Here is a 72,089-nt window from a genome sequence, read left to right on the forward strand (position 1 = left end):
CACATACAAGGGAAGCTCAATTAGTTAAGTGCTGATTTCTCTTCTGAAACCATGGAGGCAAGAAGACAGTGGTATGATATAGTCAAGGTACTAAAGGAAAAAAACTTCCAACCAAGAATACTCTATCCAGCTAAACTAGCATTCAAACATGATGGAGAGTTCAAAATATTCACAGACAAACAGAAACTGAAAGAGTATACCAACAAGAAACCTCCCCTTCAAGAAATTCTAAAGGGAGTTCTGCAGGAAGAAAGGAAAAAACAGGAAAGGCAAAGTTGGAGGAGAGTATAAGACCAACAACAACAAAAAAAAAAGACAAAAAAAATAAACAAACAAAATATGACAAACACAAATCCAATCAAAATATGGCCAACACAAATAATTCCTTGATAGTAATAACACTGAATGTCAATGGATTAAACTCACCTATCAAAAGATTCAGACTGGGACATTGGATAAGGAAATATGACCCATCCATATGCTGTCTACAAGAGACACATCTTAGACCCAGAGACGCATGGAGATTGAAAGTGAATGGCTGGAAAACAATCATACAAGCTAACAATAACCAAAAAAAGGCAGGAGTAGCTATATTAATATCAGACAAAATAGACTTTAAATGTGAAACAATTGTGAGAGACAAAGAAGGATACTACATTTTAGTGACAGGGAAAATCTGTCAAGAAGATCAAACAATCATAAATATCTATGCCCCTAACAAGGGTGCCTCTAAATACGTCAGGCAAACGCTGGAAAAACTAAGTGAAAGAATAGATACATCTACAATTATAGTGGGGGATTTTAATACACCACTATCAACTCTGGACAGAACATCTCAAAAGAGAATCACCAAAGAAACAAAACATCTGAATAGTATATTAGAGGAGCTCGATCTAATAAACATATATAGATCGCTACACCCAAACACAGCAGGATATACATTTTTCTCAAGCGCACATGGATCATTCTCCAAGATAGATCATATGCTAGGCCACAAAGAAAGGCTGAACGAATTCAGAAAGACTGAAATCATACAAAACACTATCTCTGACCACAGTGGAGTCAAGCTGGAGATTTGCAAGGGACAGAAGCCCAGATTTCACACCACGATTTGGAAATTAAACAGCACACTCTTAGAAAAACAGTGGGTCAAAGAGGAAATCTCAAAAGAAATCAAAGACTACCTTGAAACAAATGATAATGATAACACAACATACCAAAATTTATGGGATGCAGCAAAAGCAGTACTGAGAGGGAAGTTTATAGCCATAAATTCATATATCAAAAAAGAAGAAAGAGCAAAAATTGAAGAACTAACTGCACATTTGAAGGACTTAGAAAAACAACAACAAAGTAACCCAACAGGAAGAAGAAGGAAGGAAATAACAAAGATAAGAGCAGAACTAAATGAAATAGAAAATAAGAAAGCACTTGAACAGATAAACAAGACCAAGAGCTAGTTTTTTGAGAAGATCAACAAAATTGACAAACCTTTAGCAACACTAACAAAGAAAAAAAGAGAGAAGATGCAAATACACAAAATAAGAAATGAGAAAGGCGATATCACCACTGACCCCACAGAAATAAAGGCTATCATAAGAGGATATTTTGAAAAACTATATTCCAACAAAAATGACAATCTAGAGGAAATGGACAAATTCCTAGAAACACATAAACAGCCCATATTGACAAAAGAAGAAATTGATGATCTTAACAAACCAATCACAAGCAGAGAGATAGAATCAGTTATTAAAAATCTCCCAACAAAGAAGAGCCCAGGGCCAGATGGCTTCACAGGTGAATTCTACAAAACATTCCGGAAAGAACTGACACCAATCCTGCTGAAACTATTCCAAACCATCGAAACAGAAAGAACATTACCCAACTCCTTCTATGATGCCAACATTACCCTAGTACCAAAGCCAAACAAAGACATCACAAGAAAGGAAAATTACAGACCAATTTCTCTAATGAACCTAGACGCAAAAATACTTAACAAAATACTTGCTAATCGTATTCAACAACACATTAAACGAATTATACACCACGACCAAGTGGGATTCATCCCAGGTATGCAAGGATGGTTCAACATAAGAAAATCAATCAACGTAATACACCATATAAACAGATTGAAGGAAAAAATCACATGATTATATCTATTGATGCAGAAAAAGCATTTGACAAAATACAGCACCCTTTCTTGATAAAAACACTCCAAAAGATTGGAATACAAGGGAATTTTTTGAACATGATAAAGAGTATATATGAAAAACCTAAAGCCAATATTGTTTACAATGGAGAAATCCTAGACTCCTTCCCCCTAAACTCAGGAACAAGACAAGGATGCCCACTGTCTCCGCTCCTATTTAACATTGTCTTAGAAGTACTTGCACGAGCACTGAGGCAAGAACCAGAAATAAAAGGCATTCAAATTGGAAAGGAAGAAGAAAAATTTCATTATTTGCAGATGACATGATCCTATACATAGAAAACCCTGAGAGATCTACAACGAAGATTCTAGAACTCATAAAAGGGTTTAGTAAAGTCGCAGGGTATAAGATCAATGCGCAAAAATCAGTAGCATTTCTGTACACCAATAATGAGCAAGATCAGGAGGAAATCAAGAAACAAATACCATTCACAATAGTAAATAAAAAAATCAAATACTTAGGAATAAATTTAACTAAAGAGGTAAAGAACTTATACAACGAGAACTATACAAGATTGTTCAAGGAAATCAAAGAAGACCTAAATAAATGGAAGACTATTCCTTGTTCATGGATAGGAAGACTGAACATTATTAAGATGTCTATCCTACCAAAACTGATCTACACATTCAATGCAATCCCAATAAAAATCAACGCAGCCTTCTTTAAGGAACTAGAAAAACTAACTATGAAATTTATTTGGAAAGGAAAGAGACCCCGAATAGCCAAAGACATACTGAAAAAGAAAAACGAAATTGGAGGAATCACACTACCTGACTTCAAAACATACTATAAAGCTACGGTGGTGAAAACAGCATGGTATTGGCATAAGGAGAGACACATAGACCAATGGAATCGAATTGAAAGCTCTGATATAGCACCTCACATATACAGCCACATAATATTCAATAAAGCCACCAAACCCTCTCAATTGGGAGAGAGTGGCCTATTCAACAAATGGTGTCTGGAGAACTGGATAGCCATATGTAGAAGAATGAAAGAGGATTACCATCTCACACCTTATACAAAGATCAACTCAAGATGGATCAAAGACCTAAATATAAGAGCCAAGACCATAAAAACCTTAGAAAGCAGTGTAGGGAAACATCTACAGGACCTTATAATAGGAAATGGATTTATGAATATCTCACCAAAAGCACGAGCAGCAAAAGAACTAATAGATAAATGGGACTTCCTCAAAATTAAAGCCTTCTGCACCTCAAAGGAGTTTGTCAAGAAAGTAAAAAGGGAGACCACACAGTGGGAGAAAATATTTGGCAATCATATATCTGATAAGAAACTTATAACTTGCATATATAACGAACTCCTATATCTTGAAAATAAAAAGATAAACAACCCATTTAAAAAATGGGAAAAAGACTTAAACAGACACTTCTCCGAAGAAGAAATACAAATGGCAAGAAAGCACATGAAAAAATGTTCCAAATCTCTAGCTATCAGGGAAATGCAAATCAAAACTACAATGAGATACCATCTTACACCCATACGATTGGCAGCTATGAAAAAAACAGAAGAATACAAGTGCTGGAGAGGATGTGAAGGAAGGGGAACACTCATCCACTGCTGGTGGGAATGCAGAAGGATCCAACCATTCTGGAGGACAGTATGGCGGTTTCTCAAAAAACTAGCCATAGATTTGCCATATGACCCAGCAATACCACTGCTGGGTATATACCCAGCAGAACTGAAAACAAGGACACAAACTGATATATGTACACCAATGTTCATAGCAGCATTGTTCACTATTGCCAAAAGTTGGAATCAACCTAAATGCCCATCAACAGATGAGTGGATCAATAAAATGTGGTATATACACACAATGGAATACTACTCGGCTGTAAGAACAAACACACTACAAACACACGTGATAACATGGATGAATCTTGAGAACCTTATGTTGAGTGAAGCAACCCAGACATTGAAGGACAAATACTACATGACCTCAATGATATGAAATAAACAAGCTGCCCTAGATAGCAAGAGACTGAACGATAGGCTTACAGGAAATCGGAGGGTGGAGGAAGGATATGAGCCGATGTCTGCAGGGGTGGAATTTAAGACGAGATGGTGGTAAGTATGAACACAAAGAAGAGATAAAAGGGGGGCAAGGAGTTGCCTTTGGTTGGGGCTTTACGGGTTTGAGGGTGGCTGGGGAGGGGCGGATGGGTAACGTTGCCCAAAAGTGGGGGGAGGGAGGGGTAGCATACGAACACAGGAGAGGGTCAGGAGGTGGTGGAGAGTAAAATGCTGAGAAAATCATATCAAAATATAATAAAGAGGGTTACCTGTTTAGAATGCTCGGAGGGGAGGGTCTGATGCAGGACGGGCTCCTGGGGAATGTCTAAATGCTCATTCTGCCAGAGTGGGTGACACCATGGGGTGGAATCCCAAGTAGTGAGAGTGGGGGTGGACCCACATCCTGGGGAGGACTAATGCCATCAAATAGAGGGAACTGTATCCCTCAAGAGAAAGGGTGGCTCCCAGGGCATTGGGGCAGTTGAGCAAGTTAGGCCCTGAACACTATTCCATCTATCTCTGGAAGTGGCTCCTCAGGAAACGGAGGTTGGCTGTCACTGTGGGCACCAAGGTGGAAGGGAAAATGGACGTTAAATGTGTGGAACCAAAGTAAATGGGGAGCAAGAGAGGAGTTTCTTGAGAGTACACAAGGATGGATATAAAACATGTAATATTACACCATAACATATAGGAGATGACAGACTGATAATGTAAATCATAATGTAAAACATAGGATAACTAAAAATGTAAAGAACTGTGTATCCTAAAGTATGCACCATAATGTAAGCACAGATGTTACCTTGTTAGAAAGCTAATATCTCAGACTCTGTACATCACATTAAGTAAATATGATATGAATAGGGCGTAAGAGTATCACTGTGGAAGGGAAAAGGTTTTCTGGTGGATGTGTGGGAGTGCTGTATATTATATATATGCATTGCTGTGGTCTAGGACTCCTGTGAAGAAATGCTGAATAATTAGGGGGAAAAAAAAAAAAAAAAAAAAAAAGGATAGGATGTGGAATTTTTTCAAATCAACATTCTTTATCTAAGTTCTTTATCTAACTTTATCCAAGTTCTTTATCTATCCTTTAAACCCATCGCTATATGCCATTCCCTAGTGAAGGACCATGACATTATATTGGGCTTCAAATTACGGGGAGTTCTGGATCACAGAGTGTTTCAACAATGGCAATGGAGGGATACTGGTATGGGATACCAATGACAGGTGATATATGGCTGACAGGGAGCTGTACAGAACATATGTCCAGGGTGCATGTTATGATTGGATATACTCATAGTGGCAACAATTAAAAACCACAGCAGGGGGGGTACTGGGTTCCTGGCCAGTGGTGCTCTGTCGTGGTCCCTAGGGGAGCAGCGACAGTCTCCCAGGTACAGCGGCGGGGACCGGGAGGGAGTGAGGGTTCAACAGTGAGCCCCTGATGCTAATGACTATGCTTGTGAGCTGATAAACCTAAAATAAGAACAAGGCCTAGAGCAACATTGTGCCTGGGAATTTCCTCCTGTCAGCCTTCATGTTACTCAAATGTGGCCAGTCTCGAAGCCAAACTCAGCATGTAAATGCAATGCCTTCCCTCCAGCGTGGGACATGACACCCGGGGATGAGCCTCCCTGGCAACGAGGGACCACTATCAACTACCAACTGATGATGCAACTGGAAAAGGACCTTATATGGAAGGTTCAATGCGGATCAGCAGAATATCCATGTCTACATAAAATAACATGACTTTAAAATGCTGTTTGACCTAAAGTAAGGGGGAAATGGAAAGGAGAAATGAGTTTATATGGCTACGAGTTTCTAAAAAAGAGTCTGGAGGCTGGCAGAAGGATTGCCCTCATGCACAACTGAGCAGAGTCAGAGAGACAGATAAAGCAGATACAACCCCCAGATATTGGTTCCTTTGAAGGCTAAAGAGACCCATGAGAGTTATGGTCATGGCCGATGGGGTTAACTACCAGGGCAGATGGCCCCTCTTTGGAAATGGTGTTTATGTGTGATGAATCTGGACTCAGATGAGATCTCCCTTCATAAGACTTTCATGTTAATGTGCTGGAGGTGCAGTTAATGTTGGGGTTTAAGATATATTTAGGGGATTTGAATCTCTGGACTGACAATGTGATAGCCAGGTCCTGAGCCTCAACAGACTCCAGCACCTACAATCTGATTTATTGGACTTACCACACTCAGCTAAGATGGAGTTGAAGAAGGACAATCACCACACCATTGAGCCTAGAGTGATTACAACTGAAAATGGGAGGATTGCATCCAGCATCCATGTGGAATCTGAGCCTCCTCTTGACATAGAGGTGCAATGGACACAACCAATCCAATGTCCACATAGAAGAGGTGGCATTGGATTGGGAAAAGTGGACATGGTGGACGATGTGTATGGGGAAAGGCAGGAAGAGATGAGAGGTGGAGGCATCTTTGGGACATGGAGCTGCCCTGGATGGTGCCTCAGAGGTAATCACCGGACATTGTAAATCCTCACAGGGCCCACTGGATGGAATGGAGGAGAGTATGGGCCATGATGTGGACCATTGTCTATGAGGTGCAGAGGTGCCCAAAGATGTACTTACCAAATCCAATGGATGTGTCATGATGATGGGAACGAGTGTTGTTGGGGGGGGAGAGGGGGGGTGGGGGGGTGGGGTTGAATGGGACCTCACATATATATATATTTTTAATGTAATATTATTACAAAGTCAATAAAAAAAAATCCTATTCCCCAAGAACAGGATAGTAAGAGCTGATAACTGATCACAGCTTTTGATTATTCAGTTCAGATCACTGGATAATGGCTGTGGAGGAAGTTATTGTTTCATCCTGCTCTGCACAAAGGCGGTGGCATCTATCAACCTTTCCTGGATAAAGGCAGAGGCAGTGGTGATTTAAAGAAGCAGTAGTTCCTCAGGGTTGTAGGGGTAAGTTGAAGTGCTGCATTTGCTTTCCAGGCTAGAAAAGCTCAGCTTTAGGAAAGCATTCAAGTTTTGCTGTCCTTACTGTCTTCCTCCACAGAATACAATGGAGCAAGTCTGCAACCCTTCATTACTCCCTGGCTCTGTTATGGCTAGGAAACAACAACTTGGGAAATTCATCCCTGGGGTGACCTTCCTACAAGAATTTGCACTGTACACAAAAGCAGCATGAGACAATGAAATGAGTGTAAAAAACGATAGAAGTGGACAGTCTGAGACAAAGGCCTACAGCTTCAAATACTCAGGAAAGGGCAGTCTATATACTAGGAAAAGAGCAGAAAACCAAACTCCTGTAAACAGTGAAACTCCAAAACAACTAACAAACAAAGTGACAGGACAAGATGGAGGCCCAGAAAGACAAGGAAACCGTGCACAGTACATTTGCCTTGACAAACCTTCCTGATAAGGGAGCTGAATTCCAAGAAAATGTTTGTCCTCTCAACAGCTGTTTACAAAATGAAAAAATCCATCCCAGGCATAAATACAAGAATTGACATTTCACATATTAACACATAGAATGTGCAAGAAAAAAACAAAATACAAACTGAGAAACAGGAAATGATGGTCCATCCAAAGGAAGCAGATAAAAATACAGAAAATCCCAATGAAGATGAGAATGTGGACATAGTGAACAAAGTATTTTAAAGAGAGGTCTTCAAAACTCTAAAGAGGGTGAATGAAAGTCCAGGTAAAGAACTAAAGTATATCAGAAAAACAATAAATGAGCAATATAAAAGTTTAAGTAAAGAGAAAAATGTAAACAATTTAAGTAAAAGGAACAAAACAATAGTACTGGAGTTGAGGACCACAATAACTGGTATGAGAAATTTTCAGGAGGGTTTTAAGAGTAGATTGGAGTTGGCAGTGATCTTGAATAAAAACATTTGATGTGAGTTAGGCTGAGGAGGACAAAGAGAAAAGAAATAGTGAAAGTAAAAATAGCCTAAAACACCTATTGTGTACCAATATATCAGACCCTGCCAGATGGAGAAGATAAAAAGGGCCAGAAGGATATTAAAAAAAATAACAGAAACATTCACAAACTTTTAAGAAGGTGTGACTATGCAAATCCAAGAAGCTTGGTGATCACCAAATGGGATAACCATGAAAAAATATACTCCATCATATATTGATTACACTACCAAATGCAAAGAACAATGAGAGTTCTGAAAGCTGTAAGAGAAAAGCAACATTTTTACATACAAGGAGTCCCAATTAGATTGAGAAGTGATTGATTTCTCACCAGAACTCAGTGGAGGCAAGAGGGCAGAGGGTTGAAATACTAAAAGTTCTGAAGGAAGTAATATTTTTTAAAAAATCAATAAATAAAATAAAATAAAATAAAAATAAAAAATAAAAGTTCTGAAGGAAAACAAATACCTGACAAAAATTTATACAGCAAGTTGCTCTTTCAAAAATGAGGGAGAGGGAAGCAGATGTGGCTCAAGTGATTGGGCTTCCATCTAACAACCTGGGAGGACCCAGGTTTGATCCTTGGGGCCTCCTGATAAAGGCATGCCCATGTGGTGAGCCAGGCCCATGCAGTGAGCCAGGCCCATGTGGCAAGGTAGTGACTGTGCAGTGACCCACATGGTGTATCAGTGCCTGTGTGGCAACCAATGTAGTAAGCCAGTGCCCATGTGGAGAGCAAGTACCCACACAGTGAGCCATGCAGCAAGATGATGATGCAACAGAAAAGAGAGATGAAGGGGAGAGTCAAGGCGAGACAACAACAGAAACCAGCAACTGAGGTGGCACAAGTGGCAGGGAACCTCTCTCCACATCAGAGGTCACCAGGATCAAATCCCAGTGCATCCTAGAGGAAAAAATGAGAAGCAAAAACCAAAAAAGAGAAATAGACACAGAACATCACACAGCAAATAGACAAAGACAGGAAAAAGTACAGGGTGAAGGGGAGAGGGGAAAGAAAAATATAAGGGAGAAATTAAGACATTCTCTGTAAAACAAAAGCTGAGGGAATTCATCACTACTAGACCTGCCTCACAAGCAATGCCAATGGGAGTTTTTCAGGCTGAAATGAAAATACACTAGATAGTACTTCAAAACAGCCTAAAAACTTAAATGAAAATGGGGAGTAGAGGAAGGATGTAAGCTGACACCTACATGGGTGAAATCTATGATAAGCTGGAGGTAAGTATTTGTATAAGGGATAAAATGGGGGAATAGGGTTACCTTTGGGTGGGGCTTTGTGGGCTTGAGGGGGGCTAGGGATGGGAGGATGGGTAATATTGCCCAAGAAATTGGGGGGAGAGTGGGGCAACATACGAACATAGGAGATTGTCAGGTATTTGGTTGAGAATATAATGCTGAGAAAACTTTTTCAAAAATATAATAAGGAAGGTTACCTGCTTAAGATGCTTAAAGGGGATAATCTGACACAGGACAGGCTCCTCGGGAGTATGTGAGTGCTCATTTTGCCATAGTGGTTTATATCATTGGATAGAGCCCCACATAATGAGAGTGAAGGTATACCCACATCCTGGGGAGGATCGATGTTCTCAAATAGAGGGAATTATATCTCTCGAGAGAAATGGTGGCTCCCAGAGCATTAGGGCAGTTGAGCATGCCAAGTCCTCAACACTGTTGCACGTATCTCTGTACATGGCCCTTCAAGCAACGAAGACTGACTGTCACTGTGGGCCCTAAGGGGAGGGGGAAAGAGGTATTGAATAGATGTAATCACTGTTACTGTGTGGGCAGAAGTGTTCCACAAGAGTACACAAGGATGGATATAAGACATGTAAAATTACACCAAAAATATATAGGGGCTGATAGGCTAAAATGTAAGTCATAATGTAAAACATAAGATAACAAAAAATTTAGAAAATTGTATAGTCTAAAATACAAACCACAAGGGAAACCCAAATGTTACCTTGTTTGAAAGCTATTGCCTCAATATCTGTACATCAGTTTCAGTAAATATAATATGAATATGTAAAAAGATTATTGCTGTGGAAGGAAAAAGGGTTTTATGTTGGATATGTGGGAGTACTGTATATTGCATATATGAGTTACTGTGATCTAAAACTTTCGTGAAGATAAGCTTAATAATTAGAAAAAAAAGAAAAAGAAAACGTAAACACTGAGGAACAGACGGAAAACGTTGGCTTGCCAATTTGCATACAAGGCAACACTTATTGCAGTGATGTAAGGTAAAACATCAAAAACAAAGCTTCTGCAGTTTTCAATTTTTTGATACCCCAATTTATTTTTACATTAATTTTTCTAAATTAATATGTATTCTATATCTAACCTTTAAACTCATCACTATATTCCATTTTAGTATTAATGGAACCTGGCAATATATTGGGCTTCACTTTTGAAGAAGTTTTGGATCACTGAGGTTCAACAATGGCAGAGGAGGAATACTGGTGTGGGATGTTATTGACAGGGGACACATGGTTGGCAGGGAGTCCTACAGGGCATATATCCAGGGTACATAAAAATGCTTGGATATTTTTTAGTGGTTACAATTAAAAAAACTGAGGGAGTGCTGAGCTCCTAGCCAGGGGAGCTCTATCACAGTCCCTAAAGGAAGAGCAACAATCCCCCAAGTCCAACGGCAAAGACCAAAAAAGAAGGAAGGTCCAACAATGAGCCCTTGATACTAATGACTATGCTTGTAAGCCTGTGCACCTGAAATAAGAAAAAAACCTAGAGCTGCAGGGTGCCTAGAGTTACCTCCTGAGAGCCTCTGTGTTGCTCAAATGTGGCCAGTCTCAAATCCAAACTCAGCATGTAAATGTGTTGCCTTCCCCACAGCATGGGACACGGCTCCCGGGGATGACCATCCCTGGTGTAGAGGGATTACTACCAAGTACCAGCTGATGATGTAACTAGAATATGACCTTGAATAAAAGGGTCAACTCGGACCAGCAGAATATCTCAGTCTGCATATAATACCAGAAATTATAAATGCTTTCTGACCTGAAGGAAAGAGGGAAATGGAAAGGACAAATGAGTTTATATGGCTATGAGTCTCCAAAAAGAGCTAGGAGGTTATCAGAGGGGTTCCCCTTATGCAACTGAGCAGAGTCCCAGAGACAGGTAAAGTAGATACAACCCCAGGTATTGGTTCTCCTGAGAGCTACAGAGGCCCACAGGTTCTATGGTCATGGCAGATGGAGTTCAGTGCCATGTCAGTTGACCCTACTTTGGAGTTTGTGTTTCTGTGTGATGGAGCTGGACTTAGATGTGATCTTTGTTTGTAAGTCTCTCCTTTTACTTTTACTGGAACTGTAGTTGGTGCTGGGGTTTAATGTATACCCAGGGGACCTGAATCTCTGGACTGACCATGTGATAGCCAGGTTCAGAGCCTCAACAGACTTGCAAATCCTACACTCTGGTTTATTGGATTTACCCCACTCATTTAACATGGAGGCGAAGGTCAACTACTACACCAGGGAGCCAAGACTGCCTCTAACTGAAAGCAGGAGAATTACATCCAGCATCCATGTGGAATCTAAGTCCCCTCTTGATATAGATGTGGAGTGGACACAACCATTCTAAGGTCCACAGGATGGAGGAGTAGAGTATGGATTAGAGTGGACTTACTGATATTCTATTCATGAACTATTGTGATTAGTAGTAATAGAAGAAAATGTGGCCTTAGTGTGGAGAAAGTAGCCATGGTGGCTGCTGAGGGTAGGGAGTGGGAGGAAGAGATGAGATGTGGGGGCATTTTCAGGACTTGGAGTTGTCCTGGGTGGTGCTGCAGGGACAGTTACCAGACATTTTATGTCCTCCCATGGCCCACTGCCTGGAATGTGGGAGAGCGTGGGCTATGGTTTAGACCATTGATATGAGGTGCAGTGGTGCTCAGAGATGTATTCACCAAATGCAATGAATGGCTCATGATGATGGAGGAGATTGTTGTTATGGGGAGAGGAGTGGGGTGAGGGGGGTGGGGGGTATATGGGATCTTATATTTTTTTAATGTAATATAAAATAAATAAATAAATAAAACAGCCTAAAAAAACAAAGATCTGCAGTACAGGTAACCATTTGTGTAATTGTAAATGCCAATGTTATTGTACTGTATTGTTAGGTGTGTAACTCCATATCTTGCTTCCTACAAGTGCATAAATGCAAACGTAAAAAAGGTAGTGATAAATAAAGCCTTTGGTACACTCAGTACACAAATATGTAAATGATAATAAGTAAAAAATGGTCGGGGATCAGGGGCTTATAGTATACATGCAAGCTATTGATGTAGTATGGATGACTACAGGAACTACTGAACAGATTAAAAACAGTTTATTCACTATGTGACTTCTTTGGTATGTTTAAAGGTTAAATCTATGACTGAAGTCTCTTTTATACCAAAAACTATTATACTGTGAGTTTTTACATTTAAAGAATATTGACTGATGGCTTTCTCAAATTTCTGGCATTCATACATAGGGATTCTCTCCAGTTTAAGTAATCTCCTGTTGTCCAAGATTAGAATAATTAATGTTTCCTCATACATATATTATGATTTCTGTCCAGCATGAATTCTCTCATGCTTCCTGAAGGCAGAACTAAAAGTGAAAAGTTTTCCCACATAGGCAACATTCATAGGGTTTCTACCCAGTGTGAATTCTCGAATGTTTTTGAAGACTAGTATATTGGCTGAAGGCTTTCCCACAAAGATGACACTCATGGGGTTTCTCTCCAGTGTGACTTCTCTCATGTTGTTGAAGAGAGCTACGTTTACTGAAAGCTTTCCCACATACATGACATTTGTGGGGTTTCTCTCCAGTGTGAGTTCTTTCATGTTGTTTTAGGGTATATTGTCGAAGGAAGGCTTTTCCACAAAGATGACATTCATGGGGTTTTTCTCCAGTGTGAGTTCTCACATGTTGTTTTAAGGTATATTGTCGAAGGAAGGCTTTCCCACAAAGACGACATTCATGGGGTTTTTCTCCAGAGTGAGTTCTCATATGTCGTTGAAGACTACTATACAGACCGAAGGCTTTCCCACAAAGATGACACTCATGGGGTTTCTCTCCAGTGTGAGTTCTCTCATGTCGTTGAAGAGACGTATGATTACTGAAAGCTTTCCCACATAGAAGACATTCATGGGGTTTCTCTCCAGTGTGAGTTTTTTCATGTTGTTTTAGGCTAGATAGTTGAATGAAGGCTTTCCCACAAAGATGACATTTATGGGGTTTCTCTCCAGTGTGAGTTTTTTCATGTTGTTTTAGGTTAGATAGTTGAATGAAGGCTTTTCCACAAAGATGACATTTATGGGGTTTCTCTCCAGTGTGAGTTTTTTCATGTCGTTTTAGGTTAGATAGTTGAATGAAGGCTTTCCCACAAAGATGGCATTCATGGGGTTTCTCTCCAGTGTGACTTCTCTCATGATATTTAAAGGCATTATAATAACTATAGGTTTTCCCACACAGATGACATTCAAATGGTTTTCCCCCAGTGTGACATCTCTCATTTTTTTTAAGGGAAGATAATGTAGTGAAGCCTTTCCCACAGAGATGGCATTCTTGTAGTTTTTTCCCAGTGTGACATCTCTCATGCTGTTTAAGGGAAGAGGATGTAGTGAAGGTTTTCCCACCTAGGTGACATTCATGGGTTTTCTCTCCAATGGGAGTTACATTGTATTGCCTGAGATCAGAGCATTGGATACAATTTTTATCATTTTGGTAGCATTCATATGATTTACTTGTATGGCGAAGATGCTTATGTTGTTTAAAATAGGAGTAGTCACTGAGGACTGCTGGAGGTGGTTTCCTGAAATAGGATTTCTTTGTTAAGTGAATCAATGCATATTGGTTCACTATGGATGTGAGAGAGGAATCTTCTTGCAAAGAAATACTTTTAAAGGAATTCTTCTGGGTGTGAGATCTGTGCTGTGGGGAATCAGATGAGAGACTGTAAAACTTCTGAACATTTAAATGAATTCCTGCATTTCCCTATATATGAAACCTAGACTAATCCACTAGTGGTAGTCTCCAATTAAAATATCTGCCATGTTGGTTTCATATAAAAAGTATTCTAATCCATACACATAGATTTTCTCTATTATAAAAATCTAATTGCAGAGTTATCTGATCAATTTTGAGCTTCATGATGTTTCAAAGATTACATTTATGAAACCTGCTTATGCAATTTGATTTTTATGTGAACTCAAGTTAGAGTTTGTGCTTAGGTTTTTACTGAAAATTGAAACTATCACAAATTTTTGCTGGATTAGCACTTAATTCTAACATTAATTATAATTTCATGATTTACTGAATTCCTAATTTATTCCATCCTTTGGTATCTATTTGGAACACTAGAGTTTACAAAATTGAACTTACCAATGACATGACTTTAGAAGTGTCTTTCCTACACGTAGGTTTACTGAATACCATTTCTATCATTTCCCATGTTTTAAAGGCATATTTCCTCCCTGTAGTGATTGCAAAAAGCAGAATAAAATTTTAGAATAGTATCAGGGGAAGAAAAATTTTAAAAGTTCCAAATATCCTTTTCAGTACGTTTCCCACATTCACAATTAACTGGGAAAGAATATCAAAGTCATAAATAAGATAATTCTAGGACATGACAGTCAGAAAGGATTTTGAGAAATGGAATGTGAGAAAAAAGCTGGGATGTCAGTGAGGTAAAAAAGAGGAAAATATCTTCCAAGAATAGGAACAGGAAAAGGATTATTATGTGAGAGTTTAATTATAATAACAAATGAATATCCCTTTCCCAGTGCCAATGACACTCAAGAAAGCTTGAGAAATGTATGGAACAAACACATGTGACTAAAATTTCCCCATATTTTGAGATACATTTTAGAAATCATAACTCATACAAAGAAAACTGAAGAAATCATTACACATTTAAGGAATCCTGAAGTTAAAATATGCAAGCACATACTTTATCATGAGACCCCTCTTCTAATGCAGAGGTCTTTACAGCTCACCTGGATTCTGGTATTGAGGAGAAACTACTCCTTCTCTCGACACTTCTTCCTGTTCCAAATGGGAAAGCACATCCCTTTTGCAGACTTGATATCCTGTTTGTATGGAAAAAAGTTACCTGGATTTTGAGTTATGACAGTAACAGGGCATGATCATGATGTACATCACAAGTTACCAAAGAACAGGGTAAGCAATGAAGGTCAGCAATGCAACAATAACTTGAACTTAGATCACTGACAATATTTCAACAGAAATTGTAACTCTTGACTTTCTGCCCATTTCAATGAGGACCACTGTTTGTTGTTACCCATGTACTAGTAAAAAGAGGGACTGCAGAATTGTCTATACTCTAAATGATGAGAAGTCTGTTTTCAAAGTGATTGAATATTATGTTCAAAATAATCCAATTAACATAAATTCCCAAAAAATAATCTAAATTCTATATGGAAAAGGATATATGTAATGTTTCTACTACTGTGTTCTGAAGCCTCAGCATAGCACTTGGAGGAGAATACTTATATCAGCACAGCCCTGATTGTTGGAAATTGAAATTTAAGAAAGACATTAAACTGTGGTCAAGAAGATTAAATTCTATTGGAGTGAACTCAATGTAAATAAAAAATGAAGAAATAAATTCATTTAGGGATTGTTAGCACAACATAAATGTATTAAAATTATAAAATATAAAAATATGTAAGAAAGATACAGTTTGGAGAAGCTGATTTAGATATCTGAATTAAAAAATGAATGATGATTTATGATGAATATATAGGTAGATTAGATAGATGTTAGATAGAAAAAAGATAGATATAGGTGGTAAATAAATTTTGAGTCTCACCTATTGAGACCAGGTTACTGATATTCTCCAGCATCACTTCTCTGAACAGCTTTCTTTGGGTTGTGTCTAACAGGTTCCACTCTTCCTGGGTGAAGTCTACAGTCACATCCTTGAAGGTCACTAACTCCTAAAAAAATCACAGAAATTCGTTGTTCACACATGGCTATCCTTACCAATGTCTTGAGTGAGATGTACAAAATAACAGCACTAAAGAAGCAGAAACTGTGTATATAAAACTCAAAAGGTGTTGGGGTTCCAGAAACATCATTATCAATGCTGAACTTCCACCTGCCTTTCAGATGCACTCACAGGCACATACACACTCTGAACCCACAGCACCCCATTGTGAAAGAAAATCACATGACATAGGGTATGACCATACATTTGGAAATACCCAATAAATTTGTCATTATGCCTCTTTCTGCTAATTATTCAGTTTTCCTTTGAGCATTAATAACTAAATCAATATTTGTCAACAATTTTAAGTAAATTTACAGATATTATAAGGCAAGAGATATCGATTATATGTATCATTTTAAAAAATGGATATGGTTAGGTTACTCCCCTATATAGATGAGCTCACATTCCTCTCATTTATAAAATCATTTAAGAATGTTATGTATTTTGGCAAATGCAAGTTAATGTATCAATTGCTTTCTATCTAAACTCAATTCACAGGTCTATTATTCATTAAAATGACAGGGACCCTTGAAAACATAACCAGAATTCTGCAAAAACTAAATAGGTTACAAATCAGTAAGTCCTGATTTCCTCAGTGCTACATAGCTCAGGTATTCATGGTAATGTATAAATACAGATGGTTCAGTGTCACAAGACAGGGACACCTGAGAGAGTTGTACTGATATATGGCCTTAGACTGACTATTCCTGTGGTAGGAGACCTCCCAATCTCAACTTTCTGGGGTGTACAAAAACCAGTTTCATTGTCTCACTTTTATCTTCATGTCATCTAAGATTAAAACATTCCTGTTCATTGCCTCTGGCCTTTACAAATCTTAAAAAATTTTCACTGAGACATAAATTGTATTCTCTCTATTACACAGCTTCTGAAACCACAGCCACAATGAAGGAAAAAATAATTCTATACATGGCACCCGTTTATAAAGTTTGAATAAATTTAATTTAGAAAATTGAAGTTGGGAAATTTGAGCAAGTGTGGTAAGGAGAATTGTAGTTTTTAAAAAATTATTTCAAGAAAAGTGTATGTGTCTCAAATAGTTGGGTTCCTGCCTACAACACGGGAGGTCCTGTGTTTGGTTCCTGGTGTCCCCCTAAAGAAGATAAGCAAGACAACAAGCTGTCATTGGGATGGCAAAGTGTGCTGACACAAGATGATGCAATGACGAGACAATATGATGGCCTGGCATGGCAATCTGATGCAACAAGATGATGCAATGAAGAGACACAAATAGGAAACACAGTGAGAGACAAAACCAGCAAGAGAAGAGGTGGCTCAAGTCATTGGTTGCCTCCCTCCCACATGGGAGGTCCTGGGTTCAGTTCCTGGTTCCTTTTAAATAGAAGATGAGCATGCAATAAAGAGACACAGAGAGCAGACAGTGAGTATGAACAATGAGGGGGATTTAATCTTTTTTGCAAATATTTCAAAATGTACAAATACATTCCATCAAAGTTTAAGAAAATTAAAACTGGAGGAAACAAATACATTATTTCTAATTTCATTTAATTTACAAAACTTCTCATGTACTTCTGACAAATATATCTACCCCTACACCCTAGTACCTGTAATGGGCTGACTGCATGCACAGCTGAAAACTCAGCATCCCTTCTGACTGTAAACACCTCTTCTTACTCACCTCTGTCACCATTATTCATCATATGGCCAGGCCAATCTCAAGCACTAACATGATCCATAACTTCATTATTTATTCAATGAGGCCATGCATGAGTGAGAAAAAGAAAACTTCTGTAATCTTCTCAGAGAATACACAGCCTTAATGGTAGCTTTAACCAACTCTTGTAATTACCTTGGAAGATTACTCATAGATCCATACCTAACTTACCATAATTAATAAAGATATAAACTTAAGATAAGATCCCTGAATAACTCCTGAATACACTTGGAATAATCACACCAATAGGAGAAATCTTCCCATCTGCTGGCAACAGAGGTGCAAAAAAGAATTACCTACTCACATGTGATTGCATTGCCAAAACCTTGGCTGGCATCTATCTTCCTCTGGATTTTCACTTGCAACCAGATAAGCAGAAGGAAAGCAAAGCTGAGAATGGAGAAAGAAGTCTTAAGATTCAAGTCTTGACCACAATTTTCTAGGCCCCCCATCATGAATGCCAAAACTCTCACCTAGGAGTATCTCCTGCCCAAATGAAATGGAACATACGGTATGCTCAAGAGAAATAAGGAAGGACGCTCCTTTCCCAAGGTCAAGATGTTGGAGATCTTGTCTTCTCTGGCTAATAAAGATATGATTATCTCCGTATTATAGATAAAAAGATGAAAATCCATAAATTGCATGTATTAATTAGCCCATGATATTCAGACTTTTTTTTGAAAATATACCAATTTTACTCCTTTTTTGTTTGTAACAGCTTTTTATAAAGATATTTAGATCACATAAAAGGTTACAGTAAAAATATAAGAGGTTCCTAAATACTCCCACTCCCCACTACCCACATTCCACCAATATCAACAACCTTTTTCATCAGTGTGACATAGTCATTGCATTTGATGAATATATTTTGGAACACTGCTACCCAGCATGGGTTAGAGTTTAATTGTACTTTACACTCTCTCCCAGTCCATTCAGTAGGTTATGGCAGGATACATAATGTCCTGCATCTGTCCTTGCAATATCATTCAGGACAACTCCAAGTCCTGAAAATGTCCCCTTTTCACACCTCTTCTTCCCTCTCCGTGCCCTTACCAACTCCCGTAGCCAATGTTGCCACATCAATGATAGTTTCTTTCATTGCTAGAGTCACAATTCTATAGTACAATACCAGTAAGTACACTCTAATCCATATTTTATTCCTCCATCCTGAGGACCCCAGGACGGAGATGTCCATTCCATCTCTAAATCAAGAGTGTGCTTAGATCCCACATGGCTGTTGGAAGGGGTTCTCCTGCTTGTAGTTGTAGACACTCTCAGTTCCCTGGTGTGCTGGTTGACCATTCTCATCTCCCTGTTAGCTGACCTGGGTAAGTCCAAAAAACCTGAGAGCAGGTGTCACAACTTTGCTGAGGCCAAACTCAGCATGTAAATGCATTACCTTCCCCCAGCATGGGACATGACTCCCAGGGATGGGCCTCCCTGATGCCAAGTGATTACCACCAAACACCAGCTGGTGATGCAACTAGAAAAAGACTTGATTAAAAGAGGGAAATGGTGAAGAAAAATGAGTTTATATGGTTAAGGGACTTTGAAATGAGTCAGAAGATCATCAGAGGGATCACACTGAAGCACATCTCAGCAGGATCTCAGAGAAAGCCACAGAAGATACAACCCCAAATAGTGGTGCTCTTGAGAGCTACAGAGACACCCAGGTTCTACAGTCATGACAGATCATGTTCAGTGCCTTGTCAGTGGGCCCTACTTTGGAACTTGTGCTCCTGAATGTGATGGAGTTGGGCTCAGATGTGACCTCTCTACACATGCCTCTTCTGTCACTTACTGAACCTGTGGTAGGTGCTGGGGTTGATGTATGCTCAGGAGACTTGAATCTCTGGACTGTCCATGTGGTAGCTGGGCCCTGAGCTTCAACAGAATTGCAACACATGCTCTCTGGTTCACTGGAGACTTTCAATTCATTGCTGATTCCAAAACATAGGTATCCCTTACCCAAATCGCATCTGGAATTGGGTCCTCACCATAAGAGGAAGCAGACTGGAATCTCTCATTATAAATATTACTGTTTTTTTTTTTGTGATAGCATTGGTTCTCTCACATGCATTTCTGATTTTTGGATTCTCCCTCTCTGCTCTACCATGAACCTGACCTGGATACATTTGTCCTAAAACATCTTTATTCTTCCATATGTATAATGCAGCCCGCTCAACACTGAGTTCTACATCCCACCCAAATATATTTGGAAATCAACTAAGAAACTTAATATGTATTATTAAAAGAAAAGAAAAAGTATATATATACACACATATAATTATTATGAGATTCATCAGAACCAAGACTAACTTAATCATTTGTACCTCAATTATAGGAAAAAAGTGATTATATTCAACATTTTTTGAGAATTACGTATTTTAAAAATTTAATCTTCTCAGTACCCCAACTGATAAAGGCTAGTTTGCTCCTTTAACAAATGCCCTACATTAAGGTTCAGAGAGGTGAAGTAAAATGACAAATTTATATGGCCACTGAAAGACACAGCTAGAGTTTGAATTTTTTCTTCCTGTATCCCAATTTTGAGTATCTTAAGGGTTACATAACACACCTAGGTATTACATGGAATGTCACCTCTCATTTCAGTATTCAGATCCTCACACTGTTGTCAAAACTTCCTCTTCATAGAGTTTGTTAGTTACACACATGAACAGCAAACCTGTCCAAGGAAATCTCCTTTTCATTGAACCTGTCAGATTTTCTCGATGTTCTTGGCTAAGCTATAAGAAATTAATTTCAAGAGAAAACTGGGTTAGTTGGGTTAGTTAGGCTAGTAACTTATTAGGCAATGGTCAGAAGAGAAATGGGAGAAAATAACAGATCATGGAGCCCAAGTAAAGAGGAAGGGGCTGGAGAGTGATAAAGAAGGTTGACAGACTACAATTCCCCACTACAGATTATAAATCCCCAGGTTTACTTGTGTATTGATCCAGGTGAGGGGTGAAGAAGGCCAGAACAGTGGGCAGAAGGCAAGAACAGGGGTCAAAAGGCAAGAGAGGTTCAGATGGCCTTTGCACTTCCATTTAGAAACATTATCACACCCTTTTGCTAATGATGGGGTAGTCCCAGCTGTTTGCTGTTTGATTGACTCCCCCACCAATCTCCCAGGAGGGACCTATGATAGGGCCCCTGGAGAATATCTAGAGATTCACCTGACTTCAGAGGAAATATCGTTCAGAATGGGATTCTTGCAAGTTTCTCCAGCAGCCATCTTGGGAGTACCAATTTCCACATGTTAAACGGTGGTGGTTTTTCTTCCAGGTTCCAAATCTGTCTATTGATTCCTTAACTTGCCTGCTTCAAACCTACTTCCCAAACATTATCTCCCAACTTATGTAATATTTACTGCCAGATGTATTACAAGCATGCATATTTCAGCATATGTTTCATGAGAATATTTTTAAAAATTTTTTAATTTTTAATTTTTTAAAAGATACTTAGATCACATAAACGTTACATTAAAAATGTAAGAGAGGGAAGCAGATTTGGCTCAACTGATAGAGTGTCCACCTACCACATGGGAGGTCCAGGGTTCAAACCCAAGGCCTCCTGACCCATGTGGTGAGCTGGCCCGCACACAGTGCTGATGTACGCAAGGAGTGCCGTGACATGCAGTGGTGTCCCCTGTAAAGGGGAGCCCCATGCACAAGGAGTGCACCCTGTAAGGAGAGCCATGCCACATGAAAAAAAGTGCAGCCTGCCCAGGAATGGCACCACACACACAGAGAGCTGACACAGCAAGATGATGCAACAAAAAGAGACATAGATTCCTGGTGCCACTGACAAGAATACAAGCAGACACAGAACACACAGCAAATGGACAGAGAGAGCAGACAACTGGGGTGGGGGAAGGGGAGAGAAATAAAATTAAAAATAAATCTTAAAAAAAATGTAGGAGGTTCCCATATGCTCCCCTCCCTCCCCTCCCACAATTTCCTATATTAACATCATCCTTCATTAGTGTGGTACATTTGTTGCAAATGATGAGCACATATTGGAATACTGTCACTAAGTGTGGATTATAGTTTACATTATAGTTTAAACTTTTTCCCACGCATTTTGTAAGTTATCACAGATATATAATGGCCTGTATCCATCACTGAAACATCATTTAGGACAATTCCAATGTCCGCAAAATGTGACCATATTGAACCTTTTTAAAGATATTTTGATTACATAAACATTACATTAAAAAATATGAGTGATTCCCATATGCCCTAATTCCCACACATCCCACATCTTCCCACATTAACAAGTCCTTCATTAATGTGGTACATCCATTGCAACTGAGGAACACATTTTGTAGCATTGCCAATGCGCATGAATTAAAGTTTACATTATAATTTATTTACACTCACCCACACAATTCTGTAGGTTATGGCAAGTTATATACTAGCTTGCTCTGTCATTACAATGTCATTCAGGACAATTCCCAAGTTTCAAAAATGCCCCTTTATTACACCTGTTTTCCCTCTCCCATCCCTCAGAACCTCCAGTGGCCACTGTCTCCACATCAATGATATAATTTCTTCCACTGCTAGGATCACAATAGGTCTAAGGAGAAAACCAGTAAGTCTACTTTAGTCCATAGTTCATTCCCCAGTCCTGAGGATTCTGGGATGGTGATGTCCACTCCACTTCAAATTAAGAGAGGGCTGTGGGTGGGGCAAGATGGCATCTGAGTGAGTGCACCTCATAATCTCTCCTGCAAAGAAGTGGCTGAATAGGGTTGGAGTCCTGCTGGACCAGGCTGTTTTGGGTGCTTGCAGGGCAGGAGGTGTCTGGATGTCGATTTGGTGAGACAGTGACAGAAGAGATTCCTGTGAGAGGTGGAATTTTGGGTTTCTGACACAGAGGTCAGAAGTTGTGGGTGGGACCCCTCCCCTAGGGCTGGCGCCCGGCCGAGATGATCCCTGAAAACTTTGTTGTGCTGCGGTGTTCCTAAACTCTGTGTTAACCAGATGAGTGGTTCCCAGGTCTGTATCCCCTAAACCCTGGTAGCCCATGCTCCAGAGACTCACACACCTTGAGTCTGCAATATCATGGACTTCCCATTCCTGAATCCACCGTGCCCTGAAGTCCATCTGAGGTCCTTGATTACCCTAGCCCTCTGCATTTTTTCCTTTTTCTCTCCTTGAGATTGGAGGAGTGTACCAGCTGACCTGGGAAGAGTCTGGGAAGAAAGGAGAGGTGAATTTGCTGAGGAAGCCTAATTTACCTAAACGTCCTGGGATAGGAAACTTGGTCTGTGACAAGGTAGAGTCAGAAAATCAATTAGATTTCCCCTAGAACACCGAAGGGGAAGGGACAATAGGAGGTGTTATCGAAGCTTACATAAGCATATTTGGGGTTTCCGGTGAGTTGTAGGTGATCTCATGCTCAAAATAAAGAGTCATAGTCTTCTGTGTTGAGTAGGTTCAACAAGGACCCACTTGTATCTCTACCAGACCTCTCAGGCAGCTTTCCTGCTGCCCTGGGAAAGAGAGAAGTGAGAAAGGGAGAAAGGCAGAAGGTCAGATCCCTAAGCGTTCTCTTTAACTGCAAAGAGGATTCCTAGCTTGAAACATTGGTTCCTTTTTTTTTTCTTCGGTCATAGTTGCTAATATTGTATTGTCTCCTGGTGTTTCTCCCATTTTATCCCCAAGGTCCATTTTCATTTATATAGTTTTTTTCTCTTTTTCATTTTCTTGCTTGTTTCCCTTCCTTTTCTTTGTCCCCACCCCCTTTTTCTCTTCTCTTTTTTTTCCTTTTCTTCTTTTTCTTCTTTTTTATTTTATTTTCTTTATATAATAGGTGCTGCAGGGAGTGCTTCACATTTGCTCTGTTTCCTCATCCTCCATTTCCTCTTTTCAGTGTGTATTGATTTTGGCCACCTACACTATCCCCTTTCCCCTACATCTTTCTATCCTCCATCATCTACTGTTTCTCTTACATTCCACCTCCCTTTCTTTGGCCCCCAAATTGTCTGACTTTTTATTTCTAATACCTTTGTTCTGCTTTCTGTCTTTTATCCACTCTTAATATTATTGTCTTTCTTTTCTCTTTCCCTCTCTCATGAAAACACTGGCTTTTTAATTCATACTATATTCCTTCCCATATTCAGTTGACTGTCTCATTACAGGTACTCTATTTACTGCTATAACCTTACACAACTTACATGAGTCTAATACATATTCTTCCAGATCTCACATTGTTGCTCTGTTAACATTTATTACCAATACTACTTTATACATTTTCTTTTCTTACTCATTTTGCTTTCCCTGGCCCTAATATTTTCCTTTAAAATGAACTTAGCCTGCAACAAGAAAACAGAGTAAGAAGAACAAAGTGACAAAGAGAAGTCATAACACTTATGCATGAACAACAACTAATTAATCCCCAAGACTAGACAAAGAAGCTAAGGAACTGATTAAAACCATTAATATAAAATGATGACCAGGCAGCAACAAAACACTGCAAACCAAACCAATAATTGGGAAAATATGGCCGAATACAATGAACAAACCAAAAACCAGGAAGAGGAGCAGAACATCGGACAAGTAATTAAAGATGTCAAAAGATATATTAGAGACCAACATAATGAAGTAAATGAGATTAACAATATGATGAAAAACTTGGAGAGAATACAGAAGAAATTGTAGACATACGCAAAAAAAATAACAGATATGACGGCGATGAACACCACAGTTCAAGAAATCAAAAATACACTCTCAGCAAATGGCAGCAGATTAGAAAAGGCAGAGGAGAGAATTAGAGATGTGGAAGACAGTACATCTGAAATCAAACAGATAGTAGAACTGATCGATAAAAAGATAGAAAAAATCCAGCTGGGACTTAGGGACCTGGATGACAATGCAAAACTCACAAACATACATATTATAGGCATCCCAGAAGGAGAAGAGAAGGGAAAGAGGACAGAAGGGGTGTTGGAGGAAATAATGGCTGAAAACTTCCCAAATCTACTGAGAGAGATGCATGTACATGTCCAGGAAGCACAACGCACCCCAAACACCATCAATCCCAACAGGCCCACTCCAAGACATATACTTGTCAAATTATCCAATGATCAAGACGAAGAGAAAATTCTAAAAGCAGCAAGAGAAAAGAGAACCATCACATACAGGGGAGGCTCCATAAGACTAAGTGCTGATTTCCATCTGAAACCATGGAGGCAAGAAGGCAGTAGTATGATATAGTCAAGATATTAAAGGAAAAACATTTCCAACCAAGAATACTCTACTCAGCTAAGCTGGCATTCAAAAATAATGGAGAGTTCAAAATATTCACAGATAAACAGAAATTAAAAGAGTATGCTAACAAGAACCCTGCCCTTCAAGAAATACTAAAGGGAGTTCAGCAGGAAGACAGGGAAAAAAAGGAGAGGCAGAGTTGGAGGAGAGTGTAAGAACAACAAAAAAGACAAAAAGAGAAGGAAAAAAACAAACAAAATATGACAAACACAAGTCCAAACAAAATATGGCTAACATAAATAATTCCTTGAAAGTAATAACACTGAATGTCAATGGATTAAACTCACCTGTCAAAAGATTCAGACTAGAAGACTGGATAAGGAAATACGACCCATCTATATGCTGCCCACAAGAAACACATCTTAGATCCAGGGATTCAAGGAGGTTGAAAGTGAATGGCTGGAAAACAATCTTACAAGCAAACAATAACCAAAAAAAAAGGCAGGAGCAGCTATATTAATATCAGACAAAATAGACTTTAAATGTGAAACGATTGTGAGAGACAAAGATGGATACTACATATTAGTGAAAGGGATAATCTTTCAAGAAGAATGAACAATCAGAAATTTTTATGCTCCTAACAAGGGCACCTCCAAATATGTGAGGCAAACACTGGAAAAGCTAAGTGAAAAAATAGATGCCTCTACAATTATAGTGGGAGACTTTAATATACCACTATCAACTTTGGACAGAACATCTCAAAAGAGAATCATTAAAGAAACAAAAACTTTGAACAATATATTAGAGGAGCTGGACCTAATAGACATAAACAGATCATTACACCCAAATACAGCAGGTTATACATTTTTCTCAAGTGCACATGGATCATTTTCCAAGATAGACCATATGCTAGGCCACAAAGAAAGGCTCAATGAATTCAGAAAGATCAAAATCATACAAAACAGTATCTCTGACCATAGTGGAGTGAAACTGGAAATCTGCAAGGGCCAGAGGGCCAGATTTCACACCAAGATATGGAAATTAAACAGCACACTCTTAGAAAAACAGTGGGTCAAAGAGGAAATCTCAAAAGAAAGTAATAACTACCTTGAAACTAGTGAAAATGATAACACAACATACAAAACTTATGGGATGCACCAAAAGCAGTACTGAGAAGGAAATTTATAGCCATAAATTCATACATCAAAAAAGAAGAAAGAGCAAAAATTGAAGAACTGCACATTTGGAGGAATTAGTAAAAAAACAACAAAGAATCCCAACAGGAAGAAGAAAGAAAGAAAGAACAAAGATAAGAGCAGAACTAAATGAAACAGAAAATAAGAAAGCACTTGAAAAGATAAACAAAAACAAGCACTGGTTCTTTGAGAAGACCATTAAAATTGACAAACCCTTAGCTAGACTAACAAAGAAAAAAAGAGAGAAGATGCAAATACACAAAATAAGAAATGAGAAAGGAGATATCACCACTGACCCCAAAGAAATAAAGACTATCATAAGAGGATACTCTGAAAAACTATATTCCAACAAAAATGACAATTCAGAGGAAATAGAAAATTCCTAGAAAAACACAAGCACCCTATATTGATGAAAGAAGAAACTGACGATCTCAACAAACCAATCACAAGTGATAGAATCAGTCAATAAAAACCTCCAAACTAAGAAGAACCCCGGGCCAGACAGCTTCACAGCTGAATTTTACAAAACATTCAAGAAAGAACTAATGCCAATCTTGCTGAAACGCTTCCAAAAAACCAAAACAGAAGGAACATTACCTAACTCATTCTATGATGCCAACATTACCCTAGTACCAAAGCCAAACAAAGACACCACAAGAAAGGAAAATTACAGACCAATTTCTCTAATGAACCTAGATGCAAAAATCCTCAACAAAATACTTGCTAACTGTATTCAACAACACATTAAATGAATTATGCATCATGACCAAGTGGGATTCATTACGGGTATGCAATGATGGTTCAACACAAGAAAATCAATCAATGTAATACATCATATAAACAGACTGGAAGAAAAAAATCACATGATTATATCTATAGATGTAAAAAAAGCATTTGACAAAATACAGCACCCTTTCATGATAAAAACACTGCAGAAGATTGGAATACAAGGAAATTTTCTGAACACGATAAAGAGTATATATGAAAATTCTAGAGCCAACATTATTTACAACCATGAAATCCTTAAATCTTTCCCTCTAAGATCAGGAACAAGACGAGGATGCACATATTCACCTCTTCTATTTACATTGTCTTAGAAGTACTTGTTCGAGCACTGAGGTAAGAACCAGATATAAAAGGCATTCAAATTGGAAAAGAAGAAGTCAAAATTTCATTATTTGCAGATGACATGATCCTACATGTAGAAAACCCTGAGAGGTCTACACCAAAGCTTCTAGAACTCATAAATGAGTTCAGTAAAGTCACAGGTTATAAGATCAATGCACAAAAATCAGTAGCATTTCTGTACACCAATAATGAGCAAGCTCAGGAAGAAATCAAGAAACAAATACCATTTACAATAGTAAATATAAAAATATCAAATATCTAAGAATAAATTTAACTAAAGATGTAAAAAACTTATACACAGAGAACTACACAACATTTTTCAAGGAAATCAAAGAATACCTAAATAAATGGAAGAATATTCCCTGTTCATGGATAGGAAGACTAAATATTATTAAGATGTCTATCTTACCAAAACTGATCTACACATTCAATGCAATTCCAATAAAAATCAATACAGCATTCTTTAAGGAACTAGAAAACCTAGCTATGAAATTTATTTGGAAAGGAAAGAAGCCTCAATTAGCCAAAGATATATTGAAAAAGAAAAACGAAATTGGAGGAATCACACTACCTGACTTCAAAACATACTACAAAGCTACAGTAGTGAAAACAGCATGGTACTGGCACAAGGAGAGACACACAGACCAATGGAACTGAACTGAGAGTTCTGATATATATCACCAAATATAGAGTCATATAATATTCGAGAAAGCCGGCAAACACTCTCAACTGGGAGAGAATGACCTATTCAACAAATGGTGCCTGGAGAACTGGATATCCATGTGTAAAAGAAAGAGGATTACCATCTCACACCTTATACAAAAATCAACTCAAGATGGATCAAAGACCTAAATATAAGAGCCAAGACCATAAAGACTTTGGAAAGGAGTATAGGGAAACATCTACAGGACCGTGTAATAGGAAATGGCTTCATGACCTTCACACTAAAAGCACTAGCAGCAAAAGAACAAATAGATAAATGGGACTTCCTCAAAATTGAAGCCTTCTGCACCTCAAAGGAGTTTATCAAGAAAGTGAAAAGAGAGCCTATGCAATGGGAGAACATATTTGGTAACTATATATCTGATAGGAGACATATAACCTTCATATATATAGAACTCCTATTTCTCGAAAATAAAAAGACAAAAAAAACATTTAAAAATGGGAAAAAGATTTAAACAGACACTTCTCCAAAGAAGAAATACAAAATGGCTAAAAAGCACATGAAAAAATGCTCCAAATCTCTAGCAATTAGGGAAATGCAAATCAAAACTACACTGAGATACCATCTTATTCCCATAAGATTGGCAGCTATGAAAAAAACAGAAGACTACAAGTGCTGGAGAGGATTTGGAGGAATGGGAACATTCATCCACTGCTGGTGGCAAGCAGAAGGATCCAGCCATTCTGGAGGACAGCTTGTTTCTCAAAAAACTACCTATAGATTTGCCATATGACCCAGCAATTCCACTGCTGGGTATACACCCAGTAGAACTGAAAACAAGGACACAAACCGATATATGCACACCAATATTCATAGCAGCATTGTTCACTATTGCCAAAAGTGGGACTCAACCCAAACGCCCATCAACAGATGAATGGATAAATAAAATGTGGTATATACATACAATGGAATACTACTCAGCTTTAAGCATGAATACACTATAAACACATGTGATAACATGGATGAATCTTGAGAACCTTATGTTGAGTGAAGCAAGCCAGGCACTGAAGGACAAATACTATATGACTTCTGTGATATGAAATAAGCAAACCAAGCTGCCTCAGAGAGCTAGAGACTGAATGATAGGCTTAAAGAAAATTGGGGGGTAAAGAAGGATGTAAGCTGACACCTACATGGGTGAAATCTATGATAAGCTGGAGGTAAGTATTTGTATAAGGGATAAAATGGGGGAATAGGATTACCTTTGGATGGGGCTTTGCAGGCTTGATGAGGGCTAGGGATGGGAGGATGGATAATATTGCCCAAGAAATTGGAGGGAGGGTGGGGCAACATACGAACATAGGGGATTGTCAGGTATTTGGTTGAGAGTATAATGCTGAGAAAACTTTTTAAAAAATCTAATAAGGAAGGTTACCTGCTTAAGATGCTTAAAGTGGATAATCTGATGCAGGACAGGCTCCTAGGGAGTGTGTGAGTGCTCATTTTGTCATAGTTGGTTATATCATTGGATAGAGACCTATATAATGAGAGTGAAGGTATACCCACATCCTGGGAGGACTGATGTTCTCAAATAGAGGGAATTGTATCTCTCGAAAGAAATGGTGGCTCCTAATGCATTAGGGCAGTTGAGCATGTCAAGTCCTCAATGCTGTTGCAAGTATCTCTGAACATGGCCCTTCAAGCAATGAAGATTGACTGTCACTGTGGGCCCTAAGGGAAGGGGGAAAGAGGTATTGAATAGATGAAATCAATGTAACTGTGTGGGCAATACAAGTGTTGAACAAGATTACGCAAGAATGGATATAAGACATGTTAAATTATACCAAAAATATATAGGGGCTGATAGGCTAAAATGTAAATGATAATGTAAAACATAAGATAACTAAAAATTTAGAAAATTGTGTAGTTTAAAATATAAACCACTATGTAAACCCAAATGATACCTTGTTTGAAAGCTATTGTCTCAATATCTGTATATCAGTTTCGGTAAATATAGTATGAATATGTAAGAAGATTATTGCTGTGGAAGGGAAAAGGGTTTTATGTTGGATATGTAGGAGTACTGTATATTGTATATATGAATTACTGTGATCTAAAACTTTTGTGAAGATAAGCTTAATAATTAGGGGAAAAAAAGGAAAAGATAGGATGCAAACACTGAGGAAAAGACGGAAGAAGTTGGCTTGCCAATTTGCATACAGGGCAATACTTATTGCAGTGATGGAAGGCAAAACATCAAAAACAAATCTTTTGTATTTTTAAATTTTTGATACCCCAATTTATTTTTACCTTAACTTTTCTAAATTAATATGTATTCTATATCTAACCTTTAAACTGATCCCTATATTCCATTTTACTATTAATAGAACCTGGCAATATATTGGGCTTCATTTTTGGAGAAGTTTTGGATCACAGAGAGGTTCAACAATGGCAGGGGAGGAATACTGGTGTGGGATGTTATTGACAGGGGACACATGGTTGGCAGGGAGTTCTCCAGGGCATATATCCAGGGTACGTAAAAATGTTTGGATATTTTCATAGTGATTACATTAAAAACAACAACTGAGGGAGTGCTGAGTTCCTAGTCAGGGGAGCTCTATCACAGTCCCTAAAGGAACAGCAACAATCCCCCAAGTTCAATGGCAAAGACCAAAAAAGAAGGAAGGTTCAACAATGAGCCCTTGATACTAATGACTATGCTTGTGAGCCTGTGCACCTGAAATAAGAACAAGGCCTAGAGTTGCAGGTGCCTAAGAGTTACCTCTTGAGAGCCTCAGTGTTGCTCAAATGTGGCCAGTCTCAAAGCCAAACTCAGCATGTAAATGTGTTGCCTTACCCCCAGAGTGGGATATGACTCCAGGGGATGAGCCTCCCTGGTGCCGAGGGATTACTACCAAGTACCAGCTGATGATGTGACTAGAATATGACCTTGAATAAACGGGTCAACTCAGACCAGCAGAATATCTAAGTCAACATATAATACCAGGAATTATAAATGCTTTTGGACCTGAATCAAGGGGGAAATGGAAAGGACAAATGAGTTTATATGGCTATGAGTCTCCAAAAAGAGCCAGGAGGTTATCAGAGGGGTTGCCTTTATGCACACCTCAGCAGAGTCTGAGAGACAGATAAAATAGACACAAGTCCAGGTATTTGTTCTTGTAAGGGCTACAGAGACCCACAGATTTTATGGTCATGGCAGATGGAGTTCAGTGCCATGTCAGTTAGCCCTACTTTGGAGTCTGTGTTTCTGTGTGATGGAGCTGGACTCAGATGTGATCTTTGTCCACAAGTCTCTCCTGTTACTTTTACCAAATCTGTAGTTGGTGCTGGGGTTTAGTGTATACCCAGGGGACCTGAGTCTCTGGACTGACCATGTGATAGCCAGGCCTTGAGCCTCAGCAGACTTGCAAATCCTACTCTCTGGTTTATTGGACTTACCGCACTCAGCTAACATGGAGGTGAAGAAGGTCAACCACCACGCCAGGGAGCCAAGAATGCCTACAACTGAAAGCAGGAGAATTGCATCCGGCATCCATGTGGCATCTAAGCCCCCTCTTGATATAGATGTGGAGTGGACACAACCATTCCAAGGTCCACAGGATGGAGGAAAAGAGTATAGATTAGAGTGGACTTACTGATATTCTATTCATGAACTATTGTGATTAGTAATCAGAGAAAATGTGGCATTGGTGTGGAGAAAGTGGCCATGGTGGCTGCTGGGGGAATGGAGTGGGAGGAAGAGATGAGATGTGGGGGCATTTTTTGGGGTTGGAGTTGTCCTGGGTGGTGCTGCAGGGACAGTTACCGGACACTGTATGTCCTCCCATGGTCCACTGGGTGGACTGTGGGAGAGCGTGGGCTATGGTGTGGACCATTGGCCATGAAGTGTAGCAGTGCTCAGAGATGTATTCACCAAGTGCAATGAATGTCTCACGATGATGGAGGAGGTTGTTGTTATGGGGGGAAGAGTTTGGTGAAGGGGGTAGGGGATATATGGGAACCTCATATTTTTTGAATATATCATTAAAAAAATAAATAAAGACAAAAAAAAAAAGAGGGCTGTGATCCATTAGGGCTGATGAATGGAAAGCTCTTGCTTGCAGCTGTAAACTTTCTTGGTTCTTCGGTATGGATATTGTCCATTCTCACCTCCTTTTTAGTTGTCCTAGGTGGGACCAATGAACTGGAGAGTAAATGTTGCAACTCCATTGAGATTCAGGGCCCAGCTGACACAAGGACAGCCCAAAGATTTAAGTCTCTTGGATGTACAACTACCAACTCTAATACTAATTATAGGTTCAAATTCAAGAACAGAAGAGCCATGTGTAAGGAAATCACAACTGAGTCCAACTCTATCACCTTGGGGAGCATAAATTCCAAAGTAGGGCACATTGGCAAGGTACCAAACTCCTGATCTATCTGACCTGACTATAGTATCTGGATGTCTTCAGAGACCCCAGCAGCCCTGCTATTTGGAAAAGTATCTACTTTGACAGTAAATGAGATCCTGCTGAGACATGCATAATGACAACCTCTGAAATGACCTCCCAACCCACTTTGAGTCTCTTGGCCATATAAACTCATTTGTCTTTTACATTTCCCCCCTTTTGGTCAAGGTCTTTTTCCAAGAATATTTCTGATGTCACTGTATTTACCCAATGTGTCAATAGATAACTTACTACTTTCCATATCTGCCCAAATAGGAAGCGACTTTAATTTTCTATCATGTATTACCGCATGTGACACAACACATTACTAAGCTCTCACTTTATGACTAATACACAATCACAACTCCTAGTGCTTTCAAATATATCTGGGAAAAAGACTATATCTTGATAATTGAGTCATTCTTCCATCTCCCATAATCATTTCAAGTCCCGTAGCTTGAATCCATATGTTCTCACATTTCATATTACTTTTACCAGTGTTGATTAATCCCATAACTAGGTGACTGATGTCATTTTAAAAAATCACCTCAACTTAGCACCACAAAGTCTACAGTTATTCCTGCATTCATACCCATTAGTTACTCCTTCTCTCTCATTGAAAAGCCTTGTCACCTGTTTTAAGTTGAATATCTCCAAGAGAATTACAGGCTTCCCTGTTCCTTTCTGAAGTCATTACTAGCAACTGCTCTCTTATCACACTCAATCACCTCATCATTTAACCTTATTGTTTCTTTTCTTTTATGAACCAAAATGCCCCTTGTGTCTATTTCATCTCTTGTGCCTGATCCTCTTTTCCTTCTTTCATAGTCAATCTACATAAGCACTTTTATGCTTTACTCACACACCTTAAAAATGAGTTAGTAGCATGACAGGCTTCCTCTTAAGTAAATTATGCCACCATCTCCAATAAGCTCCCCATGAATAAATTCCATGTGTGTGCTTCAGTCTATAACTTGGAAGTAAAGAACTGGACCTTTTGGGAACTTTCTTTTTCCTAGATTTCTCTGACATTTCAGTCCCGAGTGTATTTCTTCTTGTGTTCTGCATGGCCGTACTCGAACAGGATTATTAGACCATCTCAAGGCTGAATTGTACGTAGCCCCCTTTCTCTCCCACTTCTGTACACTATCATGACAATCACACATCTATTCAATTGCTTCAATTTACTCCACTGTTGGCTCAAAACTGAGTGTACATCTCTATTTTCATAGGTAAACGCAAAAAATCCAACATAACTCAAAACAATAATACCACCAGGAGCCCACAAATCTAAAATAAATTCTTTTTCTAGAGTTAACTCTCTGATTAACCTAGATGTCACCCAAGGTGAATATAATCAAGATATGCCACTTTAACAAAGTATTTCCTTCAAATTAAGTAATTTTAAGTTAGGACTTCTCCAGGCATCCAAGGATTGAATAAGAATTCATTTCTCAGAAACATTCAAACACATTCATATTAGTTATTATTTCAGCACTGAAAACCATAACTACCCTTCATTTCTGTGGAAATCCCCTCAAAAAACTTCCCACATCATCCTCATGGTCTTTTAGTCTTCGTTTTGTCATTTCCTGAGAGATCTCTTCACTGAACCCCAACCAAAAGTATCCTTTGCCCTTCCTATATAGCCTATATTAAAATTCTACTATTCCTTCAGGTCACTCATATAATTTTTCATTGTACTATTATTCATTTGTTTTTTTCATATTTTGGTCTCTCCCCTGGTCTAAATTCATAAAATCCTTCCTTGAGTGGTAATATATTAAAAGAGTCTCCCTTTGGAAATGAGCAAATAGTTATAAACCCAGTTATATTATATATTCACAATAACTTTACCTGACCTCAGATTGCCTTTATCCAACCGCCTGTAGTCAAATTAAATAACACACTCTGATTAAAAAGTAAATCATTTACAAAATAAATGAGTACTTTCCCACCTGGTTAAAATTCTCTCCCTTATTCATGAGAATCCAAATGGACTGAGAATGCAGGGAGCCCAAGTCTTCATGAGGCTGCTTTCATCACAAGTGTAGTTCAGAGCTTCTTTCTCTCTAGAAAAACCAGCACTTTGATGGCAAACTCTCTTTTAATGCAGTTGTAACAGCATCAGTCCTATAATTCAAAAGACAAAATTAGATTAACACAATGGTAGTTAAGATAAATCTACTCAATGCATACTTTGTGTCATTCACTTCCTTATAAAACTCTCAAAACTAACCTTTCTGTTTTTTCAAAGATATGTCACACTTTTATGGATTTTGGTTGTCCCGGGCAAGTACTCTAAAGCGCCTACAGCAAAAAGTTTCTTATTAATCTGTCTATCTAAGAGGAATGGAAATCTACCAATATTTTCTGAGTCACCATGTGACTATATTTGTGCTGAAGAAACAAGGAAAATTTTTATTGTTCTAGAGTGTGTATACTTTACTATCAAGCACACACAGATTGCATAAGGCAGTCATCCACAATTTTCTTCCACCAAAAAGGATGAACTCTGTACCCTTACCCAACCCTGCTTTCCATCAGAAGGAAATTCAGTGAACAGTTATAACAAGGGTTCTTAACCATTTTTGTTCCAAGGACCCCTTTGCCAGTCAGGTGAACACCATGGACCCCTACTCAGAATGTAACAGCACATAATTTTATGACACAACATCAGCATGTCTTTAAATTAAAATTTTCAATTCAAATTCACAGAGCCCCTGAAAACCTGCCCCTGAAATCTCCACAGACCCTGGTTTAGAGCCCCTGATCTACAGTGACTTCATCATGCTCTGGAAGCAAAGAGGGTTCCTCACATCTGGTATGCCAGTTGAAAATTGTAGACAAGTAAGTTATCTCCTTTCTGCCAGTTTATTCCCATATACAGTTACTACTATTAAGATAAAGGTTTACACAAAAAGGACTGAGCGTGAATATTTAAAAAATGCACTTGCATATTTTCATGCAAAAATAGCCATTAGTAAAACAGGCATAATTATAAACTTAAATTAATGCTGTCTGAATTAACTGAAGAACCTAGCATTTACAGGCCCCAAATTTTACCTTAGGTCCTCTGTTTATTCACAGCATTTATTTTAGGAAATTCAAATTCTCCCCATATGAAATTTTTCCTGGCAGACCTATCTCTGGGAATAAATTGAGAACATTGTTGCACAATGACATGACCCAATTCGTAAATCCTTAATGCATTATGCCAAAGATTACCTTCAACAAATGAAGGACACTTTTCCTATTCCACATGACAGACATTCCATTAATCATAATCTGACACCAGGATAATGGATCTACTGGAAATGACACATACAAATACAGCCCTAGATCCTGATTAAAAGGACCTCTGCCAAGTATTCCTAACTTCTGGTAATGCAAATTTATTACAGGGTGTTAAGCCATGGGTCCACTTTACTCAAATAAATGTTCTATCAGACTCCTGGACTCATTATGGAGAGTTAAAAACCCAACTAGCCAGGAAGAGAAGTAGACAATGTCACACAGTAGACTACTTAATCCCAAGGTAACAGATCAAATGCTAGCATAAACAAGTCCTCACATAGACTCCACCTTACTAATACTCATAATACATAAAATCTTTATATTTCATTATGTTTTGCCCTTGCACTGGCTTGGAAAGACAATGTCATTGTCTGTTTCTACAAGGACTTTTCAAAGGATTGTAACCTTATAAACTGTTTGAATTGTCACCATAAACCCTGATATATGCACATTGCAAGGGACCCCATAGTTCTACCCATAACAAATTTCTTTTTTATCCCAAATGGTTCAGTCTCTTCAGATCAAATTGCACAATTTGGTTCATACCAAATGTGATTACTAGACCCAAGCCTTCTTTATTCTGCTTTAAAATTTCTTGGACCTGGAACCTTGTAACCAAAAATTAAGAATTAGCTTAAGTTTATGATTACTGAATCATTATACAGATGTTTTTTCCCCTTATTTTTCACTATATTATAGACTAGTCCAAAGCTCATACATGAAATTACTGAAACTGGCTAGGTCAACCTCACCTTTCTATATGGCTATTTCAAATGAGCCACAGCCTTGTGTACACATACTATTGTGATGGTTATTACAGTCTGATCTTACTTTGGTTTATGGTTATTTGAAAACTAGGTTTGTGTATATTTACCATTGTGATTATAACCACTCCACCCTCCCCTGTTTGAAACCATAAAAACCCTAAACTCCTCAAAATCAAGGAGGCAGATTTTTGGGTCCTTGCTAGACCAATGATCTCTCTGCTTGCCTAGCAAATAAACTTTCTCACTTGGACACCCAGTGTCTCGGGAATTGGTCTTTAAAGTGCATTGGAAGGAAAGTACCTGTTTTTGCTCAGTGTAAACCACATAATAGACACAACTGATTGAGAGAATTATAAAGATATCATAGAAGAGTTTGGAAAACTTGCCATAATAGTCCACATACTTCCAAAAACTCCAAGTTATATTAACAATCCATGTCCACTTTCAGGTTTAGGTTACTGGATCTGCAAAATATTCACAATACAAATAAATTTTGATAAGCTTTTCATTTATAGTCTCAATAAGACAGACCCTTGGATACTAAGGACAAATGATAGTATTCCTACTAATAAATCTACAAACAATATCACATTGACTCTATTTACATTGTTCTGCCAGGCAATCATTAAAAAATTTATTTTCTAAGATTTATTTTATCTATTCATTTCTCCCCACCCCATTGCCTTGCACTCCCTGTCTGCTCTCTGTGTGTTCTTCTATGTCTGCTTGTCTTCTCTTTAGGTGGCACTGGGAATTGATCCTGGGACCTTAGAGGAGAGATGTGCTCAAACTCTTGTGCAAACTTAGTTCCCTGGTCTGCTGCATCTCTTATTGTCTCTCCTCTGTGCCTCTTTCTGTTGCATCATCTTGCTGGGCCAGCTCTCTGTATGGGCCAATTCTCAGCACTCCACTCAGGCCAGGTCACTATTATGGCCAGCTTGCCTTTCAACAGGCAGCCCTGGGAATCAAACCCTGGACCTCCTATATGGTAGGTGGGAGCACAATCACTTGAGCCATATCCATTTCCCCAGGCAGTATTTTTATTTTGGAAATGTTATCAGATATTTGACTGGGTTGTAAATTACCTTTATAGTTGATAAAATGCCTGGGCAATATGCATTTGGTCACCTCACAGTCCCTTAGGAATTTATAATAAATCTGAAACTTCTCATTGGACTACTCCCCTCAAGCTACAGTTTCAGGGGAAAGAGAATTTACCCAAGGAGGTAATGATTCTGGGTTTGGTTCTTTGGGCAGATTGCTGCTATCTTGGCTTAGGCCTAACACAAATGAGAACAGGATTAGACTTACAATAGGAGAAATTACTGAATCTACTGCTAAAGCTATAGCTGCACAACAAGTCATTAGTTACTTATTACTTATTACTTGTTATTTATTAACTGTACAAGGAGGCATTTTTGTCATTGCCGTTGTATTTGGGTACATACTTCTGTGGAAGTTAAGGTAAAAGTGAATGAAATAATTAAATGCACTACATGATTTAAATGGGTAAGGCCTTCCTTTTGATCACTTTGATTTCATTTGGGTCAAAACATGGGAGCTCGGGTTAGGCATATACTATGAGGTGGGCATTTGGACCTTTTATCACTCATTGTATTCATTATAATCTCCCTGGTGGACTGTTTTTCCCAAAGATTTGAATGTGTGTCACCAACCACTTGTGACCCAGCAAATGATTTCTTTATGTCTGGAATGACCTAAAAATTATGATCATGTTAAAACTGACATCATGACCATCTATGAGCCCAACATGAAAACAACTTGCAAATATTACCCCAAGGCCTTAGGCAGTAAATGAAAACGGGTTCAACACCTTAAATTTTTATCACAATTCTCAATGGCTGACAGCCAGATCAAACTGGGGTAAGTTAAAGAAATTAAGCAGACCCTAGATGGAGACCTTTACGCTAAGCCCTACATCAGCAAACTGAGGCTTAACTTAATTCCTATCTCTTATAAGCCCTCCTTTCCCCAGTACAGGAAACATAACAGCCTGCCATAACTTGCCAGTTTTTCCTCTCTTCCTTCTTCAGGAATCTTGATCTGTTCTCTTTGTTTCTGTGTAGAATTTTGTCCCCTGCTCCTATGATTTGTTTAAAGTCTCTTCCTCACTTGGTTCCCCATTTTCCTTACACTTTTCATTTCTGGAACTCTCCAGTCCAGTAGGTGTTCAGTTTAATCCTCCCTCTTCGTTTTTCCTCTGTGAGACTTTTCTACCTAAAGTTTCTTCCCTGCTAGGTTATCCTGCCTCGGATACTCAGACAGCGTCATTGCAGAAAGGTGGGACCCTCGGAAAGGTCCATTCTGCATTTAGGGAATTCAACCCGCAGAAACTGGATGTACTGAGTGCACCGCTCAGCCACAGCCAGTCTGCTAAGATTTTATTCCCTACCCCCCCCCCCCCCAAAATGGGGGCCCTTTTTCTTCCAGCACCCCGCAGCAAATTGTTTTCAGCACTGGGTCTCTGTGCCTGGATACGCACGGGGCCCCAGCTCACTGCTGTTAGTTCCTTGAAAATCTCTTTCCCGGGTGAGAGGGGTCCAGGCTGCTTGCTGCAGAGCCCAGAAGCTTGCAGGGCCCCCGCTGAGAGGGAAGCGAAGAGGACCAGTTGGTCCCGGATAGAAGTTTCCTACCTGACACTTTTCTCTGTCTTCAATTCGCGTTTGTGGAGCCCCTCTCCAGTCTCTACCATCTCCAGTCTCTACCATCTCCAGTCTCTACCATCCTCCACAGTTTTTGCGGAGGTGTTTTCAGGGTACGGCTTCCGGCGCTGGTTGATGACGTCACTCTGCCGTCACTGATTTTTTTTTTTTCCCCAAGAGTTACTAGAGATTGAACTCAGACCGCTTATATGGGAAGCAAGATCTCACCCACTGAGTTACATCCACTCTCCAATGAGAGTTGATTTATTTCGTTTTTTTATTTTGTTTTTAGAAGGTAACAGGGATTGAATCCAGGGCCTCATACATGGGAAGCAGAAAACCAACCACTTGAGCTACATCTACTCCCTCATTTATCTTTTTCTAACTTTATCTCTACTTCAAAAAATAAAATAATATACAAAGGCGGCTTAACAATTTATGGAAGCATTAATCTAAAAAGTTTCTGTCCGGTCACATTTATCATATTTAATCCTAAAAGCAAACTCAATTATTTCTTCAGTGTTCAGAAGGATACATAAATGAGCAGATTGGTTAAATGACATGACCTACATCTCCTTCTTAATGAAGGAGATGAAGAAAAAACTGTTTAATCATATTCACCTCTCATAAAACTAAACTCTTTTTTTCTTACCTTTAGCATTGATATAGTACCTTCTTTGCCTTTCCTACAAAAACATTACAATATTGTTTGTAATTATAGTCTATATTAGTTGCATTCTTCTTATTTATCACCAAATTCTTAACATCTTGTAGTTCAAGAACATTCTTGTATTTATATTATTAAACAAAATCCTCATCTACCACCAAAATTACCAAGTAGACTATCCTATAGCTGTCTTTCAATTAACATTAACCTCCCTAGACTACATCTTTCATCTGCAATCACAGGTTATAAATAAGCAGTGTATGTAATAGTTATTATAATGTGTTACATTCAACTCTCTCCATTGCAACATATTTACAACTGACTTTATTAAACGTTTTACATACATTCTATATCACCTCCCCCTTCTTAGCTAGCATTTTATCTCCTACTAACCTGTACTCTATAGTGTAATTACATAAGCTTACTAATCATAGTTAGTCCATATCAGTAAGAACATACAATATTCATCATTGTTTAATGGGCATTTAAGCTGTTTCCATCTTTCAGCAGTTGTGAGTAATGCCACTATGAACATGGATGTGCAAATATCTGTAGGCATTCTTTCTTTCAGTTCTTCTGTATATATTCCTAGTTGTTGGATTGCTGGATCATAGAGTAGTTCTATGTTTAGCTTTCTGAGTGACCACAAAATCATCCTCCACAGAGCCAACACCATTTACGTTCCCATCAACAGTGAAGGAGTGTTCATATTTCTCCACATCCTCTCAAACACTTGTAATTCTCTATCATTTTAATAATGGCCATTCTGTATGGCATGAAACATTATCACATTGCAGTTTTGATCATTTCCCTAACAGCTAGTGATGCTGAACATCTTTTCATGTACTCTTTTGGCCATCTGTATTTCCTCTTTGGAAAAACTTCTATTCAATTCTTTTGCCCATTTTTAAATTTGGTTGTTTTTGGTCATTGACTTATGTGATCTATTTACAAAACATGGCAATAAAACCCTGTTGGTTTTTCTCCCATTGAATATGCTGCCTTTTAACCTTATTGAAAAATTGTTTGAAATGCAAAAATGTTTAATTTTGAGGAAGTCTTAAGTCCTTTTAATCTGCTTTTTATTTCATTGCTTGTGTTTTGGGTGGAAGGGCCAAGAAACCACCACTTAACACAAGGTCTAAAAGTTGTTTCTCTACATTTTCTTCTAGGAGATACATGATTCTAGTTTTTAGTTTGACTTATATTGAGTTAATTTTTGTATTGGGTGTGAGATAGGGATCCTTTCCTTTCTTTGAGATACGAGTATCCAGTTTTCCCAGCTCCATTTGTTGAACAGGCTGTTCTGATTCAGCTGGGTTTGTTTCACAGTCTTGTCAAAAATCACTTGACCACAGATATGAGGGTCTATTTTGGAACTCTTGATTTGATCCCATCAATCTATCTTTATACCAGTACATGCTGTTTTTCACCACTTTAGGTAAATAATATGCTTTAGAGTCAAAAAGTGAGAGTCCTTTAACTTCATTCTTCTAGTTTAAGATAGTTTTGGCTATTCAGGGTCCCATATCCTTCCAGATAAATTTGATAATTGGCTTTTCCAATTTTACAAAAAAGGTTTTTGAACTTGTATCAGCATTGCATGAAATCTATAGTTCAGTTGGTGTAAAATTGAACTCTTAGTGATATTTAGTCTTCCAACACATGAACATGGAATATTCTTCAATTTATTAAAGACTTCCTTAGTTTCTTTTGAAAATGTTTTGTAGTTCTTTGAATACAGGCCCTTATGTCTTTGGTTGGTTATTCCTTGAACATTTGATTCTTTTAGGCACTCTTGTAAATGGAATTTTTCCTACCTTCCCCCTCAGTTTGCTCTTTAGTAGTGTATAGAAACTGTATTGACTTTTTGCATATTAATATTTATTCTGCAACTTTGCTGAAAATGTCTATTAGTTCTAGTAATTTTGTGACTGATTTTTCAGGATATTCTAATATAGGACTATTTCATTGGGGAATAGTGAACATTTTACTTCTTCCTTTCCTGTTTGGATACCTTTTGTATGTTTTCTTGCATAATTGCTCTAGTTAGAACATCTAGCACAATACTGATTAACAGGATAAATAGTGAACATCCTTGTTTTTTCCCAGTGAGGTTGGGAAAAAATTTATCTTTCACCATTCACTACCATGTTTGTCTTGGGTTTTTTAACATATGGCCTTTATCTTATTGATAAAGATTTCTTCTACTGCTGTGTTTCAGAGAGTTTTTATCAAAAGTGATGTGTTTTGTGAAAAGGCTTTTCAACTCAATTGCGATAAGTGCTTTTTATCTTCAATTTATTAATGAGGTGTAATGCACTGATTTTCTTACATTGAACCATCCTTGCATACCTGCTATAAAACCCATATGATCAGGGAGTGGATGTTGGTCAAATGGTTGAGTCTCTGCTTCCCACATGTTTAGTTCCCAGTACCTCCTAAAATTAATACAAACAAGCAAAAAATAAAAAAAACTAACTCAGGGGAGCCAATGAGACTCAGTGGTTAAGTGCTCGTTTCCCACATACAGGGTCCTACATTCAATCACTGGCACCAGTACCTCACACACACACACACACAAAAAAAACATATGATCATGATGCATAATTTTAATGTGCTTTTTAACTTGGTCAGGAAGGTTTTTTTTTTTTGAAGATTTTTGCATCTATATTCATTACAGATATTTGTCTATAATTTTTTTTCATAATACCTCTGTCTGGCTTTAGTATTGAGGTGATGGCTTCAGTGACAGAGTTTGGTAGTGTTCCTTCCTACTCAGCTCTTGGAAGAGGTTGAGAAAGATCAGTATTAGATCATCTTTGAATGATTAGCAGAATTCCCTGTGAAGCCAACTGGTCTTGGGCCTTTCATTTTGGGAGGGTTTCTGATGACTGTTACATTTGTTTTACTTGTGATTGGCTTGTTGAGGTCTTTGATTCTTTCTAGGGTCAGTGTGGCTTGTTCATGGATTTCTAGCAATTCATGAACATTTGTCAGGTTTGTTTGCATACAGTTAATATTATCTTTTTTTTCTGATATTTTAATTTCTGCTCAGGTAGCATTAATGCCCCCATCTCATTTTTAGTTTTATTTATTTACATCATCTCTTTTTTCCTGTGTTTAAACTAGCTAATCTCTGAGAACCATCTTTTGGTTCTGATGATTCTCTCTTTTGTCTATTTTTATTAGCCATTTTATTTAGGCATGCTCTAATCTTATTATTTCTTTTCTTCCACTTGTTTTTGGGTTGGTTTGCAGCTCTTTTTCTAGTTCCTCCAAATGTACAATTATGTCTTTAATTTTAACTCTTTCTTCTTTTTTAAAGTAAACATTGAATGATATAAATTTCATTGTGAGCACTGCCATAATTGTTTTAGGAGGTACAGGGGATTCTACAAATGTATGTTAGATCTATTTCATTTATCATATTGAACTCAGGGCCTCATACATGGGAAGCAGATACTCAAACAATTGGGCTGCATCTGCTCCCCTCTTATAAGGTTTTTTAAGATTTACTTTATTTATGTATTTCTTCCCACCCCCTTGTTTTTCACTTACTGTGCCTGTTCATCACCCTTGATTCTATAGGAGGCCCTGGGAGGCAAACCCCAGACCTCTGATGTGGGAGGGAGGTGCTTAATTGCTAGAGTCACCTCTGCTCCCTGCTTGGTTGTGTCTCTTATTCTGCTTTTCCTCCCCACATTTCATGTTGCATCAGCTCACCATGCCTTCCCATCACATCAGCTCACTGTCTTCTTTAGGAGGCACCAGGAACCTCTGCTCACACTTTTTTGTGTCTCTCAACATGTTTTTTCTTCTTGTGTCTCTTGTTATGTCAGCTGGCCGTGCCCACTTATCATGCCAGGTCGCTGTCTTCTTCAGGAGTCATGGGGATCTGAAACAATGACCTCCCATGTGGTAAGCAGGAGCCCAGTTGTATGAGCCAGATCTGCTTCCCTGTCATAAATTTTTATATGCTATGTCTCTGTTTTAACTCATCTTGAGATATTTACTGACTTTGTTTGCAATTTATTCTTTGAATCAGTGATTATTTAAGAGTATACTGTTTAATCTAAATGTACTAGTGAATTTTCCTTTTTTTCAACTTGTTATTAATTTCCAACTTAATTCCATTATGATCAGAGGCAGTCCTTTCTTTAATTTCAATCTTTTTAAATTTATTCAAATCTGATTCATGTCCCAAGAAAAAGTCTGTCCTGGAGAAAGATTAATGAGAACTTGAGAAGAATGTATATCATGTTGCTTTGGGCTGGGTGTAATGTTCTACAAATGTATGTTAGATCTATTTCATTTATCATATTGTTCAAGCTCTCTTTTTCCTTATTTGTCCTCTGTCCAAGTGGTCTATTCAATTCTGAAAGTAGAAACACCAATTTCTCCTGCCAGGTTGGCCAGTGTTTGCCTCACGTACTTTGGGGAACTAAGTTGGTGCGTCAGTATTTATTATTGTTATTTCTTCTTGTTTACTTTTCCCATTTATTAATACATAGTTACCTTCTTCATCCATTGTAACAGTTTTGCATTTAAAATCTATTTTGTCTAATATTAATGTCATTACTCCAGATCTTTTTTTATTACTACTTGTGTGGAATAGCTCTTTCCAACCCTTCACTTCCAGGCTGATTGTGTCCTTGCATCTAAAGTGAGTCTTTGGGGGAGTGGGTGTAGCTCAGTGGGTGAGTGCCTGTTTCCCATGTATGAGGTTCTGGGTTCAATCCCCAGTACCTCATTAAAAAACTATAAATAATAAAGTGAGTCTCTTGTAGTCAATGAACAGATGGCTCATATTTTTAATCCATTCTGTCATTCTATGCCTTTTGATTGAGGAGTTCAGTACATTAACATTCAATATCACTATAAAGCTTTTCTTATCTTGTCCATTTTATCCCTTGGATTTCTGTTGTCATATTTTACTATTTTCTGTCATTTAACCCTTCCAGTAATGCTTATTTATTATCTTCATTACTAAACTCTTCTCCAAGTCTCTCACCATTGTTGTTTCCTTTCAGCCTGTAACATACACTGTAGTATGTTTTGTAGAACCAGCCTCTTGGTGACATAATCTCAGATTTTCTTTGTCTGTGAAGATTTTAAGTATTTCTTAAGGATGGTTTTGCTAGAGACAGAATTCTTGGCTGGATGTTTTTTCTATCAGTACCTTAAAAATATTGTGCCACTGTTTCCTTACCTCCATTGATTCTGAGGCGACATCAGCACTTAGACTTAATGAGATGTCCATGTAATTGATCAATTGCTTTTCTCTTGCTGCTCTAAGAAACGTCTCTATTTCTTGCATTTTAAATTCTAAAAAGAATATGTCTCAGATCAAATATATTCAGATTTATTCTGTTTAAGATATGTTGTAATTCTGGATTATTGATATTCATGTCGTGCATAAGGTTTGGAAAATTGTCAACCATTATTTCCTTAAAAATTCTTTCTGCCCCTTTTCTGTTCTCTTCTTCTTGGAATCCTACAATGCATTTGTTTGCGTGTTTCATGCTATCATACAATTCCTGGAAACCCTGTTAAATCTTTTCCATTCTTTTCTCTTTCTGTTCTTCTGTCTTTTTAAGTTCAGATGCTCTGTCAACTACTTCACTAATTCTGTTCTCAGCCAAATCAAATCGGCTATTATATGATATTAATGTATTTTTAATCTATTCTATTGTGTCTTTCATTTCTATAAGTTATATACTTTTCTTTACAGGCTTTCAAATTGTCCTTTATGCTAACACAGTGTCATCTTTTTTTTTTTTTTGGTTCAAAATTCCTTTCTTTTTTTCTTTTTTTATTGTCTTTTTTTAAAGATACATATATCACACAAAATGTTACATTAAAAAATATGTTTTCCATATACCTGACTGCCCACCCCCACTCCTCCCACATCAGCAACCTCTTTCATCAGTGAGGCACATTCTTTGCATTTAATGAATACATTTTTGGAGTACTGCTACACTACATGGATTATAGTTTACATGGTAATTTACACTCTCCCCAATCCATTCAGTGGGTTCTGGCAGGATATATAATGTCCTGCATCTGACCCTGTAATATCATTCAGGACAGCTCCAAGTCCCAAAACTGCCTTCATATCACACCTCTTCTTCCCTCTCCCTGCCCCTAGCAACTCCCATGGCCACTGTCTCCACATCAATGATGCAATTTTTTCCATTGCTAGAGTCACAATAGTTCTATAGTAGAATACCAGGAAGTCCGCTCTAATCTATATTTTCTTCCTCCATCCTGAGGCCCCTGGGATGGTGATGTCCACTCCATCTCTAAATCAAGAGGGGGCTTAGGTCCCATGGGACTGATGGATGTAATTCTCCTGCTTGTAGTTTTAGACTCTCTTGGTTCCCTCATATGGTGGTTGACCATCCTAACCTCCCTGTCAGCAGACCTGGGTAAGTCAATTGAGAAAGAAAGGTGTTGCAACTCTGCTGAGCCTCAGCACCCAGCTGGCACATGCACAGTCCAGAGATTCAAGTCTCCTGAGAATACACCAACTCCAGTGACAACCACAAGTTCAGTAAATGTGACAGAAGAGGCATGTGTAGAGAAGTCTCATAGGAGTCCAAATCCTTCACACTCAGGAGCACAAATTCCAAAGTAGGGCCCACTGGCAAGGCACTGAACTCCAGAGCCATCTGCCATGACTGTAGAACCTGTGTGTCTCTGTAGCTCTCAGGAGCATCTACTTTGGCTGTCTTTGGGATCCTGCTGAGACATAAATGTGGCCCTTCTGATGACCTCCTGACTCATTTTGAAGTCTCTTAGCCAGATAAACTCATTTGTCTTTACCATTCACCCCTCTTACTCAAGGTCTTTTTCTCATTGCATTACCAGCTGGTGATTAGTAGTAATTCCTTAGTGCCAGGGAGGCTCATCGCCGGGAGTCAAATCACATGCAGGTGGGAAGGTAATGTATTTATTTGTTGAGTATGGCTTAGAAAATGGCCACATTTGAGCTACATAGAGGCTCTCAGGAGGTAATTCATAGGCACACAGCAGCTCTAGGTCATGTAGAAATTTTAAGTACACAGGCTCATAAGGATAGGCTCATCAGTATCAAGGGACCATCACTGGGCCATCCTTCTTCACTTCACTTTGCCCTTATACTTGGGGGATTGTTGCTTTTCTATTGGGGAATGCAACAGAGCTCCCCCAGATGGGAACTCAACACTCACTCAGTTTTCTGTGTGTACTGATTTTGGCTACCAACTCTATCTCTTTTACTTTACATCTTTCTATCTTCCATATTCTGTTGTTGCTCTTACATTCCACCTCTCTTTGTTTAGCCATCAATTTTCTGGCTTTTTATTTCTAACTCCTCTACTCTGTTTTCTATCTTTTATTCACTCTTTATGTTATTGCCCTTTCTTTTCTCTTTCCCTCTCTCCTGATCACACTGGTCTTTTAATCTACACTATATTCTTCTCCATATTCAGTTTCCATTCTCATTGTAGGAACTCCACTTTTTATTCCTGTAACTCTACAGAGCTTACATGAGTTTAATATTCATTCACCTAGGTCTTATATGGTTCTTCTGCTGGCATTTATTATCAATACTACAATTATACTTTTTCTTTTCTTAACTATTTTGCTTTCCCTGGCCCTAATCTTTTTCCTTCAGTCTAAGGAACTTAGACAACAATAAGGAAATAGAAAATAAAGAACAAAAGTATCGAAAGGAAGATTTAACACATGCACAAAAACAGAACCTAAATAAAACCTGAGACTAGACAGAGAAGATAATCAACTGAACAAACATCAACATAAAATGATGACCAGACAGCAACAAAAAATTACAAACCAAACCAATAATCAGGAAGACATGGCCCAATCCAATGAAGAAGCTAAAAACCAAGAAGAGGAACAAAACATTGAACAACTGATCAAAGCTCTCCAAACAATCATTGTCCAACTTAATGAAGTGAAGGAACAGATTAGGATATAAAACAAAAACACTTGGAGAGCATACTAAAGAAATTGTAAACATACACAAAAATATAACAGATATGATGGTGATGAATGGCACAATCAAAGAAATAAAAAATACACTCCCAGCAAATAACACTAGATTTGAAGAGGCAGAGGAAAGAATTAGTGATGTGGAAAACAGTACATCTGAAATCAAACAGATAGTAGAATTGATAGATAAAAAGACAGAAAAAATACACGGGGGCTTAGAGATTTGAATGACAACACAAAATGCACAAACATACACATTATAGGCATCCCAGAAGGAGAAGAGAAGGGAAAGGGGACAGAAGGGGTGTTGGAGGAAATATTGGCTGAAAACTTCCCAAATCTATTCAGGGAGATGGATGTACATGTCTAGGAAACACAACACACCCCAAAGAGCATAAATCCCAACAGCACTATCCAAAGACATATTCTTGTCAAATGATCCAGTGCTCAAGGCAAAGAGAAAATACTGAAGGCAGCAAAAGAAAAGAGAACCATCATGTACAAGGTAAGCTCAATAAGATTAAGTGCTGATTTCTCATCTGAGGCAAGGGTGCAGTTGTATGACATAGTCAAGGTACTAAAAGAAAAAATTTCCAGCAAAGAATACTCTATCCAGCAAAGCTGTCATTCAGAAATGTTGGAGAGTTCAAAATATTCACAGATAAACAGAAACAAATAGAGTAAGCCAATTAGAAACCTGCCCTTCAAGAATTACTAAAGGGAGTTCTCTAGGAGGAAGGAATAAAACAGGGGAGAGAGAGTTGGAGGCAAGTGTAAAAAGACAAAAAGAGAAATAAAAACAAAATACGACATACACAAATCCAAAGAAAATATGGCTAATGTAAGTAATTCCTTGGAAGTAATAACACTGAATGTCAATGGATTAAACTCACCTGTCAAGAGATACAGATTGGCACAATGGATAAGGAAATATCTATGTGCTGCCTACAAGAAACCCACCTTAGACCCAGGGATTCAAGGAGATTGAAGGTGAATGGCTGGAAAACAATCTTACAAACAATAACCAAAAAAGGTTAATATCAAACAAAATAGACTTTAAATGCAAAACTATTGTGAGACAAAGATGGACACTACATATTAGTAAAAGGGATAATCTTTCAAGAAGAGAGAACAATCATAAACATTTTTGCACCTAACAGTGTCATCTTAATATCTTCATCTCATTAGTCATATCTTCCATCAAATTCTGGAATTGGTTAAGGAGATTTGTGTTAACATCACTGATTAGTTATCTTTACTCCTGTGTCTTCTCTGGATTCTTCATTTGTTTCCTTGCTTGGCCATATATTCCCTTTTGTATGTTTTGTTGTTTTGTTGATTTTGTTGATATCTAGGCATCTAATCATGTTGGTGATCTTACTCTGTTCATCAATATGTTTCTTTTGCCTAGTGTTTTTTTTTTTCCACAGCTCTTTTTTGATTTCTGGTTCAATTTCTTCTAAAACTTTAAATTTTCCCAGTTTAAGTTATCAAAATAGGGCCAGGGATCCAATAATGTGGCATAGAATAGATCAAAGTGACTGGGAAAGAATCAGGGGCAATAAAGCCTGTCTTTCTTCACTTTCCTGGCTGGACATCAGATGGTGCTCTTTGTCAAATCTTTCCACTGTGATGAATCCTTCGATTTCCTTTAACTTCTGAACCATAGACTCAAAACCAAATTATTCTGGTTAAATTCCCTTAACGCAAACCACAGTCAGGCCTCTGCAACACCCTCTCTTTCCCTGGGAGGAATATGCCCTTTTCCCTCTCTGTTGGCTACTTAGCTGCATGTTTTATGGAGCTTGTTCTCCTTGAGGGTGAGGAATGGGTAGGTATCATTCCCAGCTGTGGTGTCAGCTGCTCACAGTTTTCCTTTTGGACCCTTAATTTCTCCATCCCCAGTTCTCTTCAGTGATGAAAGTAGCACTCTTCTTTCCTCCAGGTCCCCAAGCTAGCTCTCTGGGATGATGTCTATGCTTTCTCCCTATTTTTTTTTTTTTTTATGAGAGCTGCACCCTGTATGAGCTACTCTGGTGCCATTTTCCCAGAACTCTCACCATTGATTCTTCTTGCCTGGGTTTCACTTTTGCCCAGAATTTAATTTCTCTTAATTCTAAACCTCTGGGAAGACTTACATCACTTAATAATTTTTACATTAACATTTCCATGGCTCTTTTATATACTTAAAAGGGGCATGTCTCATTTTCATGTTTATCTTTCCTCATGAAAATGGATTTTCTATTTTACCTCTAACTCATCAGGACTGGAGGACACATTGAGACAGATACTCTCCTGGACCCATTAATGACAGATTATTTTACAGTCCAGGATCTATTATGGGGTTATTTGTTATAGGACACATTTAAACCTAAATTCATACCACCTGGGAATGCTCCACTTTTTCAGCATATGTGAGATGGATGATCACTCTTTCCCTATGAATATCCTTCAGTAAATTTAAATTAGAGCTCCAGGACTATTTACATAAAGTATGTGCCACCAAGAAGGAAGATTAGCAACTCTACTTGGTAAAAGATAATCATATTAGAAAATAATGTGGAGCAAAAACCCTCTCCCAGCATGATGAAACCAGACAATATTAGCAATATTTTTATTTGTAATATTATTATTGGTAATAATTCATGCCAAGAAGGGAAGCAGGATAAACCAAGAAAAAGTCTATTGAATGGAGACCTACACAATTTTGTTGACTTTTTTTCTGTTACTGTTCTTGGTGCTTTCCTTAATTTGTAATCCAGAGGCTCAAATCCTCCAAATAAGCCATTCTTTCAAACAAAAATGTCAAATGCTGAGAGCCATATGCCATCAAATTTGGTTAATATAAGTCCTGTGGTACAAATATCTTGCTGGCTTGACTATCTCCAGCTGAACAAACAATTGAGGCAAATAGCCCATAATTGGATAAACTGGAGGAGCTGACTACAGGTGACTTTCGAGCTCCAATATCAGGCACAAATATTTTAATGACTAAACAAACTGACACATTATTAGCTACATTCTCCCAAATTTGGCCATATGATTTAAAACCTTTTGCAACAGAGTCCTCCTCATCACGTATCTGAACCAAATGTTGGACTGTTGGGAGATTTTACATTCAATTGCCATTAGTTGAGGCTTTAATTTTACTAATTGGGTCTGGCTCTTTTGTCAAATTACAGCAGCATCAAGTTTGCTAGCTCTGCACTGCAAAGTCCCTGATTTAATAGATATTTGCATGTCAGAAACTTGGGTCAATGTTGCCTTCAAATTCTACAAGCAGTTAGAGGTCCTGAGATGCAGGTCACAGGCCCTGTGTGTGCGGTCTCTCATGGTGGAGTGGTGGGCCCCATCTGGTAGTGGGCCCCTGCACAAGCATGGGCCTTCCCTGTACCCTGCTCCTTACTTGGGCAGTTGCTTCTTCACGACTGGCCTTTCAGTCTTTCCAGCCAGGCCCCAGGCAGGCCTAGGACTTCAGCACCTGGAGCCCAATCCTCAGAGGTGTCTGGAGGTATTGGGTGGCCCCAGTGCTGCCACTGGTAATCCTAGGAGAACAGGTGGGGGCAGCATGTTCTCCTTCAAGCTGCCCAGACCCACATTCAGATCCTATGTCCTGCTACTGACCCAGGCTGAAGATAAACTTAATTTGGAACCAAATGTTAAAAAACTGAAGCCAGTTCTTTTGCCAGGAGAATTGTCATAAATGAAGTTAATTTTGAACAAAAATACCTTGCAACAGATACAGGTCAATATGATTTGTGGGGAAAGGTGATATGCAGTAATTTTAAAGTTTTCTTTATTAACACTTTTTTTGAAGTAACTGTTTTATTGAGGCAGCATTCATATACCATATGCCATTCTTTTAAAGTGTACAAATCAGTGGGTTTTTTTAGCATATTCATAATTTTACAAACATCACCATTATGTAATTACAGAACTTTTTCATCACTTTCAAAGGAAAACCCATTAGCATTGACTCTCCATTCTCCCCTCCCCTAAGCCATTGACAATCACTTATTTACTTTCTGTCTTTGTGAATTTGCCTATTCTGAGTATTTACTTTCATTGGGAATATACAATATATTTCTTTTTGTGTCTGGCTCCTTTCACTTAGTTTGTTTTCAAAGTTTATCAGTGTTGCATGTAAAGAATATTCTTATACTATTAACCACAATCTTCATGCATCACCAAAATCACTATATTATACAATCCCTCATTATTCTCTACTTTCCTTTCAATTAAAATATTATCTCCACAGACTACCCCTTTTGGTCACAATCACATTCATAAAAAAGCAGTGTTAGTTATACTCACTGTAATGTAAATGTATTACCACCAAATCTATTCAATTCCACACATTTACAATAAACATTATTAAAAATAATACACATATTAAGAATCAGCTCCCATTCTCAACCCATATTCTATTTCCGGGGGGTAAAAGGGGTTATGGGATTTTTCTTTTTGGAGTAAGGAAAATTGGGGTGATGACAGCACAACTCTGTGATGAACATGAGAGCCACTTTATTTACACTCTGAATGGATTTTAAAAATCATGGTACTGTATAATACAATGAATCATTTGATGGACGATGGACTGTGGTTAACTGAACAAATATGAGAACATTCTCCTATGAACTATAACAACTTTATAATACTAATACAGCGTGTCTGTAACGAGGTGGGTTATGGGAAAAACACACCTAATGTAAGATACTGGCTATAGGTAGTAGTAATGTTTTGATGATGCTTTTCATAGTTTGTAACAATTGTTTCACAACAGTGCAAGGTGTTGGTGTTGGGGTAATATGTGGGAGCCCTGAATGATGATATGCATGGTTTTTTTTGCAAGTTTACAATGTTTACTATACACTTATTGCTTGTGGTTGTTCATTTATGAATGATAAAATTCAATTTTTAAAAAGTTTTTAAAATTTCCTTTATTCCAGGTGATCCAATGCCATTTTAAGAAATTCCATGACAAAACTTTCTTCTTGGTAAACATGATGTTCCTTTGAAATGTATTGAGCAAATTGCACAGTAAATGAACACAAAAAGAAGCAGAAAGTTCTAGGCCCCAAGCAAAAATCTAATTTGATCCAGTAGAGTTAGTTATTTATTGTAAAATTTCCAGGAATGTCAGATTTTGCTTTGAAAAATCATGTCCCAAAACTGCTTTAAAAAAGGTATACCTTGCAAATAACTCATTCTTCCCAGCCAACAGACCTGCAGCTAATCTTTATATTTGAATATGCTGGGAAAAACACTACAATTCAGTCAACAAAATAAATGGACTACCCTCAGGAGGTTGAGGAGGAGGTGTTAGAGCCGGTGGTTTGAAGTTACTCAGAATGGGACAATAGGATGGGTGTTTCTGTGTGAAGAGTTTGTTCCATTAACAAGGGTTACATGATATCCACTTGCCTTCCAGAATACTTTGTATTGCCAAGTTCTTTAGCAGAGCAAGACCTAAAGTAGTTTTCCCATTATTTATTGGAATAAGGCTGCCCCTCCTATGCTGGAACTACCCTAACAGCAGATCTTAGTGAGAATGGCCCTCACAAAAGATATGTTGCAGCAGAGAAAAATTGATCGAAGTATCTGTAATGCAATAACTAGAAATCACCCACAGAGAAGTGATGTTTACAAATTGGATTTGAATAAGACCTTGTCTAATATCCAAGAAATACAGAAGGTATTTGTAAAACTTAAGCAACTATGTGTTAATGAGCCTTTTGAAGAAACTTAACTGAAATGTCTATCTTCATTGCAATGTACTAGGTGGTTAAAATATGTAAAGGCATTCCTTAAACATTCAGTAGCACTTATGTATAGGCTGGAAAGCAAACATACCTCTGTAATCCTACCATAGGAGGACTAGTAGATTTGAGTTACTTCATATTTCCTCCTATTCAAGTGATGCTGGATGCCTCCATTAGGACAATTTCTGTATTTCAGTGTCCGATACAGAAGGAGTAGATCATGGCTAGCTATCAATTCCTGGACAGATGCAACAACTTAATGAGATCAGAAAAAGAATCTCCCTTATTTTTGCAATTCTTGGTTGCCACAAGGGAACTTAATATCCAGTCATGTTCAAGTTCTAATGAAACTAATTTAGTGGTCCTGTACAACAGCACCCACATCTTCTTGCTAGGCATGTTCTTATTTAACTGTCCTCACCAGCGGGTTAAGGAAATCACAGAATTTTTTATAAGTGAAGATAACCAATTGGGTGATAAAAAGGGCTTAAAATTCACATTGGTTTGGTATGGTCTATTCAGTTTACAGCAAAGTATCACTATTTTCTGTAGTGCCTTATACATTGGAAAGAGCATACCTTATATACAGAATTGTTCCATGAAATTTTAAATGGACAAAGAAAAGCTACAGTTTCACAATAAGAGAACAGCTGCCCTCCTTCAAGAATGGACACATCAGTGACCAATTGCTTCATCAAAGGAGAAACCCCTTAACATTACAACTGAAACCAGAATTATAGGAAGATGGCATCATATGAGGCAAAAGCAATGGAGAAAGAGCCAAAAGCTCTCCAAGGGGCCTGATTTTGGGGTCATCACACCAGAACAGAGCTTTACAATTCCCAGAAGGGTGAGGGCCAGAGAGATGACCTTAAAATGACAAATGTAAGTTACCAAACCCTTGTGACATCCTGGAGGAACTCCATTCCCCCACCCCAAGACATTAAGCTGGGGTAAAACCCCTAGCTTACTGCAGCTGACTGAGAGAGGAACATATTCCTACCTGTGAGCTCTTACAAGGAAAAGAAAAGGGATTGGGGGGAATTTCTTCAATGACTTCAGCCTGCAAAGTCTGATTTCAATCTCAGATTTGGCCAGACCAAAACACAGGAAAATAGATATTGAAACAAATACCTCCATGCAAAGGTGCTCTGGCAAATGCCATCTATAGGCAGGCATGGAAATTGTGTGGACAAAACTGCATTGGAATCTCTCTGTACCCTGACTTCTAGGAGGAAATCTGCACTTAAGCTGGACACTTTTAAAAACATAGAACAGGTTGAACCAAATAGCAAAGAAGATATGTGAAAAATAATAATTAGCCAGAGAGATAAAACTGGCCATCAGATTAAATTCACCAACATATTCAGAAGCCTGGACATCAGCAAAAAATTATAGACTATATCAGGAAACAGGAAGAGTTTTCCTGTGCCTAAGCAAATGAATAAACCAAATATCCAGAAGAGATATGGGATTTAAGACAAGATATGATAATCACACAACTCTCCTAAATCAATTCAAAGAACTGAAAGAAAGTATGACTTAAAGGCTAAAAGATATTAAGAAGACTCTGGGTGAGCATAAAGAACCATGTGAAAGCCTGCAAATAAAAGTAACAGGCCTTATGGGAATGAAAGTTATGATGTATGAGGTTAAAAATACATTAGAGGCACATAAGAGCAGATCTGAATTGCCCAAAGACAGAATTAGTGATTTAAAGATAGAACATCTGAACTGGAAAAGACAGGAAAACAGAAAGAGAATGGAAAAAATGGAAGAGGGTCTCAGGGAATTGAATGACAGTGTGAAAGACACAAACATGCACATTATTGGTTTCCCAGAAGGAGAAGGGAATGGAAAAGACACATAAAGTATATTTGAGAAAATAATGACCAAAAACTTCCCACCCCTTATGAAAGACATAAAAATCAATAGCCAAAAAGGATAGCATACTCCACACATTATAAATCTGAGTAGACCTACCCCCAGACAGTTACTATTCAGAGGACAAATACCAGAGATAAACGGAGTCTTCTGAAATCAGCCAGAGAAAAGCAAACATCACTTACAAGAATACATCAATAAGATTAAGTACCAATTGCTCATCAGAAACCATGGAGGAAATAAGAAAATGGTATGATGTTTCTAAGGTACTGAAGGAGAAAAGACTGTCAGCCAAGAATTCTGTATCCAGAGAAACCATCCTTAAAAAATGAGGGTGAGTTCAAAATCTAAACAGACAAACAAGAACTGATAGAATATTTTACCAAAACATTGCAACTGCAAGAGCTAACAAAGGCAGTGTTACATCCTGAAAGGAAAAAGCAAAGGCAAGAGATTTGGAGAAGATTGTAGAAATGAAGATTATTAGGAAGGATAAATTTAAGTGTAAATAGACAGATATTAGTATGACATGAAAACACAAAGCCAAAGGACAAAATGCATGAAGTAATAATGCCATTAAACTAATAACTTTGAATATTAAAGTCTTGAACACCCTGATCAAAAGACATAGACAGACAGAATGGATTTAAAAAATGAACCAAGTATATGTTGTCTACAAAGGACTCCCCTCAGACATAAGGACAAATCCTGATAAAAAGTGAAATGTTATTTCATGCAAATAATAACCAAAAGAACCTATTGTTGTGATACTAATATTGGATGAAAGAGGTTTTAAATGCTAAACTGTGTTAAGGGATAAAGAAGGTCATTATATATCAATAAAAGGGTCAAGTCACCAAGAAAAAAATATCTAACCCAAATGCTCCAAGATACATGAAGTACATACTGGCAAAGCTGAAGGGAGAAATACATGTCTCTACAATAAGAGAAACTTCAATATATCACTCTCAGTATTAGACAGAACATGTGGACAGAGGATAAAGAAAGAGATAACTTGAATAATATGATAAATGAACTAGACCTAACAGACATCTATAGAGCATTACACCCCAAAACAGCAGGATACGCTTTCTTTTCAATCACCCATATATCCTTCTCCAAGGTAGACCATATGTTGGATGGCAAGAAAAGCTTCAATAAATTTAAAAAGAACAAAATTAAACAAATCACTTTTTCTGATCATAACAGAATGAAGATGGAAATTGATAGTGTTGGAAAAAGGGAAAATAATAAATATATGGAGATTAAACAATACACTAAAATAATCAGTGGGTCAAAGCAGAAATTACAAGAGAATTCAGCAAATACCTTAAGAAGAAGGAAAATGAGAACACAGCATATCAAAACTTATGGGAAACTGCAAAGGCAGTGCTGGGACAGAAATTTACAGACCTCAATGCTTACAGTAAAAAAGCTTACTGAAACTGGAGAGCTTACTGCTACCTGGAAAACCTAGAAAAGAACAGCAGACTAATCCCAAACCAAGCTGAAGGAAAGAAATATAAAGTTCAGAGCAGAAATAAATGAAATTGAGAAAAAAATAGAGCGAATCAACAAAACCAAAGTTGGTTCTTTGATAAGATCAACAAACCTGACAACTTCTTAGCTATAGTGACAAAGAAAAAGAGTGAAGACACAAATGAATAAAATAAATGGGAGGGAGGACATGACTACTGAACCCATAGAAATAAGTGTGATCATAAAAGGATTCTATGAGCAACTCTATGCCAAAAAACTAGACAATGTAGACAAGATGGACAAATTCCTAGAAACACAGGACCCACCAACACTGACCCTAGAAGACATAGAAGATATCAACAAACCAATCACAATTGAAGAGATAGAAACAGTCATCAAAAAACTCTCAAAGATGAAATGCCAAAGTCCAGATGGCTTCACAATGAATTCTACCAGTTATTCAAAGACAATCTTATAACAATCTTGCTCAAACTCTTCCAAAAAATTGAACAGATAAGAACACTACCAAACTCATTACATGAAGCCAATAGCACCCTAATACCAAAATCCAATAAAGATACTATAAAAAATTACAATCCAATATCTCTAAAGAATATAGATGCAAAAATCCTCAACAAATACTTGCAAACTGAATGCAAAAGCACATCAAAAGAATTATACATCAATATCAAGTGGGTTTAACCCAGGTATGCAAGCGTGGTTCAACACACACACACAAAATAATTAGTGCAATAAATTGATACATTGCAGAAGAAATACCACATGATCCTCTCAATTGATACAGAAAATGCATTTGACAAAATACACCATCCTTTTTTGCTTAATAAAATACTCCAAGAGATTGCAATAGAAGGAAGCTTTCTGTCTATGGTAAAGTGCATATATGAAAAACGTACTGCTAGTATTGTACTCAAAGGTGAAAGACTGAAATCTTTAATGCTGAGATGGGGAACAAGACAAGGATGTCCCCTGCCACAATTATTATTCATTATTGTGCTAGAATTACTAGCTAGAGCAATTAGGTTAGATAATGAAATGAGGCACCCAAGTAGGAAAAGAAAAAGTGAAACTTCACAATGTGCTGATAGTATGATCCTATATCTAGAAAATCCTGAAACATCCACAACAAAGTTACTAAAATTAATAGACAAGTTCAGTGAAATGACAGGATGCAAGATTAATATACAAAAATCAATAGATTTATTGTACACTACCGGTGTGCAATCTGAGGAGAATATTAGGGGAAAAATTCATTTATAATAGCAATTAAAACAATAAAGTATTTAGGAATAAGCATAGCCAAGAACATAAAGGACCAGTATTCAGAAAAATACAAAATATTTTTAATAGAAAATCAAGATTTACATAAATGGAAAAACATTCCATGTTCGTGGATTGATAAACTAAATATCATTAAGATATTACTCTTACCCAAACTGATTTACAGATTCAATGCAATCCCAATAAAACACCCAGCAGCCTTTTTGAAGAAACCGAAAAGCCAATTTGCAAATTTATTTTGAAGGGCAAGTGGCCCAAAATAGCCAAAAATATCTTAAAAAAAGAAACATGATGTTGGAAGACTCTCACTTCTAGGAGTAAAAGAATGTTACCTATAGTGGCAAAGACATCATGGTACTGGCATAAAGATAGACCTATTTGAAAATAGAACTGAATCAAGAACTCAGAAATAGACCCTCACATCTGCAGTCAAGTGATTTTTTACAAGGTTGCTAAGCCTACCCATTTGACCAGAACACTATATTCAACAAATGGTCATGGCAGAATTGATTACCCATATCCCAAAGAAAGTCTATCCTGATCTCACAAATTAGACAAAAATTAACTCAAAATGGATCAAGGACCTAAATATAAAAGGTGACAACCTTAAAACTCCTAGGTAAAATAGTAGGAAAACATCTTCATGATATTTTAGTAGATGGTAGTTTCTTAAAACATACACCCAAAACATGAGCAACAAAAGAAAAAATACTCAAAATTAAACACTTTTGCCCCTCAAAGATCTTTGTCAAATAGGTGGAAAGGCAGTTGACTCGATGGGAGAAAATATTTGGTAATCACATATCTGATAATGGCTTAATACCCGTGTTATAGAAAGAGATCATACAATTTAACAATAAAAAGACAAACTACCCAGTTAAAAGTGGGCAAAAGACTGGAAAAAGCAATTGTCCAAAGAAGAAATGCAAATGGTGAAGAAACACATGAAAAAAATGTTCAACATCACTGGCAATTAGGTAAATTCAAATCATTTCACATCTATTAGATTGGCCACTATTAAAAAGGAGAAGTGGAGAGATAGGAATGCTTATTCACTTTGGTGGGAATATAGAATTGTACAGCCACTGTGGAGGATGATTGGAAAGTTCCTAAGGAATGTAAATATCACTTTTCATGTAGACTTTGCTAGGTATATACCCAGAAGAAATGAGAGCAGTGACATGAACAGACATCTGCACACTTCATTATTCACAATTGCCAAAAGTAGGAAACAACACAGGTGTCCATAAACTGATGAATGGATAAATAAATTATGGTGTATACATATGATGGGATGTTATGCTGTGGTAAGAAGAAATGAAATCATGAAGCATATGACAACATGGATGAAACTAGAGGATATTAGGTTAAGTGAAGCAAGCCAGACATAAAAATGACAAATGCTGTATGATTGTGCTATTATGAATTAAATTACATTGTATAAAATCATGGAATTAATAATTAGAATATAATGACCAGAAAATAGGATGGTGGTAGAGAATGTAAAGCTGAGAGTTTATCTGTGAAGAATTGGTAAAAATGTTACTTTAAAGTTTTGAAAATGAATGGAAATTGTGAGAGCACATCATGCTGTTCATGAGCAGCAGAGTTATTTTATGGGCTTGACAATCATACAAAGGGAAATTCTAAGGACATTTACTAGAAGGAAACATAAAAAGTGTAACATCACATATATAAAACTGTTTTTACAAAATATAAATACAAATAAACTAGAGAGATGGAAAAAGAATAGCAGTTAGGTACAGCAGGAGAAGTATAGAGAGATTGAATGGTGTTGAGTTGTGTTTGTTTCATTGTTTTTTTTAGTATTGCTCTTATTACTGGAATAATGAAAATGCTCTAAAACTGAATTGATGAATGCACAACTGTGTGATTATATTGAATACCATGACTGTCCACTTTGGGTGGATTTGTACTTTACTGATATGTATCAATAAATTTGATATGTTAAAAAAATGAAACACAGCTCTTTTGGTTACTCAAATTATTAACATATATTCAAATTGCCTTTCTCAGTTGTGTTAGGGTAAAAGGATGAAATTTTCTTTACTTAATAAAGAGAAAAGGGGTAGATGCTTCCCATTCTCCCTCCTTAGATAATCCCCATCTAAACATAATAAGCCCAATAGGAACACTGAACTTTTTACTTTAACTGCAACATCTCAGACTAACCATTGGAACTGTAAAGACAGGCTTCCAAAATTAGTTATTGTATCATTCACTGAGTGACTTAGTGTACCAGGGCTTGACTTAGTGTACCAGGGCTTCTATGACAAATAACACATAATGATGGGTTTAAACAACAGGAATTTATTATCTTACAGCTTTGAAGGCTAGAATCCCAACATTCTAGTATCCATATGCCATGCTTTCTACCAGAATTTGTAGTGTTCTGGTGCTAGCTTGCCAGTAATCCTTGGGGTTCTTTAACTTGTAGTTGCAGCTCTGCATTCATCACATGGAAAACTCTCTCTCCTTCTCTTGCTTCTCCTCTGGTTTCTATTTTTGCTTATAAGGGCTTGAATTTTATTAGATTAAGGCCTGATCTTGACATATACTTGTCAAATTGCCCAAAACTCAAGACAAAGAGAGAATACTGACAGCATCAAGGGAAACAACATATGGCATACATAAACCTAAAGAAAATATGGCTAATGTAAGTAATTCCTTGAAAGTAGTAACACTGAATGTTAATGGATTAAACTCTTGAATCAAGAGACACAGATTGGCAGACTGGATAAGGAAATATGACCCATCTATATGCTGTCTGTAAGAAACTCACCTTAGACCCAAGAAAACAAGTGAATGGCAGTAAAACAATTTTGCATGCAAACAATAACCAAACAAGGGGTGGGATTAGATATACTAATATCAGACAAAGTAGACTTTTTTGTCTTTATTTATTTTTAGTGTTATGTTAAAAAATACATGAGGTTCCCATATACCCCCATGCCCCTCCTCCCATATCAACAAACTCTTTCATCATGGGACATTCATTGCATTTGGTGAATACATTTTTGAGCATTGCTGCACCACATGGATAATGGTTTACATTATAGTTTACACTTTCCCCAGTCCACCCAGTGGGCCATGGCAGGACATACAATGTCCAGCAACTGTCCCTGCAGTACCACGCAGGACAACTCCAAGTCCTGAAAATTCCCCCACATCATATCTCTTTTTCCCTCTCCCTACCCTCAGGAGCTACCATGGCCACTTTCTCCACATCAATGCTGCATTTTCTTCCATTAATAATCACAACAGTCCCAGAATAGAATATCAGTAAGTCTGCTCTAAACCATACTCTATTCCTCCATCCTGTGAACCCTGGGATGGCTATGTCCACTCCACCTCTATATCGAGAAGGGGCTTAGATTCCACATGGATGATGGATGCAATACTCCTGCTTGCAGTTATAGGCACTCTTGGCTCCCTGGTGTGGTGGTTGACCTTCTTAGCCTTCCTGTTAGCTGGCTGGGGTAAGTCCAATAAACCAGAGGGTAGGAGTTGCAAGTCTATTGAGACTCAGGGCTTGGTTATCATATGTACAGTCCAGAGATTCAGTTCCTCTGAGAATACGCCAAATCTCAGTGCCAACCACAGGTTCTGTAAAAGTAACAGGAGAGGCTGATGAACAAAAATCATATCTGAGTCCAACTCCATCACACTCAGGAACACAAACTCCAAAGTAGGGCCAACTGACATAACACTGAACTCCATCTGCCATGACCATAGAACGTGTGGGTCTCTGTAGCCCTCAGAAGAACCAATACCTGGGCTTGTATCTACTTTGGCTGTCTCTGGAACCCTGCTGAGGCATGCATAAGGGTGACCCCTCTGATGACCTCCAGACTCTTTTTTGGGGACTCATAGCCATATAAACTCATTTGGCCTTTCCATTTCCCCTTTTATTCAAGGTCGAAAAGCATTTTTAACACCTGATATTACACATAGACTGAGATATTCTGCTGGTCTGAGTTGACCCTTTTATTCAAGGTGTTTTCTAGTTACATCATCAGCTGGTACTTGGTAGTTATTCATTGGCATCAGGGAGGCTCATCCCCAGGAGTCATGTCCCACACTGAGGGGAAGGTAATGCAGTTACATGCTGAGTTTGGCTTCAAGAGTGGTCACATTTGAGCAACATGGAGGCTCTCAGGAGGTAACTCTTAGGCACCCTGCAGCTCTAGATCTAGTTCTTATTTCAGGTGCACAGGCTCACAAGCATAGTCATTAGTGTCAAGGGCTCTTTGTTGGACCATCATTCTTTATTGGTCTTAGCCATTGCATTTGGGGGATTGTTGCTGATCCATTGGGGAATATGATCTAGCTCCCCTGGCTAGAAACTCAGTACTCCCTCAATTGTCATTTTTTACTGTAACCACTATGAAAATATCCAAACATTTTCATGTACCCTGTATACATACCCTGAAGAACTTCCTCCCAACCATGTGTCCCCTATTAACAACACCCGACACCAATATTCCTCCCCTGCCATAGTTGGAACTTTCTGTGGTCCAAAACTTCTTAAAAAATGAAGTCTAATATATTGCCAGGTTCCATTAATTGTAAAATGGAATATAGTGATGGGTTTAAAGGTTAGATATAGAATACATACTAATTTAGAAAAATTAAAGTAAAAATAAATTGGGGTATCAAAAACATTGAAAAGTGAAAAAGCTTTTGTTTTTGATGGTTTTCCTTTTATCACTGCAATAAGTGTTGCCCTGTATGGACACTGGCAAGGCAATTTCTTGCATTTCTTCCTCAGTGTCTACATCCTTTCTTCTTTTTTTCTAATAATTAACTTTGTCTTCATGAAAGTTTTAGATCACAGTAATTCATGTATACAATATGCAGTACTCCCACATATCCAACATCAAACACTTTGTTCCTTCCACAGCAATGATCTTTTTACATGTTCATATTATATTTGCTGCAAATGATGTACAGATATTGAGACAATAGATTTCAAACATGGTTACACTTGGATTTACATTATGGTTTATATTTTAGACTATACAATTTTCTAAATTTTTAGTTATCTTATGTTTTACATTATGGTTTACATTTTAGCCCATAGGCTATTATACATTTTTGGTGGAATTTAACATATCCACCTTTGCATAATCTTGTGGAACACTTCCATTGCCCCAGAGTTGCACTGATTCCATCCATTCAATACCTCTTTCCCCCTCCTCTCAGGGCCCACAGTGACAATCAATCTTCATTACTTGAAGGACCATATTCAGAGATACTTGCAACAATGTTGAGGACTTGACATACTTGACTGCACTAACCCATTGGGAGCCTCCAATTCTCAGGAGAGATACAATTCCCTCTATTTGAGAACATCAGTTCTCCCCAGGATGTGGGTATACCCTCACTCTCATTGTATAGGTCTCCATCCAATAATATAATGCACTATGACAAACTGCGCACTCATACACTCCCTAGAAACTTCCCTGTGTCAGATTCTCCCCCTTTAACCACCTTAAACAGATAACCATCCTTATTATCTTTTTGAAAAAGTTTTCTCAACATTATACTTTCAACCACATACCTAACAATCTCCTGTGTTCAAATATTCCCCCCCCCCACCCTTCCCCCCAATTTCTTGGTCCATCTTACCCATCCTCGCATCCGGAGTCCCCCTCAAGACCAAAAACCCACCCAAAAGTATCCCTATGCCCCCATTTTATCCCTTCCCTGTACAAATACTTACCCCCAGCTTATCATAGATTTCACCCAGGTAGGTGTCAGCTTGAAACCTTCCACTACCCCCAGATTGCTTTAAGCTTATCATCCAGTCTCTAGTTTTCTGAGACAGATTGGTTTACTTATTTCATATCAGTGAGGTCAAGTAGTATTTGTCCTTCAGTGCCTGGGTTGCTTCACTCAACATAAGGTTCTCAAGATTCATCCATGTTATTACATGTGTTTGTACTGTATTCATTCTTATAGCTGAGTAGTATTCCATTGTATGTATATATCACATTTTATTTATCCATTCATCTGTTGACAGGCATTAGGGCTGATTCCAACTTTAGGCAATACTGAATAATGCTGCTATGAACGTTGGTGTGCACACATCAGTTCGTGTCCTTGTTTTCAGTTCTACTGGGTATATACCCAGCAGTGAAATTGCTGGGTCATATGGCAAGTATATGACTAGTTTTTTGAGAAACCACCAAACTGTCCTCCAGAATGGCTGGATCCTTCTGCATTCCCACCAGCAGTGGGTCAGTGTTCCCATTCTTCCACATCCTCTCCAGCACTTGTAGTCTTCAGTTTTTTTTCATAGCTGCCAATCTTATGGGAGCAAGATGGTAGCGCATTGTAGTTTTGATTTGCATTTCCCTAATAGCTAGTGATTTTGAGTATTTTTCATGTATTTTTTAGCCATTTGTATATCTTCTTTGGAGAAGTGTCTGTTCAAATCTTTTTCTCATTTTTTAAAATTGGCTGTGTGTCTTTTTATTTTCAAGATATAGAAGTTCTTTATATATGCAAGATATGTTTCCTATCAGATATATAGTTACCAAATATTTTCTCCCATTGTGTAAGCTCTCTTTTCACTTTCTTGACACTCACCTTTGAGGTACAGAAGGCTTTAATTTTATGGAAGTCCCATTTATCTAATTGTTGTTTTGCTGCTCATCCTTTTGGTGTGAAGTTCATGAAGGTGTTTCCTATTACAAGATCCTATAGATGCTTCCCTACATTGCTTTCCAAGGTCTTTATGGTCTGGGCTCTTATATTTAGATCTTTGATTCATCTTGAGTTGAGTTTTGTATAAGGTGTGAGTTAATAATCCTCTTTCATTCTTTTACATGTGGATATCAAGTTCTCCAGCCACCATTTGTTGAAGAGGCCATTCTCTCCCATTTGAGAGGGTTTGGTGGCCTTGTTAAATACCATATGACTGTATATATGAGGATCTATATCAGAACTTTCAATTCAGTTCCATTGATCAGTGTGTCTATCCTTGTGCCAATACCGTGCTGTTTTCACTACTGTAGATTTGTAGTATGTTTGAAGTCAGGTGGTGTGATTCTTCCAAATTCATTTTTCTTTTTCAATATGTCTTTGGGTATTTGAGGCCTCTTTCCTTTCCAAATAAATTTCAGAGTTAGTTTCTCTAGTTCATTAAACAATGCTATGTTGATTTTTGGGGGGATTGCATTGAATGTGTAGGTCAGGGAATATTCTCCCATTTATGTAGGTCTTCTTTGATTTCCTTGAAAAGTGTTGTGTACTTCTCTGTGTATAAGTCTTTTACATCTTTAGTTAAATTTATTCTTAGGTATTTGATTTTTTTTATTACTATTGTGAATGATATTTGATTCTTGATTTCCTCCTCAGATTACTCATTTTTGGTGTACAGAAATGCTACTGATTTTTCACATTGATCATGTAACCAGCGACTTTACTGAACTCATTTAAAAGTTCCAGAAGCTTTATTGTAGACTTCTCATGTTTTTCCATGTATAGGATTATATCATCAGCCAATAGTGAAATTTTGACTTCTTCCTTTCCAATCTGGATGCCTTTTATGTCTGTTGTTTGCCTCAGTGCTTGAGCAAGTACTTCTAAGACTATGTTAAATAGGAGGGCTGATCATGGGCATCCTTGTCTTGCTCCTGATCTTAGAGGGAAAGATTTTAGGATTTCACAATTGCAAATGATATTAGCCATGGGTTTTACATATATACTCTTTCTCATGTTCAGAAAATTTCCTTCTTTTCTGATATTTTGCAGTTTTTATCAAGAAAGGGTGCTGTATTTTGTCAAATGCTTTTTCTGCATCTATAGATAGGATCATGTGATTTTTTCCTTCAATCTGTTTATGTGGTGTATTACATTGATTGATTCTTTTATGATGAACCATCCTTGCATACCAGGAATGAATCCCACTTGGTCATGGTGTATAATTTGGGTAATATGTTGTTGAATACGATTAGCAAGTATTTTGTTGGGGATTTTCATGTCTAGGTTCATCAGAGAGATTTGTCTGTAATTTTCCTTTCTTGTGGTGTCTTCATTTGGCTTTGGTACTAGGGTAAATTTTGACTCATAGAATGAGTTAGGCAATGTTCCTTCTGTTTTGATTTTTTGGAAGAGTTTCAGTAAGATTTGTGTTAGTTCTTTCTGGAATGCATAGAATTCACATGTGAATCTGTCTGGCCCAGGGCTCCTCTTAGTTGGGAGGTTTCTAATGACTGATTCTTTTTAATTGTGATTGGTTTGTTGAGATCATCAATTTCTTCTCTTGTCAGTGTAGGCTGCTTATGTGTTTCAAGGAATTCGTCCATTTCCACTAAATTGTTCTTGTTGGAATATAGTTTTTCAAAGTATCCACTTATGATAGTCTTTATTTCTGTGGGGTCAGTGGTGATATGTCCTTTCTCATTTCTTATTTTGTGTATTTGCACCTTCTCTCTTTTTTTCTTCATTAGTCTAGCTAAGGGTTTGTCAATTTTACTAATCTCCAAGAAGCAGCTCTTGGATTTGTTTTTTTTTTGGGGGGGTGCTTTCTTATTTTCTATTTCATTTAGTTCTGCTCTGATCTTTGTTATTTCTTTCTTTCTTCTTCCTTTGGGGTTAGTTTGTTGTTCTTTTACTATTTCCTGCAATTGTGCAGTTAGTTCTTCAATTTTACCTCTTTCTTCTTTTTTGATGTATGAATTTATGGCTATAAATTTCCCTATCGTACTGTTTTTGCTGCATCCCATTAGATTGGATATGTTGTGCTATCATTTTCATTAGTTTCAAAGTGGTTATTAATTTCTTTTGCGATTTCCTCCTTGACCCACTGCTTTTCTAAGAGTGTGTTGTTTAATTTCCATATCTTGTTGCCACATCTGGGTCTCTGGCCCTTTCAGATTTCCAGCTTCATTCCACTGTGGTCAGAGAAATTATTTTGTTTGATTTTGATCTTTGTGAATTCATTGAGACTTTTTCTGTGGCCTAGCATGTGGTCTATCTTGGAGAATGATCCATGTGCACTTGAGAAGAATGTATATCCTGCTGTATTTGGGTGTCATGTTCTCTATATGTCTATTAGGTCCAGCTCCTATAATATACTGTTCAAAGTCTTTGTTTCTTTATTGATTTTCTTTTGAGGTGTTTTGCCCAATGTTGATAGTGGTGTATTAAAGTCCCCCGCTATAATTGTAGAGGCATCTGTTTTTTCTCTTAGTCTATCCAGTGTTTGGCTCACATATTTGGAGGCACCCTTGATAGGAGCATAAATAGTTGTGATTGTTTGTTCTTCTCGAAAGATTATCCCTTTCACTAATATGTAGTGTCCATATTTGTCTCTCACAATTGTTTTGCATTTAAAATCTATTTTGACTGATATTAAAATATAGCTACTCCTGCCTTTTTTTAGTTATTGTTTGCTTTAAGATTGTTCCCTAGCCATTCCCTTTCAACCTCCTTGAATCCCTGTCTCTAAGATGTGTTTCTTGTAGACAGCATATAGATAGGTCATGTTTCCTTATCCAATCTTCCAGTCTGAGTCTTTTGACAGGTAAGCTTAATCCAATGACATTCAGTGTTATTACTTTCAAGATATTATTTATATTAGCCATATTTTCTTTGGATTTGTGTTTGACATATTTTCTTAAGCTATTTTTCTCTTTTTGTCTTTTTAGTTCCTCTTACACTCTCCTCCAACTCTGCTTCCCTTGTTTTTTTCCTTCTTCCTACAAAATTCCCTTTAGTATTTCTGAAGGGCAGGATGCTTGTTGATATACTCTCTTAGTTTCTGTTTATCTGTGGATATTTTGAACTCTTCATCATTTTTTAATGCTGGCTTAGCTGTATAAAGTATTCTTGGTTGGAAATTTTTTTCTTTTAGTACCTTAACTATGTCAAACCACTGCCTTCTTGCTTCCAATGTTTCAGATGAGAAATCAGTACTTAATCATATGGCACCTCTTTTGTATGTGATGGTTCTCTTTTCTCCTGCTGCTTTTAGAATTTTCTCTTTGACTTGAGCATTGGATAATTTGTCAAGTATATGTCTTAAGATAGGCCTGTTGGGATTTATGGTGTTTGACTTGCATTGTGCTTCCTGGATATGTATATCCATCTTCCTCAGTAGATTTGGGAAATTTTCAGCCATTATTTCCTCCAGCATCCCTTCTGTCCCCTTTCCCATCTCTTCTCCTTCTGGTATACCTACAATGCATATGTTTGTGCATTTTGCATTGACATTTAGGTCCTTAAATCCCTGCTAGATTTTTTTCTATCTTTTTATTGATCAGTTCTACTATCTGTTTGATTTCAGATGAACTGTCTTCCACATCACTAATTCTTTCCTCTGCCTCTTCTAATCTGCTGTTATTTGCTGAGAGTGTATTTTTGATGTCTTGAATTGTGCTGTTCATCACCATCATATCTATTATTTTTTGGGTATGATTGTGATTTCTTCTGTATTCTTTCTAAGTCTTTTCCTCATATTCTTAATCTCCTCCTTTACTTCATAAAATTGGTCCCCAATATATGTTTTGAGAGCTTTAATTACTTATTTGATGTTCTGCTCCTCTTCCTGGTTTTTGGTTTGTTCATTGAATTGGGTCATGTTTTCCTGATTATTGGCTTGGTTTGTAGTTTTTTTGCTGTCTGGTCCTCTTTTTATCTTGACAGGTTTAATCAGTTCCTTAGCATCTTTGTCTAATCTTGGGGTTTAATTAGTTTTTGTTTTTGTGTATGTGTTATATCTTCTTTTTGTCACTTGTTCTTCTTATTCTATTTTCTTGTTGCTGGCTAAGGTCACTGAGGGAAAATATTAGGGCCAGAGAAAGCAAAATGAGTAAGAAAAGAAAATATATAATAGTAGTATTGATAGTAAATGTTAACAGAGGAACCATATGAAATCTAGGAAAATGGATATTAGACTCATGTAAGCTGCATAGAGTTATAATGGTAAGCAAAGTAGAGTACCTATAATGAAACAGACAAATGAATATGGGGAGGAATATACTATGAATTAAAAGGCCAGTGTTTTCAGGGGAGAGGGAAAGAGAAAAGAAAGGATAATAATATAAATAGTGAATAAAAGACAGAAAACAGAACAAAGGTAAGAGATATAAAAAGTCTGAAAATTTGGATGCCAAAAAAAAGAGAGGTGGAAAGAAAGAGAACAATCAATGATGCAGGATAGAAAGATGTACAGGAAAGGGGATAGTGTTGGTGGCCAAAATCGATACACACAAAAAAGAGGAAATGGAGGATCAGGAAACACAGCAAATGTGAAGTGCTCCCTGCAGAACCTAATATTAAAAAAAACATAAAATAAAAAAAGAAGTGAAAGGAAGGTTAAGAAAAAAGGGGGAGCAAAAAAGGGGGGGAGCAAGAAAGAAAAAGAAAAAGGGAAAAAAAGAAAAGAAAAGAAAAAGGACCTTGGGGGGATAAAGAGGAAAGAAAAATAAGAAGACAAAACAAACAAAAAAAGAAAAACAAAACAAAAAAGTCAAGCAAGGAATCCAATTTGCAGTTAAATAAAATGCTTAGGAATCTGATGTTCCCCCTTTCTCCCTTCTTCACTTCCCTCTCTCCCAGGGCATCAGGAAAGTTGCATGAGGGATCCAGTGGGAGATTCAAGTGGGCACTTGGTGAACCACATCAACACAGAAGACAATGACTCTTTATTTCCAGTGAGGGAGCACCCACACCTCACCAGGAACCCCAAATATGCTATTGGAAGCTTGGAAATCATGTCCTACTGTCCCTCTCTCTTAGGTGTGCTAGGGGAAGACTAATTGATTTCCTTATTCCACCTTCTCCAGACCAAGTTTCCTATCTGAGGGTGTTTAGGTAAATTGGGCTTTCTCAGCAGATTCAGCTCTCCTTTCTTCCCAGGCTCTCCCCAAGCCAGCTGGTATGCTCCCCCAAGCTCAGAAAAAAAGGGGGAGGACAGAAAATTGAAACCCCACTCCCCTGGTTCCTCTGCATCTCCCACCAAATCTCTTACACTCTCAGAGTCAGTCCAAAACTGGAGGGCTAGTGTAGTCATGGATGGCAGGGAGCAAAGGATTTGGGAATGGGAATTCCAGGATATTGTGGACTCAAAGCATGTGAGTCTGTGGAGTGTGGGCTATGGGGACTTAGGGGACATGGACCTGGGAACCATGCATCCAGGAAATATGAGGCTTGGGAACACTGCTGCACAACCAACAGTTTTCAGGGAATGTCACAACCACCAGCCCTAGGGGGAAGGGTCCCACCTCCCCACAACATCTGACCTCCATGTCAGAAACCCAAAATTCTACCTCTAGCAAATGCCACTTCTGTCACTGTCTCTCTAAATTGACAGCCTGACACCTCCTGCCCTGCAAGCCTGTGGAACAGCCTGCTCCAGCAAGATTCCAACCCTACTCAGCTGCTTCGTTGCAGGAGAGATTATGAGGTGCACTCACTCTGACACCTTGCCCTGCCTCAATCTGTATTCTTCCTGATATTGACTGGAAGATTGGATAAGGAAATATGACCTATCTATATGCTGTCTACAAGAAACACATCTTAGACCCAGGGATTCAAAGAGGTTGAAAGGGAATGGCTGCTCGAGCACTGAGGCAAGAACCAGACATAAAAATCATTCAAACTGGAAAGGAAGAAGTCATTATTTGCAGATGACATGATCCTATACATAGAAAACTCTGAGAAGTCTACAAGAAAGCTTCTAGAACTCATAAATGAGTTCAGTACAGTAGCAGGTAGGTTATAAGATCAATGAGCAAAAATCAGTACCATTTCCGTACACCAATAATGAGCAATCTCAGGAGGAAATCAAGAAACAAATACCATTTACAATAGTAAAGAAAAAAAATAAATTCCTAGGAATAAATTCCCTGATGGAACAGCAACAATCTCCCGAATGCAATGGCCAAGACAAATAAGGAAGGCTGGTCCAACAATGAGCCCTTGATGTGAATGACTATGCTTGTGAGCCTGTGTACCTGAAACTGAAATAAGAAATAGGCCTAGAGCTGCAGGATGCCTAAGAGTTACCTCCTGGGAGCCTCCATGTTGCTCAAATGTGGCCACTCTCTAAGCCAAATTCAGCATGTAAATGCATTGCCTTCCTCACAGTGTGGGACATAACTCCTGGGACGAGCCTCCCTGGCACTGAGGGATTATTACCAAGTACCAGCTGATGATGTGGCTGGAGAATGACCTTAAATAAAAGGGTCAACTCAGACCGGCAGAATATCTCAGCCTACATATAATATCAGGAGTTAAAATGCTTTTTGACCTTGAATAAAGGGGGGAAATGGAAAGGACAAATGAGTTTATATGGCTATGAGTCTCCAAAAAAGAGCTTGGAGGTCATCAGAGGGGTTGCCCTTATGCATACCTCAGCAAATTCCCAGAGACAGCTAAAGTGGATACAACCCCAGATATTGGTTCTTCTGAGGGCTACAGACACCCACAGATTATATGGTCATGGCACATGGACTTCAGTGCCATGTCAGTCGGCCCTACTTTGGAGTTTGTGTTCCTGAGTGTGATGGAGTTGGACTCACACGTGATCTTTGTTCACAAGCCTCTCCTGTCACTTTTCCCAAACCTGTGGTTGGTGCTGGGGTTTAGTGTATACTCAGAGGACCTGAATCTCTGGACTGTCCATGTGATAGCCAGGCTCTGAACCTCAACAGACTTGCAACTCCTATCCTCTGTTTTGTTGTACTTACCC

General features: G+C 37.9%; 1 protein-coding gene across 4 annotated transcripts; it reads right to left on the reverse strand.

Annotated features, from left to right (window-relative positions):
* Positions 1-12,508: 12,508 nt before the first annotated feature.
* Positions 12,509-39,414, reverse strand: LOC105745645 (zinc finger protein 596-like). 4 transcript variants are annotated; one of them, XM_071211504.1, is made up of 9 exons: positions 39,263-39,386; positions 36,995-37,072; positions 34,503-34,677; positions 18,362-18,471; positions 18,193-18,278; positions 16,016-16,142; positions 15,180-15,272; positions 14,566-14,657; positions 12,509-14,115 (listed from the first exon to the last, which is right to left on the reverse strand). In XM_071211504.1, exons 5-9 carry the CDS (start codon positions 18,223-18,225, stop codon positions 12,835-12,837), a joined length of 1,626 nt encoding a protein of 541 aa, XP_071067605.1. In that variant the 5' UTR covers positions 18,226-18,278; positions 18,362-18,471; positions 34,503-34,677; positions 36,995-37,072; positions 39,263-39,386; the 3' UTR covers positions 12,509-12,834. The 4 variants fall into 4 exon arrangements, with proteins under 4 accessions (XP_071067605.1, XP_058143408.1, XP_071067606.1 ...); XM_058287425.2 differs by having other exon boundaries at positions 37,012-37,072; positions 39,263-39,380; XM_071211505.1 differs by lacking the exon at positions 18,362-18,471 and having other exon boundaries at positions 39,263-39,374.
* Positions 39,415-72,089: the final 32,675 nt, after the last annotated feature.

This window comes from Dasypus novemcinctus, chromosome 24 (genome assembly GCF_030445035.2).
Source record: "Dasypus novemcinctus isolate mDasNov1 chromosome 24, mDasNov1.1.hap2, whole genome shotgun sequence".
NCBI classification, from domain to species: domain Eukaryota; kingdom Metazoa; phylum Chordata; class Mammalia; order Cingulata; family Dasypodidae; genus Dasypus; species Dasypus novemcinctus.

Bases quoted from the DNA above. Each gene is read 5' to 3' on its own strand.
- LOC105745645 (XM_071211504.1), bottom strand. From the start codon at position 18,225: ATGCCAGCCAAGGTTTTGGCAATGCAATCACAT. The intron at 16,143-18,192 runs GTGAGTAGGTAA...TGATTTTTTTAG, and splicing joins TTTTGGCAATGCAATCACAT to GAGTTAGTGACCTTCAAGGA. The intron at 14,658-15,179 runs GTGAGCTGTAAA...CAATCACTACAG, and splicing joins TCCTCAATACCAGAATCCAG to GGAGGAAATATGCCTTTAAA.